The sequence below is a fragment of the Solanum lycopersicum genome, chromosome 8 (assembly GCF_036512215.1).
Source record: "Solanum lycopersicum chromosome 8, SLM_r2.1".
NCBI classification, from domain to species: Eukaryota; Viridiplantae; Streptophyta; class Magnoliopsida; order Solanales; family Solanaceae; genus Solanum; species Solanum lycopersicum.
The window spans coordinates 10,251,368-10,323,456 of record NC_090807.1 but is presented as its reverse complement, the minus strand read 5'-3'; positions in this window follow the sequence as shown (position 1 = coordinate 10,323,456).

Genomic DNA, 72,089 nt, shown 5'->3' with positions numbered 1-72,089 from the left:
CAAAATTTAATTTAACATGTTATTTAAATTTTTTAAATTGTATTTTTTCATAAACACATCTCCCAAGTTGTTAAAATTATGAAAAAATAGGATACTGCTAAATGCCCAGAAAATTTAGTCAGAATTTAGCTAGAAAATTTATAAATATATAGTATCTTTTTATTTTAAAATGAACTATTTTTTTTAGGTAAAGGACATTAAAGTTAAAAAAGTAAAAATATTCAAAAAGATAAATAATATAAAAAAAAATGTCATTCTGGTCAAATTCTGACCACATTTTCTGATAAAAAAGATTGTTTCAAAAAAAATATTTATAATTCTTACACAATCTTAATATAAAAAACATATTTAAGAAAGAATAAGATATTAGAATGTCTTAAGACACACGCATTGATAAATCATATATTTCTATGGTCATATAAACTTATGAGTTAATATTTTATTTTAAAAGTTATAATCATAATTTGAAATCTCAAATTATACTCATGATCTCAACTCACATATTTAATTTAAACACAAAAATAATCAAAATACTAACCCCCTCCCCCCACCTCCCCACCCCACCCCAAACCATAAAATAAAAGTTGTTCAAGTCGTAAGCATGAAAATGTATGGAATAAAAGTACTGAAAAAGGTGAAAGTGAGAGCACTAAAATATGGGCTAACAAATCAAGAAGTAGGCTTAAAAAAATAAAAGTAAGGGAAGCATGGGTATTGTAGAAGTGTAGAACATGAAAAGTGAAAAAGAAAAAAGTAGGTAAGTTAGCTTAGATTAAGAGAAAGAAAAGGGATCATGCAGATACGATTGATGATATAACCAACATTTTCACTGCTTTTCAAAATCACACTTCAGTTGTGCTTCTCTGCAATTTGTCTCATGTAAACAAAATTACAACTTCCATCTGCCATATTAAGTGGGTACACATTGAAATTTTATAGAACTCTATAATATGTGTTTAATTTAAATTAAGATTCTATAGATTATATTTAATTCAAATTAAGACTTTTGAAGGCTACTCAAGTGTATATCCTAGTTTAAATGCCTATACAAAGAATATTAAATTTTCTTAAAAGACATCTAAAAAATTCCATTAAGAAATCAAGATCTCGAAATTTCACAAATTTATAAAATATTCATAAAGAAGTCGCATCAAAATCATTCCTAACTCGATAAATGCAACAAACGATCCTCGAATCATGGATAAATATCTTATGAGACAAGAATCAAAGAAGGAACATAAGTATACCCACTATCTTGATAAATAAAATTATGTTTCTTCAGATTTTATTTGTGCCGTATATTTATTTTCATATGTTTAAAGTTTCTTGTCAATAAATTGACACCCAATGAGATCAAATTTGTCCTTTATATCTTCTCTCATAAATCAAATATGAAAATCTAAAACTACAAAGGAGAAAGAATGAGTACTTCAAGCCTCGTCTTTGAGCCCTGCTTCAAGGCATGTCAGAGTGTAGACTTGATGAAACTCAAAGACGAGACTTGAACTACTCATTCTTTCACCTTTGCGATTTCAAATTTTCATATTTGATTTAAGAGGGAAGAGATAAATGGCAAATTTGGTCCCACTAGACATGCCAATTTGTTTGAATAAATTTTTAAGTGACGGAAAATAAAATGCAATCACTAACTTTATTGATATAGATTGCGGGAACAATTCCTCCCTTGATTCTACTCTCGTAAGATTTATCCATGATTCGAGGGTCGCTTGTGGCGTATTTCTCGAACTAGGATGATTTATATTTGACCTCTATATATATACTCCACTTCAATTGTGCTTCTCTGCAATTTGTCTCACATAAACAAAATTACTACTTCCACCTGCCATATTAAGTGGGTAGACATTGAAATTTTATAGAACTATATAAGACGTGTTTAATTTAAGTTAAGACTCTACAGATTATGTTTAATTTAAATTAGGATTTTTTGAGGCTACTCAACTGTATATCCTAGTTTATGCCTATATAGAGAGTACTAAATTTTCTTTAAAGACATCTAAAAAATATAATTAAGAGATCAAGATCTCGAATATTTCACAAATTTATAAAATATTCATATAGAGGTCACATCAAAATTATTCCTATTCGAGAAATATGCCACAAACGACCCTCGAATCATATATAAATATCTTATGAGACAAGAATCAAGGAAGGAACAAAATTATACCCGTTTTGATAAATAAAATTATGTTTCTTTAAATTTTATTTGTGCAGTATATTTATTTCCATATATTTGAAATTTCTTGTCAATAAATTGGAACCAAATGGGATCAAATTTGTCCTTCAACTCATCTCTCATAAATAAAATCTGAATATCTGTAGCTATAAAAGCGGAAGAATGAGTACTTCAAGCCTCGTGTTTGAGCCCAACTTCAACGCTTGTCAGAGAGTAGACTTGATGAAACTCAAAGACGAGACTTGAACTACTCATTCTTTTACCTTTGGAATTTCAAATTTTCAGATTTTATTTTAGAGAGAAGAGATGAATGGAAGATTTGGTCCCACTGAGCCTGCCAATTTGTTTGAAATAAATGTTTAAGTGACAAAAGAAAATTGCAATCACTAACTTTATTGATATATATTGAGGGAACAATTCCTCCCTTGATTCTACTTTCATAAGATTTATTCATGATACGAGAGTCGTTTGTGGCGTATTTCTCGAACTAGTATGATTTTGATTTGAATTTTATATCTATATTCCATCACTTCGGTTGTGCTTTTCTGCAATTTGTCTCACATAAACAATAATACTACTTCCACCTGCCATATTAACTGAGTAGACATTGAAATTTTATAGAACTATATAAGGCGTGTTTAATTTAAGTTAAGACACTAAAGATTATGTTGAATTCAAATTAGCATTTTTGAAGGCTATTCAACTGTATATCCTAATTTATGCCTATATAAAGAGTACTAAATTTTCTATAAAGCTATCTAAAAAATCACTACTAAAAAAAGTGAATACCGACCTAAAAATACCGACCTCTTGATGTCAGTATTCCTGAAATACCAACTAAAATCCGACTTCCCAGCTTAAGCCAAATAAAACTTGGTCGCTATTCAATTTCGACCTCTGGAGGTCAGTATTTACTGACCTGCGGAGGTCAGTTTAATTTCTGTCGGTAAAATTTTTTATTTTATTTTTTGACTTCGGAGGTCAGTTTCATATATTTGTTTATTTTTTATTTTATTATTTCCGTCATCCGGAGGTCAGAATTTTTAATTATCCAATTTTAGAATGCCGACCTCCAAAAGTCAATATTTTTTAGATTCTAACCTCTAGAGGTCGGTATTTTCATTTCTTATTTTTTAGATTCTGACCTCTGGAGGTAGGTATTTTCATTTCTTATTTTTTTTGATTCCGACCTCTGGAGGTCGTTATTTCTATTTCTTATTTTTTAGATTCCAACCTCCGGAGGTCGGTATTTCTATTTCTTATTCTTTAGATTCCGACTTTCAAAGGTCGGTATTTAGATTTCCTATTTTTTAGATTCTGACCTTCAGAGGTCGGTATTTTTATTTCTTATTTTAGAGATTTCGATCTCTGGAGGTCGGTATTTGTATTTCTTATTTTTGAGATTCCGACCTTCGGAGGTCGGTATTTCTATTTCTTATTATTTAGATTCCGACCTCCGGAGGTCGGTATTTTTATTTCTTATTTTTTAGATTCTGACTATTTCTTATTTTTTAGATTCCGACCTCCGAAATTTGGTATTTTTGCTACAAATATGGCAGCATTGAGCTGCAATTTGAGTATCCCACCTTTATATTTATATCAAAACAACCCAAAGAATTTCAAATAAGCTACTTCAAAATAAACTTCATCCAACTCGAAGAATTCCAAATGAGCAATTTTAAAATAAACTTCATCCAACCAAAACGACATAGTATTTTAAAAATATACATTAAACTATTTCAAAATAAACTTCATCCAACTTCAAATTAAAATATGATCAAACAATTTCAAAAATATAGAAGTCTAAAGTGTCAAACCAATACAACTACTCGTTATCACCGTCACTCTCCTTTATCACCCTATCATTCTCATCACCCTCCTGATCAGCTCCATCATCACTATTTGCGGGACATGGAGGAAGAATATTTCCTGATTCAAATAAAAAGTTAGTTGGGCCTAAAGCGCTGCATACCTCTTGTTCTCTGCCTCCTTTGATGCCGCAATCTCCACTTCTCTCTGTCGGCTACAGCAGCAAGCTCGGCATTGAGAAAAGATCTCTTATCCTCCATTGCAGATATTGTCTCTTTATCCCCGCAATCAAATCTAGAGGATGATGAACCGCAATACCAACCCTACTTCTTTTGATATGTCTTTTCTGGATAGCCGTAGACTGAACCTCTAATCGTTTCACCTGCACTTTGTTTCCAAAGATTCTTACTTTGTTCTTGTGTAAATGATCTGTCCCGGCTCTCAAGAGGTAGAGTACTACGGTATTCGTGAGACATTCGTATAAACCTATCATGTAATTTAAATAAATAAGTCTACAAATAAGAATGTAATATATACAAGAAAGATAAAAAAAAAGATTAACTTGAATAGAGTTCTTACATATGTCTCTTTTGCACGTGGCTCAATCAATCTTTCTTCTTCTTCGGGGTTCGTACTCTTCTTGACATGAGTAACCTTGAACATCTCTAACACAGGTATAATTTATTCTCCAAAACAAATATTTTACAAAATTAGTAAAGTATACTATTCTTTCCTTCCTATTAATTAGGCTAATAGCTCCACCGGTGTGCAAAGAGCCTCCCTTTTGTGATGCGCGATCCATCTTTCCAATCACACTCTTCTTTTTAAACTTTTAATCAATACCCCAATGTTCCATTAATATATCCCATCAAGTTGGCACCATAAAGTTAGAAATTGTATTATTTTTTCGACATTCACTAAATGTGCTAGAAACCATCTTTGAAGCTTTAACCTTAAAGTTTGCTTGAACTTCTTCCTCATATTCGAGCCCAAACATAATATTTCTGAAATGAAAAATGACTAAATATTTATTGATCTAATGAATAGCGAATTTAAATGAATATGCCATGAATTTAATTGATACACATTCTTACCTTAAGTTCATTGAACATCTTCCCCCTGTTGTTAATTGGAATCGAACCTCAAGGCGGGTACACACCATTATAGTGAGTACCGATGCACTTTAAAATAATCTTTAACATACCCACATCCGGACGGAAGTTGAAATATGATTTCATTGACAAAGAATGGTAAACAAAAAATAATCAATCAATTAATTAAAATATAAAAAGACAAATGAAAAATGAAGCATAATTAAATCATACTTGTATCCTAACGGCTCGATGTTAAGTCAACCTAACATTCCTTGGTTCAGCGGACAAATCTGGATAAGTTCTATCAAAATGTTTCCAAGCCTCTCCATCAGATGGATGACACATCACACTAGGTGGCCTTCTATTTTCATGGTGCCATCTCATATGAGGAACAAAGCTATTTGATGCATACAACCTCTTCAATCTTGGTATAAGAGGTAAATAATGCATAGCCTTAATAGCAAGTTTCTTTCTGGTAGAACCAGTCTTATAGCAAGGGTGACTACAAAACTTACAAGACTCTAGATCGACATCCTCCTTATAGTATAACATACAATCATTTTCAAAACAATCAATTCTTATCGAGGCAGTCCGAACTTAGACACCAATGTATTTGCTTTATAATAAGAATCAAGTTTCTTTATATTGGGATCAACTATTTCTTTCATAAGATCTATCAGAGTCCATTCCTCCTTGAGAAATATTGTTGTCAGATTTGATACTCAACAATCTAACTGTAATAGACAATTTAGAGTGTTCACTCACGTTGAACAAAGGACTACTACAATCACGCAATTGTTCAAAAAAGATGTTTGCTTCTTCATTGGGAGCTTCTTCTACATTTTCCCCAAATTCAATATCAGAATGCATCCCAAGAGCATCATCAACTATATCTGACATTCTAGAACCTTGGAAATAATTACGCTCTATAGATTTACTACTTTCACCGATGGCAAAGTTATTAAACATAGTGTCATTTTCAACCTCACCATGACTAGTCCAAACTGTATATCCTGGTTTGAATCCAGTCCACATAAGATGCATAGCATCAGTCTCAGTTGATGATATCTCACATTTTCAAAATTCACACACGGACACCTAATCAATCTTGAAGTTAAAAAATCATCAAGCGTCTTTGCATGATTTATAAATCTAGTGACACCGTCTAAAAATTCTGGTATCGTACCCGCTCGACCAGGATATTTTATTTTATACATCAACCTACGATCAGAATCCATCTACACAAATAATAATAATAATTTTAATTTTAGTTTTAGAGACTTTCTAAGGCCAATTAGTTAAGTTTTAACTTAACTAAAACACTATATTCATCAACTAAATCACATTAACTTATTTGAAGAACTTAACAATTTTTCTAAATCTAATTAGTTAAGTTTTAACTTACTTCTAAACACTACCAACGAAATCACATTAAGTTATTGAAGAACATAAAGACTTTCTAAGTCTAATTAGAATTTTAACTTACTTCCCAAACACTATATTCACCAACTAAATCACATTAAGTATTTGAAGAACTTAAAGACTTCCTAAGGCTAATTAGTTAAGTTTTAACTTAACTAAAACACTATATTCATCAACTAAATCACATTAACTTATTTGGAGAACTTAAAGACGTTCTAAGTCTAATTAGTTAAGTTTTAACTTACTTCCAAACACTATATTCACCAACGAAATCACATTACTTATTTGGAGAACTTAAAAATTTTTCTAAGTCTAATCTTACTTCTAACACTATATTCACCAACTAAATCACATTAAGTATTTGGAGAACTTAAAGACTTTCTAAGGCTAATTAGTTAAGTTTTAAGTTACCTAATATACTATATTCTTCAACTAAATCACATTAACTTATTTGAAGAACTTAAAGACTTTCTAAGTTTAATCAGTTAAGTTTTAACTTAAATTAAATACTATATTCACCAACTAAATCACATTAACTTATTTGAAGAACTTCACAATTTTTCTAAGTCTAATTAGTTAAGTTTTAACTTACTTCTAATACTATTCAGCAACGAAATCACATTACTATTTTGGAAAACTTAACAACTTTCTAAGTCTAGTTAGTTAAGTTTTAACTTACTTCTAACACTATATTGACCAACTAAATCACATTAAGTATTTGGAGAACTTCAAGACTTTCTAAGGCTAATTATTTTAGGTTTAACTTACTTCTAATACTTTATTCACTAACTAAATCACATTAAGTATTTTCAGAACCTAAAGACTTTCAAAGTCAAATTAGTTAAGTTTTAACTTACTTCCAAACACTATATTCACCAACGAAATCATATTACTTATTTGAAAAACTTAACAACTTTTCTAAGTCTAATTAGTTAAGTTTTAACTTACTTCTAACACTATATTCACCAACTAAATCACATTAAGTATTTGAGAACTTAAAGACTTTCTTATTTTAATTAGTTAAGTTTTAACTTACTTCCAAAAACTATATTCACCAACGAAAATCAAATTACTTATTTGGAAAGCATAACAACTTTCTAAGTCTAATTATTTAAGTTTTAATCTAATATTATATTTACCAACTAAATCACATTAAGTATTTGAAGAAATTAAAGACTTTCTAAGGCTAATTAGTTAAGTTTTAACTTAACTAAAACACTATATTCATCAACTAAATCACATTAACTCATTTGGAGTACTTAAAGACTTTCTAAGTCTAATTAGTTAAGTTTTAACTTAATTCAAACACTATATTCACCAACTAAATCACATTAACTTATTTAAATAAATTAACAATTTTTCTAAGTCTAATTAGTTAAGTTTTAACTTGCTTCTAATACTATTCACAAACGAAATCACAATACTTGTTTGGAAAACTTAACAACTTTCTAAGTCTAATTTGTTAAGTTTTAACTTAACTAAAACACTATATTCATCAACTAAATCACATAACTTATTTGAAGAACTTAAAGACTATTTAAGTCTAATTAGTTAAGTTTTAACTTAATTCAAACACTATATTCACCAATTAAATCTCATTAACTTATTTGAAGAACTTAACAATTTTTCTAAGTCTAATTAGTTAAGTTTTAACTTACTTCTAACACTATTCACCAACGAAACCACATTACTTGTTAACTTTCTATGTCTAATAAGTTAAGTTTTAACTTACTTCTAACACTATATTCACCAACTAAATCACATTAAGTATTTGGAGAACTTAAAGACTTTCTAAGTCTAATTAGTTAAGTTTTAACTTACATCCAAAAAATATATTCACCAACGAAAATCAAATTACTTATTTGGAAAGCATAACAACCTTCTAAGTCTAATTATTTAAGTTTTAATCTAATATTATATTTACCAACTAAATCACATTAAGTATTTGGAGAACTTAAAGACTTTTTAAGGCTAATTAGTTTAGGTTTAACTTACTTCTAAAACTATATTGACCAACTAAATCACATTAAGTATTTGGAGAACTAAAAGACTTTCTAAGTCTAATTAGTTAAGTTTTAACTTAACTAAAACACTATATTCACCAACTTAATCACATTAACTTGTTTGAAATACTTAACAACTTTCTAAGTCTAATTAGTTTAGTTTTAGTTTACTTCTAACACTATATTCACCAACACTAGATGGACACAAATCGATCTTGAAAGAAAATCAATTTTGTCATCAATAGGATCAACTAGTTTTGGTACTCATGGTTAACAAATATATTATATCTAAATTTAAAGCTAAGTGTCAACACTATATGTACACAAATCGATCTTGCAAGAAAATTGATTTAGTCATCAATAGGATCAACTAGTGTTGATACTTATCCTCAACAAATATATTATTTCTAAATTTAAAGCTAAATGTCAACACTAGATGGACACAAATTAATCTTGCAAGAAAATTATTTTTGTCATCAATAGGATCAACTAGTGTTGGTATGCTTAACAAATATATTATATCAAAATTTAAAGCTAAGTGTCAATACTAGATGGACACAAATCGATCTTGCAAGAAAATCGATTTAGTCATCAATAGGATCAACTATTGTTGGTACTTATGCTTAATAAATATATTGTATCTAAATTTAAAGCATCGTATCAACATTAGATGGACACAAACGGATCTTGCAAGAAAATCGATTTAGTCATTAGTAGGATCAACTAGTATTGACACTTATCCTTAACAAATATATTATTTCTAAATTTAAAACTAAGTGTCTACACAAGATGGACATAAATCAAGTAGGTGGATAATAACACATTATATAAAATAATTATACTTAAACTTTAGAGATTTATAATCACCAAACCTTATCTCAAAGTTTGATGAAAGAAGCAATATAATGTTGTATCAACTTTTTTTATATGTTGAGCTTCTTGAGTTGCCTAACACGAAAAGAGGTAAAAAAGTTTAACACTAGAAAAATAGAGTTTGAACTTACTTACACGCACATGTTACATACAAGAAGATCAAGTAGGGCATTAAGTCATACTCATAATTCATTTGTATTTTTATTTCATAATATTTCAATTTGATTCACTAACATAAATAACTCAATTCAAGTATGGATTCCCACCAATCGACTAATTTATTTCAAACACGAGGATGTATGATTTCTTTATGATAAAACAATTTATTAACAACAAAAATATTACAACTCTACCATAATAATAGTACTTCAAGCACTTCAATTAACAAAATTGAAAATATGTTTTCAACTAGAGATTCTAATAACACTTCAAGCACTTCAATAAAAATCTTTTAAGGGAGATGTGCATAAAAAAACGCAAGTAAATTCTTGAAAAACATAAAGAATAAATAAAACAAAGTATATTAGAACTCTAATTTTTGAGACACTTCAACTAAATGGAAACAAACAAGTTTTCTTAGGAAGATTCTAAAAATTCACCTTGAGTTAAACAGACATGGAGGAGCCGATCGCCGGAGGCGGCGTAAGATAGTGATGGACGCGGCACCGATGCCGATGGAGGTGGCGCGACCTCCAACAGGGAGGTGCGACCACTTTGGCGCGCGATCCACTATTGCGCGCGACTACAGATAGCGTGGGTAGCGCCGATCATCTACAACGTGGGATGGTGACGGCGGCAACGAAGCTCGATGGCAGCGGCAACAAGGCGATGGGCGGCGGCGGTGGTGGTTGTGAATGAGGGAGGACGAGGGAGAGTTATTTGACTAGGGTTTTGAATTTTGATATTATCCTTCTTTTTTTTAAGAGAAGTGTTTAATTTACCGACCAAGTGATGTCGGTATTTTTAAAAATTATTAATTTACCGACCAAGCGGTGTCGATGTTTTTTAAAATAATTAATTTAACGATCATGAAATATCGATATTTTTAAAATAATAATATATATTTAACAATATTAAATGAATATCGACATCGTGAAATCGATATTATTCAAACAAAATAATAATTTAAAAAGACCAACCTCTTTGGGTCTGTAGTTATAAAACTAATATATATATATATATATATATATATATATATATATATATATATATATATATATATATATATATATAATCAATGAAAGTTTAATTTAACAAATTTAATTTATCGATCAAGTTAATTTTTTTAACTTAAATTATATTCCACTTAATTATATAAATTCAAATCTAATATATAAATCTCGCCTTAAATTGATCATCGATATATCTTTGATTGATCATGTGTTTCATACATAATTAGTCAACGTATTTCATACTCAGATGAAGTACATTTTACATGTAATCATAATTAGGATTTGATAACTTTGTACACTTGATATACGTTCAAGATCGAAAGTATATAATAACACTATCTCACATTTCATACTCGAATAGATTGTATGTTAGCTCTTCACCTCTACATCACAACATGAGATATTAAGTTCACGATTAGATGACGGACTAATAGATTTGTACATTACTCTAGAAATATAAGTATTATTACATCCTAATTCATATAAACGTTCATACTCTAAATATAGATAATATATATTGTTTTAATTAATTCCTTGAAATGTAACTTGTTATTTATAAAAATATACAAAATTTGTTACATTTTTTGACCAATTAATTGTAAGTTTCCAATTAAATTTTAACATTATGCTAAATAGCAAAAATTATGATTAATAGAAATATTTTTGTCACGACCCAAAACCGAGCCGCGACTAGCACCCACACTTACCCTCCTATGTGAGCGAACCAATCAATCTAACCTTAAAATTTCAATATAATATCAACAGAAAGTAATGCGGAAGACTTAAACTCATTAATAAAAACCAATTCAATAACTATTATTCCCCAAAATCTGGAAGTCATCATCACAAGAACATCTATCCTCAAATTTCTAAACTAAAAATGTCTAAGAATCTAAAACAAATAAAAACTAGTCCCTGCCGAAAGTTCAAGGCATCAAGACTTGAAGAAGAAGATCCAGTCCAAGCTAGAAGCATTAGCCCACCCTGAATTTCCGATGTAGTGAAGACTCGCTAGAATTACTGTTGAGTCGAAGACGACGGCACGTTTGCTGCACTCCACAAATACAAAGAAGAAAACATAAAAGTAGGGGGTCAGTACAAACACAAGTACTGAGTAGATATCATCGGCCAACTCGAAATAGAAAACAATATATATCAGATAACATCATAAATCAACTAATATCCTTAGCATGCAGCATTTACAATTACCATAACCCTTGGTCACAACACCAAGCACATCAATGAGGACTCACGCCTCCTCATCATACTCATTTGGGAATTAAGTTCATTAGATTGAGTGCATTAACATATTTCAAGATTCATTATCTTTATTCCCCTCGTGTCGGTACGTGACACTCCGCTCCATATATACTATCCTGGTGTCGGAACGTGACACTCCGATCCTCATTCTATCCTGGTGTCGGATCGTGACACCCGATCCATATTCTATCCTGGTACGGGAACGTGGCACCCGATCCATATACTATCCTGGTGTCGAAATGTGACACTCCGATCCTCATATACTATCCTGGTACCGTAACGTGGCACCCGATCCATATACTATCCTGGTGTCGGAACGTGACACTACGATCCTCATTCTATCCTGGTACCGGAATGTGGCACCCGATCCTCTATTTCTATCCTGGTGCCGGAACGTGGCACCCGATCCCCTAATCTCACTACTTTCGTTCATCAAGCCTTCTTTTATACCAAGGCATCATCATTAACAAAGTAGATTAGGGTTTCTTTTCAAGATTTAGGATTCAATAGCTTCATCATGCTTATTATATCACAATTTCATAATCACATTCATGCAAGCATACAATTAAGCATATAGAAGGGTTTACAATACTATCAATACATATCATTCACTATTAAGAGTTTACTACGAATAGCATAAAAACCATAACCTACCTCCACCGAAGATTAGTGATTAAGCAAGCAATTTCCCCAAAGATTTTTTCTTCTTCTTCTTGATCGATTCTCTCTCTCCCTTCTTGTTCTTTCTAGTTTTCTTAGGCGGTGATTTCATGCCACGCCTGACGTCGTCCGATCGTGCGTGCAGTCCAAGGGCGGTGATGTGATTCCACGCCGAACGTCATTAGACCGTGTGTGCTGTCCAAGGGCGGTGATGTCATTCCACGCCCGATGTCGTTCGATCGAGTGTGTTGTCCAAAGGCAGTAAGGTCATGCCACACCCGATGTAGTCCGACTGTGTGTGCTGTCCTAGGGCGGTGATGTCATGCCACGCCCGACGTAGTCTGACCGTGTGTGCTACCCAAAGGCGGTGATGGCATGCCTCGCCCGACGTCGTCCAACCATGCGTGAAGTCCAAGGGCGTTGATGTAAAGCCACACCCGACATCGTTTGACAGTGTGTGCTGTCCAAAGGCGGTGATGGCATGTCACGCCTGACATCGTCCGACCGTGTTTGCCGTTCAAGGGCTTTGATGGCATGCCACGCCCGACGTCGTTCGACCGTGTGTGCTGCCCAAAGGCGATGATGGCATGCCACGCCCAACATCATTTGATCGTGTGTGCTGTCCAAAGACGGTGATATTAGGCCACACCCGACGTAGTCCGACCGTGTGTACTGTCCAAGGGCGGTGATGTCAGGCCACGCCGGACGTCGTTCGACCGTGTGTGCTGTCCAAGGGCGGTGATGGCATGCCACACCCGACGTTGCCGACTGTGTGTGCTATCCAAGGGCGATGATGTGATGCCACGCCCGACGTTGCCGATCGTGTGTGCTGTCCAAGGGCAGTGATTTCATGCCACGCCTAACGTCGTTCGATCGTGCGTGCAGTCGAAGGGCGGTGATATGATGCCACGCTGAACGTCATTCAACCGTGTGTGCTGTCCAAGGGCGGTGATGTCATGCCACGCCCGATGTCGTTCGACCGAGTGTGCTGTCCAAAGGCGGTGAGGTCATGCCACACCCGATGTAGTCCGACTGTGTGTGCTGTCCTAGGGCGGTGATGTCATCCCATGCCCCGACGTAGTCCGACCGTGTGTGCTGTCCAAGGTTAGTGATGTCATGCCACGCCCGACGTTGCAAACCTAGTCCGACCGTGTGTGCTGTCCAAAGGCAGTGATGGCATGTCACGCCCGACTTCATTTGACCGTGTGTGGTGTCCAAAGGCGATGATGTTATGCCACGCCCAATGTCGTTCGACTGTTTGTGCTGCCCAAGGCGATGATGGCATGCCACGCCCGACGTCATTCAACCGTGTGTGCTGTCCAAGGGCGGTGATGTCATGCCATGCCCGACGTAGTCTGACCGTCTGTGCTGTCCAAGGTCAGTGATGTCGTGCCACGCCCGACGTTGCAAACCTAGTCCAACCGTGTGTGCTGTCAAAAGGCAGTGATGGCATGTCACGCCCGACTTCATTTGACCGTGTGTGGTGTCCAAAGGCGATGATGTCATGCCACGCCCAATGTCGTTCGACTATTTGTGCTGCCCAAGGCGATGATGGCATGCCACGCCCAACGTCATTCAATCGTGTGTGCTGTCCAAGGGCATTGATGTCATGCCACGCCCAACATCGTCTGACTGTGTGTGTTGTCCAAGAGCGGTGATGGCATGCCACGCCCGATGTTGCCGACCGTGTGTGATGTCCAAGGGCAGTGATGTCATGCCACGCCCGATGTTGCCGACCATGTGCGCTGTCCAAGAGCGGTGATGTCATGCCACGCCCGGCGTCATTCGACCGTGCGTGCAGTCCAAGGGGGGGTGATGTCATGCCACACTCGACGTCGTTCGATCGTGTTTGCTGTACAAAGGCAGTGATGTCATGCCACGCCCGACGTCGTTTGACCGTGAATGCTGCCCTAAGGCGAGGATGACATGTCATCTCCGACGTCGTTCGACTGTGTGTGCTGTCCAAGGGCGGTGATGTCATGCCACGCCTGACGTCGTCCGACTGTATGTGTTGTCCAAGGGCGGTGATGGCATGCCACGCCCGATGTTGCCGACCGTGTGTACTGTCCTAGTGCTGTAATTCATGTCATGCCCGACATCGTTCGACCGTTCGTACAGTCCAAAGGCGGTGATGTCATGCCACGCTCGACGTCGTTCGGCCGTGTGTGCTGTACAAGGGCGGTGATGTCATGCCACGCCAAACGTCGTCTGACTGTGTGTGCTGTCCAACGGCTGTGATGGCATGCCACGCCCAATGTTGCCGGCCGTGTGTGATGTCCAAGGGCAGTGATGTCATGCCACGCCCGATGTTGCCGACCATGTGCGCTGTCCAAGTGCGGTGATGTCATGCCACGCCCGGCGTCATTCAACCGTGCGTGCAGTCCAATGGGGGGTGATGTCATGCCACACTCGACGTCGTTCGATCGTGTTTGCTGTACAAAGGCAGTGATGTCATGCCACGCCCGACGTCGTTTGACCGTGAATGCTGCCCTAAGGCGATGATGGCATGCCATCTCCGACGTCGTTCGACTGTGTGTGCTGTCCTAGGGCGGTGATGTCATGCCACGCCAGACGTCGTCCGACTGTATGTGTTGTCCAAGGGCGGTGATGGCATGCCACGCCCGATGTTGCCGACCGTGTGTACTGTCCTAGTGCTGTAATTCATGCCATGCCCGACGTCGTTCGACCGTGCGTACAGTCCAAAGGCGGTGATGTCATGCCACGCTCGACGTCGTTCGGCTGTGTGTGCTGTACAAGGGCGGTGATGTCATGCCACGCCCAATGTCGTCTGACTGTGTGTGCTGTCCAACGGCGGTGATGTCATGTCATGCCCGACGTTTCCGACCGTGTGTGATGTCCAAGGGCGGTGATGTCATGCCACGCCCGATGTGTCCGACCGTGTGTGCTGTCCCAAGGCAGTGATGTTATGCCACTCCCGACGTAGTCCGACCGTTTGTACTTTCCACGGGCGGTGATTTCATGCCACGTCCGACGTCGTCCGACCGTGTGTGCTGTTTATGGGCGGTGATGGCATGCCACGCCTGACGTTCCCGTCCGTCTTTCTATCCAAAGGCGATGATGTCATGCCACGCCCGACGTTGCCGACCGTGTGTGCTGTCCAAGGAGGGTGATGTCATGCCAAGCGCGACATCGTCTGATCGTGCGTGCAGTCCAAGGGCGGTGATGTCATGCCACACCCGACATCATTCGACCGTGTGTGCTGTCTAATGGCGGTGATAACATGCCACGCTTGACGTCGTCCGACTGTGTGTGCTGCCCAACGGCGATGATATCACGCCTTACCCGACGTCGTTTGACCGAGTGTGCTGTCCAAAGGCGGTGATGACATGTCACGCCCGACGTCGTACGACCGTGTGTGCTGCCCAAAGGTGATGATGGAATGCCACGCCTGACGTTGTTCGACTGTGTGTGCTGTCCAAAGGCGTGATGTCATGCCACGCCTGACGTAGTCTTACCGCTTGTGCTGCCCAAGGGCGGTGATGTCTTTCCCACGCCTGACGTAGTCTGACTGCTTGTGCTGTCCAAGGGCGGTGATGTCATGACACGCCCGACATAGTCCGACCGTGTGTGCTGCCCAAAGGCGGTGATGGCATGCCTCGCCCGACGTCGTCCAACCATGCGTGCAGTCCAAGGGCGTTGATGTAAAGCCACACCCGACATCGTTTGACAGTGTGTGCTGTCCAAAGGCGGTGATGGCATGTCACGCCTGACATCGTCCGACCGTGTTTGCCGTTCAAGGGCTTTGATGGCATGCCACGCCCGACGTTGTTCGACCGTGTGTGCTGCCCAAAGGCGTTGATGGCATGCCACGCCCAACATCGTTTGACCGTGTGTGCTGTCCAAAGACGGTGATATTATGCCACACCTGACGTAGTCCGACCGTGTGTACTGTCCAAGGGCGGTGATGTCAGGCCACGCCGGACGTCGTTCGACCGTGTGTGCTGTCCAAAGGCGGTGATGGCATGCCACACCCGACGTTGCCGACTGTGTGTGCTATCCAAGAGCGATGATGTGATGCCACACCCGACGTTGCCGACCGTGTGTGCTGTCCAAGGGCGGTGATTTCATGCCACGCCTGACGTCGTCTGATTGTGCGTGCAGTCTAAGGGCGGTGATGTTATGCCACGCTGAACGTTATTCGACCGTGTGTGCTGTCCAAGGGCGGTGATGTCATGCCACACCCGATGTCGTTCGACCGAGTGTGCTGTCCAAAGGCGGTGAGGTCTTGCCACACCCGATGTAGTCCGACTGTGTGTGCTGTCCTAGGGCGGTGATGTCATGCCACGCCCGACGTAGTCCGACCGTGTGTGCTGTCCAAGGTCAGTGATGTCATGCCACGCCCGACGTTGCAAACCTAGTCCGACCGTGTGTGCTGTCCAAAGGCAGTGATGGCATGTCACGCCCGACTTCATTTGACCGTGTGTGGTGTCCAAAGGCGATGATGTCATGCCACGCCCAATGTCGTTCGACTGTTTGTGCTGCCCAAGGCGATGATGGCATGCCACGCCCGACGTCATTCAACCGTATGTGCTGTCCAAGGGCAGTGATGTCATGCCACGCCCGACGTCGTCTGATTGTGTGTGCTGTCCAAGAGCGCTGATGGCATGCCACACCCGACGTTGCCGACCGTGTGTGATGTCGAAGGGCAGTGATGTCATGCCACACCCGATGTTGCCGACCGTGTGCGCTGTCCAAGTGCGGTGATGACATGCCACGCCCGACGTCATTCGACCGTGCATGCAGTCCAAGTAGGGGTGATGTCATGCTACACTCGACGTCGTTCGACCGTGTTTGCTGTACAAAGGCGGTGATGTCATGCCACGCTCGACATCGTTTGACCGTGAATGCTGCCCAAAGGCGATGATGGCATGCCACCTCCGACGTCGTTCGACCGTGTGTGCTGTCCAAGGGCGGTGATGTCATGCCACGCCTGACGTCGTCCGACTGTAGGTGTTGTCCAAGGGCGGTGATGGCATGCCACGCCGGATAATGCCGACCATGTGTACTATCCTAGTGCTGTAATTCATGCCATGCCCGACGTCGTTCGATCGTGCGTACAGTCCAAAGGCGGTGATGTCATGCCACGCTCGACCTCGTTCGGCTGTGTGTGCTGTACAAGGGCGGTGATGTCATGCCACGCCCAACGTCGTCCGACAGTATGTGCTGTCCAACGGCGGTGATGGCATGTCATGCCCGACATTTTCGGCTGTGTGTGATGTCCAAGGGCGGTGATGTCATGCCACGCCCGATGTGTCCGACCGTGTGTGCTGTCCTAGTGCGGTGATGTCATGTCATGCCCGACGTTGTTCGACTGTGCGTGTAGTACAAGTGTGGTGATGTCATGCCACGCTCGACGTCGTTTGGTCGTGTGTGCTGTACAAGGGCGGTGATGTCTTGCCACACCCGACGTCGGTTGACCATTTGTGCTGCCCAAAGGCGATGATGACATGCCACGCCTGACGTCGTTAAAAAATGTGTGCTGTCCAAGGGCGGTGATGTCATGCCACGCCCGACGTCGTTTAACCGTGTGTGCATCCTATAGGCGATGATGGCATGCCACGCCTAATGTCATCCGACCGTGTGTGCTGTCCAAGGGCGGTGATATCATACCAAACCCGACGTCGTCCGACCGTGTGTGATGTCCAACGGCGGTGATGTCATGCCATGCCCGACTTTGTTGGACCGTGCGGCAGTCCAAGCGCGGTATTTTCTAGCCACGCCCGACGTTGTTCGACTGTGTGTACTGTCCAAAGGCGGTGGTGGCATGTTACGCCTAACGTCATTCGTCCGTGTTTGCCGTCCAAGGGCTATGATGGCATGCCACGCCTGACGACTGTGTGTGCTATCCAAAGGCGGTGATGTTATGCCACGCCCGACGTAGTTGACCGTGTGTGCTGCCCAAGGGCGGTGATGTGATGCCACTCCCGACGTCATCCGACCGTGTGTACTGTCCAAGGACGGTGATGTCATGCCACACCCGATGTTGCCGATTGTGTGTGTTGTCCAAGGGCGGTGATGTCATGCCACGCCCGACGTTGCCGACCGTGTGTGCCGTCCAGCGACGGGGATGTAATGCCATGCCCGACGTCGTCTAACCGTCCGTGTAGTCCAAGGAGGGTGATGTCAAGCCAAACCCGACGTCGTTGGACTGTGTGTGCTTTCCAAAGGCGGTGATGGCATGTCACGCCTGACGTCGTTCGATCGTGTTTGCCGTCCATGGGCTATGATGTCATGCCACCCCCGACGTCGTTTGACCGTGTGTGCTGCCCAAAGGCGATGATGGCATGCCACATCCGACGTCGTTCAACTCTGTGTGCTGTTCAAAGGCGGTGATGCCATGCCACACCCGACGTTGTCCGACCGTGTGTGCTGTAACATGGCGGTGATGTCATCCCACGCCCGACGTTGCTGACCGTGTGTGCTGTCCAAGGGCGGTGATGTCATGCCACGCCTGACATTACCGACCGTGTGTGCTATCCAAGGGGGTGATGTCGTGCCATGCCCGACGTTGTCGACCGTGTGTGTTGTCCTAGGGCGGTGATGTCATTCCACGCCCGACATCGTCCAACCATGCGTGCTATTCAAATGCAGTGATGGCATGTCACGCCCTACGTCTTTCGACCGTGTGTGCTGTCCAAACGTAGTGATGTCATGCCACGCCCAACGTCGTTCGACCGTGGGTGCTGCCTAAAGGCGATGAAGGCATCTAACGCCCGACGTCGTTCGACCGTGTGTGTTGTCCAAGGGCGGTGATGTCATTCCACGCCCAATGTCATTCGACCATATGTGCTGTCCAAGGGCGGTGATGTCGCGCCCAACGTTGTCTGACCATCTGTGATGTCCAAGGGCGGTGATGGCATGCCACGCCCGACGTTGCCGACCGTGTGAGCTGTCCAAGGGCGGTGATGTCATGCCACGCCTGACGTCGTTCGATTGTGCGTGCAGTCTAAGGGCTGTGATGTCAAGCCACGCCCGACGTCGTTCGACCGTGTGGGCTGTCCAAAGGCGGTGATGGCATGTCACGCCTGACATCGTAAGACCGTGTTTACCGTCCAAGGGCTATAATAGCATGCCCCGCCCGACAACAATCGAACGTGTGAGCTATCCAAGGGCGGTGATGTCATGCCACGCCTGACATTGTTCGACTATGCGTGCAGTCCAAGGGCTGTGATGTAAAGCCACGCCCGACGTCGTCCGACCGTGTGTGCAGTCTAAGGGTGGTGATGTCATGCCACGCCCGACGTTGCCGACCGTGTGTGCTGTCCAAGGGCGGTAACGTCATACCACGCCTGACATCGTCCGACCGTGTGTGCAGTCCAAGGGCGGTGATATTAAGCCACACCCGATTTTTTTCGACAGTGTGTGCCGTCCAAAGGCGGTGATGGCATATCACTCCCGACGTCGTTTGACCGTAAGTGTTGTCCAAAGGCGTTGATGTCATGCCACACCCAACGTCGTTCGACCGTGTGTGCTTCCCAAAGGCGATGATTGCAAGCCACGCCCGACGTCATTCGACTGTGTGTGCTGTCTAAGGGCGGTGATGTCACACCACGCCCGACATCATCCGACCGTGCATGCAGTCCAAGGGCGGTGATGTAGAGCCACACCCAACATTTTTCGACCGTGTGTGCTGTCCAAAGGCGGTGATAGCATGTCACGCCCGACGTCGTTTGACCATAAGTGTTGTTCATAGGAGTTGATTTCATGCTACGCCCAACGTCGTTCGACCGTGTGTGCTGTCTAAGGGGGTGATGTCATGCAAAGCCCGACATCGTCCGATCGTGTGTGCAGTCGAAGGGCGGTGATGTCATGCCACGTTTGACGTCGTCCGACCGTGTGTGCAGTGTAAGGGAGGTGATGTCATGCCACATTCGATGTCGTTCGACCGTGTGTGCTTTCCAACGGCGATGATATCATGCCACACCCGACGTCGTTCGACCGAATGTGCTGTCCAAAGGTGGTGATGACATGTCACTCCCGACGTCGTTCGACCGTGTGTGCTACCCAAAGACGATGATGGAATGCCACGCCCGACGTCGTTCGACTGTGTGTGTTGTCCAAAGGCGGTGATGTCATGCCACGCCCGTTGTAGTCTGACCACTTGTGCTGCCCAAGGGCAATGATGTCATTCCACGCCCGACGTCGTCCGACCGTGTGTGCTGTCTAAGAGGGTGATGTCATGCCACGCTCGACGTAGTCCGACCGCGTGTTCTGCCCAAAGGCAATGATGGCATGCCTCGCCTGACGTCATTCGATCGTGTGTGCTGTCCAAGGGCGGTGATGTCATACCACGCCCGATGTCGTTCGACCATGCGTGCAGTCCAAGGGCGGTGATGGCATGTCACGCCTGACGTCGTCCGACAGTGTTTGCCGTCCAAGGGCTATGATGGCATGCCACGCCCGACGTCGTTCGATCGTGTGTGCTGCCCAAAGGCGATGATGGCATGCCATGCCCAACGTCGTTCGACCGTGTGTGCTGTCCAAAGACGGTGATGTTTTGCCACGCCCGACGTAGTCCGACCGTGTGTACTGTCCAAGGGCGGTGATGTGATGCCACGCCAGACGTCGTCCGACCGTGTGTGTTGTCCAAGGGCGGTGATGTCATGCCACGCTTGACGTTGTCCGACCGTGCGTGCAGTCCAAGGGCGGTGATTTCATGCCACGCCCGATGTCATTCGACTGAGTGTGCTGTCCAAGGGCCATGGTTTCATGCCACGCCCGATGTCATTCGACTGAGTGTGCTGTCCATAGACGGTGATGGCATGTCACGCCCAAACTCGTTCCACCGTGTGTGCTGCCCAAAGACGGTGAATCGTGCCACGCCCAACGTCGTTTGACCATGTGTGGTGCCCAAAGGCGATGATGGAATGCCACGCCCGATGTCGTTTCACCGTGTGTACTATCCAAAGGTGGTGATGTCATGCCACACCCGATGTAGTCCGACTGTGTGTGTTGTCCTAGGGCGATGATGTCATGCCACGCCCGACGTAGTCCGACAGTGTGTGCTGACCAAGGGCAGTGATGTCATGCCACGCCCGACGTTGCTGACCTAGTCCGACCGTGTGTGCTGTCCAAAGCCAGTGATGGCATGTCACGCCCGACTTCATATGACCGTGTGTGCTGTCCAAAGGCGATAATGTCATGCCACGCCCAATGTCGTTCGACTGTGTGTGCTGCCCAAAGGCGATGATGGCATGCCACGCCCGGCATTCAACCGTGTGTGCTTTCAAAGGCCAGTGATGTTATGCCACGCCCGACGTCGTCTGATTGTGTGTGCTGTCCAAGGGCGGTGATGGCATGCCTTGCCCGACATTGCCGACCGTGTGTGATGTCAGAGGGCGGTGATGTCATGCCACGCCCGATCTTGCCGACCGTGTGCGCTGTCCAAGTGCGGTGATGTCATGCCACGCCCGACGTCATTCGACCGTGCGTGCAGTCCAAGGGGGCTGATGTCATGCCACACTCGACGTCGTTCGACCGTGTTTGCTGTACAAAGGCGGTGATGTCATGCCATGCCTGACGTCGTTCGACCATGTGTGCTGTCCAAGGGCGGTGAAGTCATGTCACGCCCGACGTCGTTTAACCGTGAATGCTGCCCAAAGGCGATGATGGCATGCCACCCCCGACGTCGTTCGACCCTGTGTGGAGTCCAAAGGCGGTGATATCATGCCACGCCCGACGTCGTCCGACTGTATGTGTTGTCCAAGGGATAGTGATGTCATGCCACGCCCTACGTCGTCTAACCATGCGTGTAGTCCAAGGAGGGTGATGTCAAGCCAAACCCGATGTCGTTGGACTGTGTGTGCTTTCCAAAGGCGGTGATGGCATGTCACGCCTGATGTCGTTCGATCGTGTTTGCCGTCCATGGGCTATGATGTCATGCCACCCCCGACGTCGTTCGACCATGTGTGCTCCCCAAAGGCGATGATCGCATGCCACATCCGACGTCGTTCAACTCTGTGTGCTGTTCAAAGGCGGTCATGCCATGCTACACCCGACGTTGTTCGACCGTGTGTGCTGTCCCATGGCGGTGATGTCATCCCACGCCCGACGTTGCTGACCGTGTGTGCTGTCCAAGGGCGGTGATGTCATGCCACGCCCGACATTACCGACCGTGTGTGCTGTCACAAGGGGTGATATCATGCCATGCCCGACGTTGCCGACCGTGTGTGTTGTCCAAGGGCGGTGATGTCATGCCACGCTCGACGTCGTCCAACCATGCGTGCTATCCAAAGGCACTGATGGCATGTCACGCCCTACGTCTTTCGACCGTGTGTGCTGTCCAAAGGTAGTGATGTCATGCCACGCCCAACGTCGTTTGACCGTGGGTGCTGCCCAAAGGCGATGATGGCATCTAACGCCTGACGTCATTCGACCGTGTGTGTTGTCCAAGGGCGGTGATGTCATGCCACGCCCAACGTCATTCGACCATGTGTATTGTCCAAGGGCGGTGATGTTGCACCTGACGTTGTCTGACCGTCTGTGTTGTCCAAAGGCGGTGATGGCATGCCACGCCCAACGTTGCCGATCGTGTGAGCTGTCCAAGGGCGGTGATGTTATGCATTGCCTGACGTCGTTTGACTGTGCGTGCAGACCAAGGGCTGTGATGTCAAACCACGCCCGACGTCGTTCGACTGTGTGTATTGTCCAAAGGCGGTGATGGCATGTCACGCCTGACATCGTTAGACCGTGTTTGCCGTCCAAGGGCTATGATAGCATGCCCCGCCCGACAACAATCGAACGTGTGAGCTGTCCAAGGGCGGTGATGTCATGCCACGCCTGACGTCGTTCGACTGTGCGTGCAGTCCAAGGGTTGTGATGTCAAGCCACGCCCGACGTCGTCCGACCGTGCGTGCAGTCCAAGGGTGGTGATGTCATGCCACGCCCGACGTTGCCGACCGTGTGTGCTGTCCAAGGGCGGTAATGTCATACCACGCTCGACGTCGTCCAACCGTGCGTGCAGACCAAGGGCGGTGATATTAAGACACACCCGATGTTTTTCGACCGTGTGTGCCATCCAAAGGCGGTGATGGCATGTCACGCCCGACGTCGTTTGACCGTAAGTGTTGTCCAAAGGCGTTGATGTCATGCCACACCCAACGTCGTTCGACCGTGTGTGTTTTCCAAAGGCGATGATGGCAAGCCACGCCCGACGTCATTCGACTGTGTGCTGTCTAAGGGCGGTGATGTTGAGCCACTCCCGACGTTTTTCGACCGTGTGTGCTGTCCAAAGGCGGTGATAGCATGTCATGCCCGACATCGTTTTACCATAAGTGTTGTTCAAAGGCGTTGATGTCATGCCACGCCCAACGTAGTTCGACCGTGTGTGCTTCCCAAAGGTGATGATGGCATGAACCGCCCGACGTCATTCGACCGTGTGTGCCGTATAAGGGTGGTGATGTCATACCACGCCCGACATCGTTAGATCGTGTGTGCTGTCCAAGCGTGGTAATGTCATGCCACACCCGACGTAGTCCGACCGTGTGTGCTGTCCAAGGGCAGTGATGTCATGTGACGCCCGACATCGATCGACCGTGTGTGCTGTCCAAGGGAGGTGATGTCATGCGACGTCCGACGTCGTCCGACCGTGTGTGCTGTCCAAGGGAGTAATGGCATGCCACGCCTAACGTTGTCGACCTTGTGTGCTGTCCAAGGGCGGTGATGTCATGCCACGCCGGATGTTACCGTCTGTGTGTGCTATCCGAGGGTGGTGATGTCATGCCACGCCCGACATCGTCCGACTGTGCGTGTAGTCAAAGGGCGGTGATGTCATGCCACGCCCTAAGTCGTCTGACTGTGCATGCAGTCCAAGGGTGGTGATGTCATGCCACGCCTGACATCGTTCGACCATGTGTGCTGATCAACGGCGATGATGGCGTGCCACACCTGACATCGTTCGAAAAAATGTGCTGTCAAAAGGCGGTGATGGCATGTCACGCCCGAGGTTGTTCGACCGTGTGTGCTGTCCAAAGGAGGTGATGTTATTCCACGCCAAACGTCGTTCGACCGTGTGTGCTACCCAAAGGCGATGATGGCATGCCACGCCCGACGTTGTTCGACCATGTGTGCTGTCCAAGGGCAATGATGTCATGCCACGCCCGACGTAGTCCGACCATGTGTGTTGCCCAAAGGCGGTGATGTCATGCCACACCCGACGTTGCCGACCTTGTGTGCTGTCCAAGGGCAGTGATGTCATGCCACGCCTGACGTTGCCAACCGTGTGTGCTATCCAAGGGCGGTGATGTTATTCCACGCCCGACATCGTTCGACCGTGCGTGAAGTCCAAGGGCAGTGATGTCATGCCATGCCCGACGTCGTTCGACCGTGTGTGCTATCCTAAGGCGATGATGTCATGCCACGCCCGACGTCGACCGACTGTGTGTGCTTTCCAAGGGCGGTGATGTCATGCCACGCCCGACGTTGCTGACCGTGTGTGCTGTCCAAGGGCTGGGATGTCATGCCACGTCCGACATCGTCCGACTGTGTGTGTTGTCCAAGAGCGGTGATGTCATGTCACGCCCGACGTTGCCGACCATGTGTGTGGTCCAAGGGCGGTGATGCTATGCCATGCCTGATGTCATCCGACTGTGCGTGCGGTCCAAGGGCGGTGATGTTATGCCACGCCTGACGTCGTTCGACCAAGTGTGTTTTTCAAGGGCGGTGATGGCATGCCACACCAAACGTCGTTCGACCGTGTGTGCTGTCCAACCGCAGTAATATCATGCCACGCCCGACGTCGTCCAACCGTGCGTGCAGTCCAAGGAGGGTCATGTCATGCCACGCCCGACGTCGTTGGAGTGTGTGTGATTTCCAAAGGCGGTGATGGCATGTCACGCCCGATGTCGTTCGATCGTGTTTGCCGTCCATGGGCTATGATGTCATGCCACGCCCGACGTTGTTCGACCGTGTGTGCTGCCCAAATGCGACGATGTCATGCCACGCCCGATGTAGTCCGACTGTGTGTGCTGCCCAAAGGCAATTGATGGCATGCCACGATCGATGTTGTTCGACCGTGTGTGGTGTCCAGAGGCGGTGATGTCATTCCATGCCCGACGTAGTCCGACCGTGTGTGTTGTCCAGATGTGGTGATGGCACGTCACGCCCGACGTCGTTCGACTGTGTGTGCTTTCCAAAGACGGTGATGTCATGCCACGCCCAACATTACCGACTGTGTGTGCTGTCCAAGGGCAGTGATGTCATGCCACACCCGACGTTGCCGTTCGTGTGTGTTGTCCAAGGCCGGCCATGTCATTCCACGCCCGACATTACCGACCGTGTGTGCTGTCCATGGGCTGTGATGTCATGCAACGCCCGACGTTGCCAACCGTGTGTGCTATCCAAGGGGGATGATGTCATGCCACACCCGACTTCGTCCAATCGTGCGTGTATTCCAAGGGTGGTGATGTCAAGCCATGCCCAACGTCGTTCGACCGTGTGTGCTTTCCAAAGGCGGTGATGGCATGTCACGCCTGACGTCTTTCGACCGTGTTTGCCTTCCAAGGGCTATGATGGCATGCCTCGCGCGACGTCGTTGCATCGTGTGTGCTTTCCAAAGGCGATGATGGCATGCCAAGCCATACGTCATTCTACTGTGTGTGTTGTCCAAAGGCAGTGATGTCATGCCACTCCAGACATCGTCCGACCGTGCGTGCAGTCCACGGGTGGTGATGTCATGCCACGCCCAACGTCGTCCGACCGTGTGTGCTTTCCAAGGGAGGTTATTTCATGCCACGACCGACATTGCCGACCGTGTTTGCAGTCCAAGGGTGGTGATTTCATGCCACGCCCGACGTCGTCCGATCATCATGAAGTCCTAGGGAGGTGATGTCATGCCACGCTCGACTTCGCTCGTCCTTGTTTGCTGCCCAGCGGCTATGCTGGCATGCCAAACCCGATGTCGTTCGACCGAGTGTGTTGTCCAAAGGCGGTGATGGCATGCCACGCTCGACGTCGTTCAATCGTGTGTGCTGTCCAAATGAGGTGATGTTATGCCATGCCCGACGTAGTTCTAACGTGTGTGTTGTCCAAGGGCGGTGATGTCATGTGATGCCCGACATTACTGATCGTGTGTGCTGTCCAAAAGCGGTGATGGCAAGTCACGCATGACGTCATTCGATAGTGTGTGTTGTAAAGGGCAGTGATGGCATATCACGCCCGACGTTGCTGACCGTGTGTTTTGTCCAAATGCGGTGATGTCATGCCACACCCAACGTCGTCCGACCGTGCGAGCAGTCCAAGGGCGATGATGTCATGCAACGCCCGACGTCGTTCGACCTTGTGTGCTTTTTAAGGGCGGTGATGTCTTGCCACGCCCGACGTTGTTTGACCATTTGTGCAGCCCAAAGGCGATGATGGCATGCCATGCCCGACATCGTCCGACCATGCGTGCAGTCCAAGGGCGGTGATGTAATGCCACACCAGACGTCGTTTGACCGTGTGTGCTATACAAGGGCAGTGATGTCATTCCACGCGCGACGTAGTCCGACCGTGTCTGCTGTCCAAAGGCGGTGATGACATGTCAAGCCCGCCGTCGTTCGACCGTGTGTGTTGTCCAAGGACAGTGATGGCATATCATGCCTGACGTTGCCGACCGTGTGTACTGTCCAAGGGCGGTGATGTCATGCCACGCCCGACGTCATTTGACCGTTTGTGCTACCCAAAGACGATGATGGCATGCCACGCCCGACATCGTTCGATCGTGCGTGCTGTCCAAGGGCGGTGATGTCATGCCACGCCCGACGTCATTCAACCGTGTTTGCTGTCCAAGGGTGGTGATGTCATGCAACGCCCGACGTCATTTGACCGTTTGTGCCGCCCAAAGACGCTGATGGCATGCCACGCCCCACATCATCCGACCGTGCGTGCAGTCCAAGGGCAGTGATGTGATGCCACGCCTGATGTCGTTCGACCGTGTGTGCAGTCCAAGGGCGGTGATGTCATGCCACGCCCGACGTTGCCGACCGTGTGTGTTGATCAAAGGCGGTGATGTAATGCCAGGCCGACGTCGTCCTACTGTGCGTGCAGTCTAAGGGCGGTGATGTCAAGACACGCCCGACATTGTTCGATTGTGTGTGCTGCTCCAAGGTGATGATGGCATGCCACGCCTGACGTCGTTCGACCGTGTGTGCTGTCTCAAGGCTGAGATGTTATGCCAAGCCCGATGTAGTCTGACCGTGTGTGCTGACCAAGGGCAGTGATGTCATGCCACTCCAGATGTCGTCCGACAGTGTGTACTGTCTAAGGGCGGTGATGTCATGTCATGCCCGACGTTGCCGACCGTGTGTGCTGTGCAATGGAAGTGATGTCATGCCACACTCGACATCGTCCGACTGTGTGTTGTCCAAGAGCGGTGATGTCATGCCACGCCCGACGTTGCCGACCATGTGTGCGGTCCAAGGGCGGTGATGTCATGCCACGCCTGATGTCATCCGACTGTGCGTGCGGTCCAAGGGCGGTGATGTTATGCCACGCCTGACGTCGTTCGACCGAGTGTGTTTTTCAAGGGCGGTGATGGCATGCCACACCAAACGTCGTTCGACCGTGTGTGCTGTCCAACGGCAGTAATGTCATGCCACGCCCGACGTCGTCCAACCGTGCGTGCAGTCCAAGGAGGGTCATGTCATGCCACGACCGATGTCATTGGAGTGTGTGTGATTTCCAAAGGGGGTGATGGCATGTCACGCCCGATGTCGTTCGATCGTGTTTGCCGTCCATGGGCTGTGATATCATGCCACGCCCGACGTTGTTCGACCGTGTGTGCTGCCCAAAGGCGATGATGTCATGCCACGCCCGATGTAGTCCGACCGTATGTGCTGCCCAAAGGCGATTGATGGCATGCCACGATCGACTTTGTTCGACCGTGTGTGGTGTCCAAAGGCGGTGATGTCATTCCATGCCCGACGTAGTCCGACTGTGTGTGTTGTCCAAATGTGGTGATGGCACGTCACGCCCGACGTCGTTCGACCGTGTGTGCTGTCCAAAGACGGTGATGTCATGCCACGCCGACGTCGTTCGACGGTGTGTGCTGTCCAAAGGCGGTGATGTCATGCCACGCCCGACGTAGTCTGACCGTGTGTGCTGTCCAAAGTCGGTGATTTCATGCCACGCTCGACGTTGCCGACCATCTTTGTTGTCCAAGGGTGGTGATGTCATGCCACACCCGACGTCCTCCAACCGTGCGTGTAGTCCAAGGGCGGTGATTTCAATCCACGCCCGACGTTGTTTGAATGTGTGTGCTTTCCAAAGACGGTGATGGCATGTCATGCCCGACGTCGTTCGACCGTGTGTGCTGCCTTAAGGCAATGATGGCATGCCATGCCCGACGTCGTTCGATCGTGTGTGCTGCCCAAGGGCGGTGATGTCGTGCTATTCCCGACGTCGTCCGACTGTGTGTACTGTCCAAGGGCGGTGATGTCGTGCCACGCCCGTCGTCGTTCGACCGTGTGTGCTGTGCTAGGGCAGTGATGTCATGCAACTCCCGACGTCGTCAGACCGTGCGTGCAATCCAAGGGTGTTGATGTCATGCCATGCTCGACATTGTCCGACCGTGTGTGCTGTCCAAGGGTGATTATGGCATGCCACGCCCGACGTTGCCGACCGTGTGTGCTTTCCAAGGGTGGTGATGCCATGCCTTGCCCGACGTTTCCGAACATGTGTGTTGTCCAAGGGAGGTGATGTCATGCCACGCCCGACGTCTTCCGACCATGCGTGCAGTCATAGGGATGTGATGTCATGCCACTCCCGACGTCGTCCGACCGTGCATGTAGTCCAAGGGCGGTGATGTCATGCCATGCCCGACGTTGTTCGACCGTGTGTGCTATCCAAAGGCGGTGATGTCATGCCATACCCGACGTCTTCCGACCATGCGTGCAGTCCAAGGGAGGTGATGTCAATCCACGCCTGACGTCGTTCAACTGTGTGTGCTGCCCAACGGCGATGATGGCATGCCACACCCGATGTCATTTTACTGAGTGTGTTTTCAAAAGGCGGTGATGTCATGCCACGCCCAACATCGTTTGATTGTGTGTGCTTTCCAAGGGCGGTGATGTCATGCCACAGGCGACGTTGCCGACCATGTGTGCTGTCCAAGGGCGGTGATGTCATGCCACGCCCGATGTTGCCGACCGTGTGTGTTGTCCAAGGGAGGTGATGTCATTCCACGCCCGTCATTATCGACTGTGTGTGCTGTCCAAGGGCGGTGATGTCATGCCACGCCCGACGTTGCCGACTGTGTGTGCTTTCCAAGGGCGGTGATGTGATGCCACGCCCGACATTACCGACCGTATGTGTTGTCCAAGGGCGGTGATGTCATGTCACGCGCGACGTTGCTGACTGTGTGTGCTGTCCAAGGGCGGTGATGTCATGCCACGCCCGTCATTACAGACCCTGTGTGCTGTCTAAGGGCGGTGATGTCAGGCCATGCCCGTGATTACCGACCGTGTGTGCTGTCCAAGAGTGGTGACGTCATGCCACGCCCGACGTTGTCGACCGTGTTTGCTGCCCATAGGCGATGATGGAATGCCACGCCTGACGTCGTTCAACCGTCTGTGCTGTCCAAAGGCGGTGATGTCATGCCACGCCCGACATCGTTCGACCGTGTGTTCTTTCCAAGGGCGGTGATCTCATGCCACAACTGACGATGCCGACCGTGTGTGCTGTCCAAGGGCGGTATTGTCATGCGACGCCCGTCATTACCGACCGTGTGTGCTGTCCAAGGGCGGTGATGTCATGCCACGTCCGACATTGCCGACCGTGTGTGCTGTCCAAGGGCGGTGATGTCATGCCACGCCCGACATTACCGACCGTGTGTGTTGTCCAAGGGCGGTGATGTAATGCCACGCCCGACGTTGCCGACCGTGTGTGTTTTCCAAGGGCGGTGATGTCATGCCACGCCCGACGTTGCCGACCGTGTGTGTTGTCCAATTGCGGTGATGTCATGCCACGCCCAACATTACCGACTGTGTGTGCTGTCCAAGGGAAGTGATGTCATGTTACACCTGACGTTGCCGTCCGTGTGTATTGTCCAAGGGCGGTAATGTCATGCCACGCCCAACATTACCTACTATGTGTGCTGTCCAAGGGAAGTGATGTCATGTTACACCCGATGTTGCCGTCCGTGTGTGTTGTCCAAGGGCGGTGAAGTCATTCCACGCAAGACGTTGCCGACCGTGTGTTTTGTCCAAGGGCGGTGATGTCATGCTACGCCCAACATTGGCTACTCTGTGTGCTTTCCAAGGGCAGTGATGTCATGTTACACCCGACGTTCCCGTCCGTGTTTGTTGTCCAAGGGTGGTGAAGTCATTCCACGCCCGACATTTCCGATCGTGTGTGCTGTCCATGGGCGGTGATGTCATGCAACGCCCGACTTTGCCAACCGTGTTTGCTGTCCAAGGGGGATGATGTCATGCCACGCCCGACGTCATCCAACCGTGCGTGTATTCCAAGGGTGGTGATATCATTCCACGCCCAACGTTGTTTGACCGTGTTTGCTGCCCATAGGCGATGATGGAATGCCACGTCTGATGTCGTTCAATCGTGTGTTCTCTCCAAAGGCGGTGATGTCATGCCACGTCCGACATCGTCCGACCGTGTGTGCTTTCCAAGGGCGGTGATGTCATGCCACAACCGATGTTGCCGACCGTGTGTGCTGTCCAAGCGCGGAGATGTCATGCCACGCCCGACGTTGCCGACCTTGTGCGCTGTCCAAGGGCGGTGATGTCATGCCACGCCAGTCATTACCGACCGTGTGTGCTGTCCAAGGGGGGTGATGTCATGCCACGCTCGCCATTGCCGACCGTATGTGTTGTCCAAACGAAGTGATGTCATGCCACGCCCGATGTTGCCGACCGTGTGTGTTGTCCAAGGGCGGTGATGTCATGCCACGCCCGACGTTGCCGACCGTATGTGTTGTCCAAGGGCGGTGATGTCATGCCACGCCCAACATTACCGACTGTGTGTGTTGTCCAAGGGCAGTGATGTCATGCCACACCCGAGTTGCCATCCATGTGTGTTGTCCTAGGGCGGCGATGTCATTCCACGCCCGACATTACCGACCGTGTGTGCTGTCCATGGGCGGCGATGTCATTTCACGCCCGATGTCGTCCAACCATGCGTGTATTCCAAGGGTGGTGATGTCAAGCCATGCCCAACGTCGTTCGACCGTGTGTGCTTTCCAAAGGCGGTGATGGCATGTCACGCCTGACGTCGTTCGACCGTATTTGTCGTCCAAGGGCTATGATGGCATGCCACGCCCGATTTTGTTGCACCGTGTGTGCTTCCCAAAGGCGATGATGGCATGCCAAGCCATACGTCATTCTACTGTGTGTGTTGTCCAAAGGCAGTGATGTTATGCCACTCCCGACATCGTCTGACCGTGCGTGCAGTCCAAGGGTGGTGATGTCATGCCACGCCCAACGTCGTTCGACCATGTGTGCTTTCCAAGGGAGGTTATGTCATGCCACGACCGACATTGCCGACCGTGTTTGCAGTCCAAGGGTGGTGATTTCATGCCACGCCCGATGTCGTTCGACCGTCGTGAAATCCTAGGGAGGTGATGTCATGCCACGCTCGACGTCGTTCGTCCGTGTTTGCTGCCCAACGGCGATGATGGCATGCAAAACCCGATGTCGTTCGACCGAGTGTGTTGTCCAAAGGCGGTGATGGCACGTCACGCTCGATGTCATTCAATCGTGTGTGCTATCCAAATGCGGTGATGTCATGCCACGCCCGACGTAGTCCGAACGTGTGTGTTGTCCAAGGGCGGTGATGTCATGTAACGCCCGACATTACCGATTGTGTGTGATGTCCAAAGGCGGTGATGGCATGTCACGCCCGACGTCATTCGATCGTGTGTGTTGTCAAGGGCTGTGATGGCATATCACGCCCGACGTTGCTGACCGTGTGTGTATTCCGAATGCAGTGATGTCATGCCATGCCCGACGTCGTTCGACCGTGCGAGCAGTCCAAGGGCGATGATGTCATGCCTCGCCCGACGTCGTTCGATTGTGTGTGCTGTCCAAGGGCGGTGATGTCTTGCCACGCCCGACATTGTTTGACTATTTGTGCAGCCCAAAGGCGATGATGGCATGCCACGCCCGACATCGTCCGATCATGCGTGCAGTCCAAGGGCGGTGATGTCATTCCACGCCAGACGTCGTTCGACCGTGTGTGCTATACAAGGGCAGTGATGTCATTCCACGCCCGACGTAGTCCAACCGTGTCTGCTGTCCAAAGGCGGTGATGACATGTCAAGCCTGCCATCGTTCGACCGTGTGTGTTGTCCAAGGACAGTGATGGCATATCACGCCCGACGTTGCCGATCGTGTGTACTGTCCAAGGGCGGTGATGTCATGCCACGCCCGACGTCATTTGACCGTTTGTGCCGCCCAAAGACGCTGATGGCATGTCACGCCTGACATCGTCCGATCGTGCGTGCAGTCCAAGGGCGGTGATGTCATGCCACGCCCGACGTTGCCGACCGTCTATGTTGTCCAAGGGCGGTGATGTAATGCCACGCCCGACGTCTCCTACTGTACGTGCAGTCCAAGGGCGGTGATGTCAAGCCACGCCCGACGTCGTTCGACTTTGTGTGCTGCTCCAAGGTGATGATGGTATGCAATGCCTGACGTCGTTCGACTGTGTGTGCTGTCTCAAGGCTGAGATGTTATGCCGAGCCCGATGTAGTCTGACCGTGTGTGCTGCCCAAGGGCGGTGATGTCATGCCACTCCCGACGTCGTCCGACAGTGTATACTGTCTAAGGGCGGTGATATCATGTCATGCCCGACGTTGCCGACCGTGTGTGCTGTGCAATGGCAGTGATGTCATGCCACGCTCGATGTTGCCGATCGTGTGTGCTGTCCAAGGGCGGTGATGTCATGCCACGCTCGACGTCATCCGACCGTGCGTTCAGTCCAAGGGCGGTAATGTAAAGCCACACCCGACATCGTTCGACTGTGTGTGCTGTCCAAAGGCGGTGATGGCATGTCATGCCTGACATCGTCCGATCGTGTTTGCCGTTCAAGGGCTATAATGGCATGCCACGCCCGACGTTGTCGACCGTGTGTGGTGCCCAAAGGCAATGATGGAATGCCACGCCCGAAGTCGTTCAACCGTGTGTGCTGTCCAAACGCAGTGATGCATGTCACGCCTGACGTCGTCCGACCGTGTTTGCCGTCCAAGGGCATGCCACACCCGACGTCGTTCGACCGTGTGTGCTGCCCAAAGGCGATGATGGCATGCCATGCCCAACGTCGTTCGACCGTGTGTACTTTGCAAGGGCAATGATGTCATGCCACGTCCGACGTCGTCCGACCGTGTTTGCTGTATATGAGCGGTGATGGCATGCCATGCCCGACTCCTGTCTGTTTGTGCTGTCCAAGGGCGATGATGTCATGCCACGCCCGACGTTGCCGACCGTGTGTGCTGTCCAAAGGGGGTGATGTCATGCCAAGCCCGACGTCGTCCGATCGTGCGTGCAGTCCAAGGGCGATGAAGGCATGCCTCGTCCGACGTCATTCGACCGTTTGTGCTGTCCAAGGGCGGTGATTTCATACCACGCCCAACGTCGTCGGACCATGCGTGCAGTCCAAGGTCGGTGATGTAAAGCAACACCTGACATCGTTCGACCGTGTGTGCTGTCCAAAGGCGGTGATGGCATGTCATGCCTGACATCGTCCGACCGTGTTTGTCGTCCAAGGGCTACAATGGCATGCCACGCCCGACGTTGTTGACCGTGTGTGGTTCCCAATGCAATGATGGAATGCCACGCTCGAAGTCGTTCTACCGTGTGTGCTGTCCAAAGGCACTGATGCATGTCACGCCTGACGTCGTCCGACCGTGTTTGCTGTCCAAGGGCATGCCACAACCGACGTTGTTCGACCGTGTGTGCTGCCCAAAGGCGATGATGGCATGTCACGCCCGACGTCGTTCGACCGTGTGTGCTGCCCAAAGGCAATGATGGAATGCCACGCTCGACGTCGTTCGACTATGTGTCCTGTCCAAAGGCGGTGATGTTATGCCACGCCCGATGTAGTCCAACCGTGTGTGCTGCTTAAGGGCGGTGATGTCATTCCACGCCCGACGTCGTCCGACCGTGTGTGCTATCCAAGGGCAGTGATGTCATGCCACGCCCGATGTAGTCCTACCGTGTGTGTTGCCCAAAGGCGATGATGGCATGCCTCGCCCGACGTCATTCGACCGTGTGTGCTGTCCAAGGGCGGTGATGTCATACCACGCCCGACGTCGTCGGACCATGCGTGCATTCCAAGGGTGGTGATGTAAAGCCACACCCGACATCGTTCGACCGTGTGTGCTGTCCAAAGTCGGTGATGGCATGTCATGCCGGACGTCGTCCGACCGTGTTTGCCATCCAAGGGCTATGATGGCATGCCACGCCCGACGTTTTTCGACCGTGTGTGCTGCCCAAAGGCGATTATTGCATGCCACACCCAACGTCGTTCGACTATGTGTGCTCTCCAAAGGCGGTGATGTTATGCCACGCCCGACGTAGTCCAACTGTGTGTACTGTCCAAGGGAGGTGATGTCATGCCTTGCCGGACATTTCCGACCGTGTGTGGTGTCCAAGCGCGGTGATTTCATGCCACGCCTGATGTCGTTCGACCAAGTGTGCTGTCCAAAGGTGATGATGGCATGTCACGCCCAACATCGTTCGACCGTGTGTGCTGTCCAAGGGCAGTGATGGCATGCCACACCTGATGTCGTTTTACTGAGTGTGTTGTCCAACGGCGGTGATGGCATGTAACACCCGACGTCAATTGACCGTGTGTGCTGTCCAAAGGCGGTGATGTCATGCCACGCCCAACGTTGTTTGACCGTGTTTGCTGCCCATAGGCGATGATGGAATGCCACGCCTAACGTCGTTTAACCGTGTGTGTTGTCCAAAAGCGGTGATGTCATGCCACGCCCGACATTGTTCGACCATGTGTGCTTTCCAAGGGCGGTGATTTCATGCCACAACCGATGTTGCCGACCGTGTGTGCTGTCCAAGGGCGGTGATGTCATGCCACGCCCGACGTTGCCGACCGTGTGTGCTGTCCAAGGGCGGTGATGGCATGCCACGCCCGACATTGCCGGCCGTGTGTGCTGTCCAAGGGCGGTGATGTCATGCCTTGCCCGACATTGCTGAACATGTATGTTGTCCAAGGGTGGTGATGTCATGCCACTCCCGACGTCTTCCGACAATGCGTGCAGTCCTAGGGAGGTGATGTCATGCCACGCCTGATGTCGTTCGACCGTGTGTGCTGCCCAACTGCAATGATGGCATGCCACACCCGATGTCGTTTTATAGAGTGTGTTGTCCAACAGCGGTGATGGCATGTAACACCCGACGTCAATTGACCGTGTGTGCTGTCCAAAGGCGGTGATGTCATGCCACGCCCAACGTTGTTTGACCTTGTTTGCTGCCCATAGGCGATGATGGAATGCCACGCCTGACGTCATTCAACCGTGTGTGCTGTTTAAAGGTGGTGATGTCATGCCACGCCCGACATTGTTCGATCATGTGTGTTTTCCAAGGGCGGTGATGTCATGCCACGCCCGAAGTTGCCGACCGTGTGTGTTGTCCAAGGGTGGTGATGTCATGCCACGCCCGTCATTACCGACCGTGTGTGCTGTCCAAGGGGGGTGATGTCATGCCACGCTCGACGTTGCCGACCGTGTGTGTCGTCCAAGGGCGGTGATGTCATGCCATGCCCGACATTGCCGACCGTGTGTGTTGTCCAAAGGCGGTGATGTCATGCCACGCCCGACGTTGCTGACCGTGTGTGTTGTCCAAGGGCGGTGATGCCATGCCACGCCCGACATTGCAGACTGTGTGTGTTGTCCAAGGGCGGTGATGACATGCCACCCCCGACGTTGCCGACCGTGTGTGCTATCCAACGGAGGTGATGTCATGCCACGCCCGACGTCATCCAACCGTGCGTGCAGTTTAAAGGCGGTGATTTCAATCTACGCCTGACGTTGTTTGAACGTGTGTGCTTTCCAAAGACGGTGATGGCATGTCATTCCCTACGTCGTTCGACCGTGTGTGTTGCCTTAAGGCAATGATGGTATGCCACGCCCGACGTCGTTCGATCGTGTGTGCTGCCCAAGGGCGGTGATGTCATGCCACTCCCGATGTCGTCCGACCGTGTGTACTGTCCAAGGGCAGTGATGTCGTGCCACGCCTGACGTCGTTCGACCGTGTGTGCTTTCCAAGGGAAGTGATGTCATGCAACTCCCGACGTCGTCAGACCGTGCGTGCAATCCAAGGGTGGTGATGTCATGTCATGCCCGACGTCGTTCGACCGTGTGTGCTGTCCAAGGGCGGTGATGGCATGCCACTCCCGACATTGCCGACCGTGTGTGCTGTCCAAGGGCGGTGATGTCATGCCACGCCCGACATTGTTCGAGCGTGTGTGCTTTCCAAGGGCGGTGATGTCATGCCACAGCCAACGCTGCCGACCGTGTGTGCTGTCCAAGGGCGGTGATGTCATGCCATGCCCGACATTGCCGATTGTGTGTGCTGTCCAAGGGCGGTGATGTAATGCCTTGCCCGTCATTACCGACCGTGTGTGCTATCCAAGGGCGGTGATGCCATGTCGCGTCTGACGTTGCCGACCGTGTGTGCTGTCCAAGGGCGGTGATGTAATGCCACGGCCGACATTACCGACCGTGTGTGTTGTCCAAGGGCAGTGATGTCATGCCACGCCCGATGTTGCCGACTGTGTGTGCAGTCCAAGGGCGGTGATGTCATGCCACGCCCATCATTACCGACCATGTGTGCTATCCAAGGGCGGTGATGTAAGGCCATGCCTGTCATTACTAACCGTGTGTGCTGTCCAAGGGCGGTGATGTCATGCCACGCCTGACATTGCCGACCGTGTTTGCTGCCCATAGGCGATGATGGAATGCCACGCCTGACCTCATTCAACCGTGTGTGCTGTCCAAAGGCGGTGATGTCATGCCACGGCCGACATCGTTCAACCGTGTGTGCTTTCCAAGGGCGGTGATGTCATGCCACAACCGACGTTGCCGACTGTTTGTGCTGTCAAGGGGCGGTGATGTCATGCCATGCCCGACGTTGCAGACCATGCGTGCATTCCAAGGGAGGTGATATCATGCCACGCCCGACGTCCTTCAACCATGTGTGCTGCCCAACCGCGATGATGACATGCCACACCAAATGTCGTTCGACCGAGTGTGCTGTCTAAAGGCGGTGATGTCATGCCTTGCCCGACGTCATCCAACCATGCGTTTAGTCCAAGTGCGGTGATGTCATGCCACGCCCGACGTCCTTCGAGCGTTTGTGCTGTCCAAAGGCAGTGATGTCATGCCACGCCCGACGTTGCCGACCGTGTGTGTTGTCCAAGGGCGGTGATGTCATGCCACACCCGATGTTGCCAACCATTTATGCTGTCCAAGGGGAGTGATGTCATTCCACGCCTAACATCGTCCGACCGTGCGTGTAGTCCAAGGGTGGTGATGTCATGCCATGCCCGACGTCGTTCGACCGTGTCTGCTATCCAAAGGCGGTGATGTCATGCCACGCCCGTCGTCGTCTGGCTGTGTGTACTATCCAAGGGCGGTGATGTCATGCCACGCCTGACGTTGCCGACCGTGTGTGCTGTCCAAGGGCGGGGATGTCATGCCACGCCCGATGCCGTCCGATTGTGTGTGTTGTCCAAGAGCAGTGATGTCATGCCACGCACGACGTTGTCGACCATGTGTGCGGTCCAAGGGCGGTGATGTCATGCCACGCCTGACGTCGTTCGACCGAGTGTGTTTTTAAGGGCGGTGATGGCATGCCACGCCTAACCTCGGCTGACTGTGCGTGCAGTGCAAGGGCGGTGATGGCATGTCATGCCCAACTTCGTTCGACCGTGTGTGCTGTCCAAAGGCGGTGATGTTATGCCACGCCCAACATCGTTTGACCGTGTGTGCTATCCAAAGGCGGTAATGTCATGCCACGCCCAACGTCGTTAGACCGTGTATGCTGCCCAAAGGTTATGATGGAATGCCATGCCCGATGTCGTTCGACCGAGTGTGCTGTCTAAAGGCGGTGATTTCATGCCACGCCCGACGTTGCCGACCGAGTGTGCTGTCCAAGGGCGGTGATGTTATGCCACGCCTGATGTCGTCAGACCATGCGTGCATTCCAAGGGAGGTGATATCATGCCACGCCCGACGTCCTTCGACCGTGTGTGCTGCCCTACCGCGATGATGACATGCCACACCAAACATCTTTCGACCGAGTGTGCTGTCCAAAGGCGGTGATGTCATGCCACGCCCGACGTCATCCAACCGTGCGTTCAGTCCAAGGGCAGTGATGTCATGCCACGCCTGACGTCGTTCGACCGTGTGTGCTGTCCAAAGGCAGTGAGAAATGTCATGCCACGCCCGACGTTGCAGACCGTGTGTGCTGTCCAAGGGCAGTGATGTCATGCCACGCCTGACGTTGCCAACCGTGTGTGCTGTCCAAGGGCGGTGATGTCATTCCACGCCTGACGTCGTCCGACCGTGCGTGCAGTCCAAGGGCGGTGAAGTCATGCCATGCCCGACGTCGTTCGACCGTGTCTTCTATCCAAAGGCGGTGATGTCATGCCACGCCCAACGTCGTCTGATTGTGTGTACTGTCCAAGGGCGGTGATGTCATGCCACGCCTGACGTTGCTGACCGTGTGTGCTGTCCAAGGGCGGGGATGTCATGCCACGCCCGACGCCCTCCGATTGTATGTGCTGTCCAAGAGCGGTGATGTCATGTCACGCGCGACGTTGTCGACCATGTGTGCGGTCCAAGGGCGGTGATGTCATGCCACGCCTGACGTCGTTCGACCGAGTGTGTTTTTCAAGGGCGGTGATGGCATGCCACGCCTGACGTCGTCCGACCGTGCGTGCATTGCAAGGGCGGTGATGGCATGTAATGCCAACTTCGTTCGACCGTGTGTGCTATCCAAAGGCGGTGATGTCATACCACGCCCAACGTCGTTTGACCGTGTGTGCTGCCCAAAGGTGATGATGGAATGCCATGCCCGATGTCGTTCGACCGTGTTTGTTGTCTAAAGGCGGTGATTTCATGCCACGCCCGACGTTGCCGACCGAGTGTGCTGTCCAAGGGCGGTGATGTCATGCCACGCCCGATGTTGTCTGACCATGCGTGCATTCCAAGGGAGGTATTATCATGTCACGCCCGACGTCGTTCGATCGTGTGTGCTGCCCAACCGCGATGATGACATGCCACACAAAACATCGTTCTACCGAGTGTGCTGTCTAAAGGCGATGATGGCATGTCACGCCCGACGTCGTTCGACCGTGCATGCAGTCAAAGGGCGGTGATGTCATGCCACGCCCGACGTCGTCTGACCGTGTGTGTAGTCCAAGGACGGTGATGTCTTGCCACGCCCGATGTCGTTCGACCGTGTGTGCTGTCCATGGGCGGTGATGTCATGCCCCGCCCTACTTCGTCTGACCGTGCGTGCAGTCCAAGGGTAGTGATGTCATGCCACGCCTTACATCGTTCGACCATGTGTGCTGCCCAACGGCGATGATGGCATGCCACACCTGACGTCGTTCGACGGAATGTGCTGTCAAAAGGCGGTGATGGCATGTCACGCCTGAGGTTATTCGACCGTGTGTGTTGTCCAAAGGCGGTGATGTTATTCCATGCAAAACGTCGTTCGATCGCGTGTGCTGCCCAAAGGCGATGATGGCATGCCACGCCCCACGTCGTTCGACCGTTTGTGCTGTCCAAGGGCAATGATGTCATGCCACGCCCGACGTAGTCCGACAATGTGTGCTGCCCAAAGGCAGTGATGTCATGCCACGCCCGACGTTGCCGACCGTGAGTGCTGTCCAAGGACAGTGATGTCATGCCACGCCCTACGTTGCCAACCGTGTGTGCTTTCTAAGGGCGGTGATGTCATTCCACGCCCGACGTCGTCCGACCGTGCGTGCAATTCAAGGACGGTGATGTCATGTCGTGCCCGACGTCGTTCGACCGTGTGTGCTATCCAAAGGCGGTGATGTCATGCCATGCCCGATGTCATCCGACTGTGTGTGCTGTCTTACGGCGGTAATGTCATGCCACGCCCGACGTTGCTGACCGTGTGTGTTGTCCAAGGGCGGGGATGTCATGCCACGCCTGACGTCGTCCGACTGTGTGTGTTGTCCAAGAGCGGTGATGTCATGCCACGCCCGACATTGCCGACCGTGTGTGTTGTCCAATTGCGGTGATGTCATGCCACGCCCAACATTACCGACTTTGTGTGCTGTCCAAGGGAAGTGATGTCATGTTACACCCGATGTTGCCGTCCGTGTGTGTTGTCCAAGGGCGGTGATGTCATGTCACGCCCAACATTACCGACTGTGTATGCTGTCCAAGGGAAGTGATGTCATGTTACACCCGACTTTGCCGTCCGTGTGTGTTGTCCAAGGGCGGTGAAGTCATTCCACACCCGACATTGCCGACCGTGTGTTTTGTCCAAGGGCGGTTATGTCATGCTACGCCCAACATTACCGACTCTGTGTGCTGTCCAAGGGCAGTGATGTCATGTTACACCCGACGTTGCCGTCCGTGTGTGTTGTCCAAGGGCGGTGAAGTCATTCCACGCCCGACATTACCGACCATGTGTGCTGTCCATGGGCGGTGATGTCATGCAATGCCCGACTTTGCCAACCGTGTGTGCTGTCCAAGGGGGATGATGTCATGCCACGCCCGACGTCGTCCAACCGTGCGTGTATTCCAAGGGTGGTGATGTCAAGCCACGCCCAACATCGTTCGACCGTGTGTGCTTTCCAAAGGCGGTGATGGCATGTCACGCCTGACGTCGTTCAACCGTGTTTGCCGTCCAAGGGCTATAATGGCATGCCACGCCCGACGTCGTTGCACCGTGTGTGCTTACCAAAGGCGATGATGGCATGCCAAGCCATACGTCATTCTACTATGTGTGCTGTCCAAAGGCGGTGATGTTATGCCACGCCAAACGTAGTCCGACCGTGTTTGCTGCCCAAGGGCGATTATGTCATGCCACTCCCGATGTGGTCTGACCGTGTGTACTGTCTAAGGGCGGTAATGTCATGCCACGCCCGACGTTGCCGTCCGTGTGTGCTGTCCAAGGGCAGTGATGTCATGCCACTCCCAATGTCGTCCGACCGTGCGTGAAGTCCTAGGGAGGTGATGTCATGCCACGCCCGACGTCGTTCGTCCGTGTTTGCTGCCCAACAGCGATGATGGCATGCCAAACCCGACGTCGTTCGACCGAGTGTGTTGTCCAAAGGCGGTGATGGCATGTCACGCTCGACGTCGTTCGATCGTCTGTGCTGTCCAAACGCAGTGATGTCATACCACGCTCGACATAGTCCGACCGTGTGTGCTGTCCAAGGGTGGTGATGTCATGTGACGCTTCACATTACCGATCGTGTGTGCTGTCCAAAGGCAGTGATAGCATGACATGCCCGACGTCATTCGACCGTGTGTGTTGTCCGAGGGCAGTGATGGCATATAACGCCCTACGTTGCCAACCATGTGTGCTGTCCGAACGCGGTGGTCTCATGCAACGCCCGACATCGTCCGACCGTGCGAGCAGTCCAAGGGCGATGATTTCATGCCACGCCCAACGTCGTTCGACCGTGTGTGCTGTCCTAGGGCGGTAATGTCATGCCACGCCCGACGTTGTTTGACCGTTTGTGCAGCCCAAAGGCGATGATGGCATGCCACGCCCGACATCGTCTGACCGTGTGTGCAGTCCAAGGGCGGTGATGTCATGCCACGCCCGACATCGTTCGACCGTGTGAGCTGTACAAGGGCAGTGATGTTATTCCATGCCTGACGTAGTCCGACCGTGTGTGCTGTCCAAATGCGGTGATGACATGTCAAGTCCGACGTCGTTCGACTGTGTGTCTTGTCCAAGGGCAGTGATGGCATATCACGCCCGACGTCGTTCGACCGTATGTGCTGTCCAAAGATGGTGATGTTATGCCACGCGTGATGTGGTCCGACCGTGTGTAATGTCCAAGGGTAGTGATGTCATGCAACGCCGGACGTCGTCCGACCGTGTGTGCTGTCCAAGGGCGGTGATGGCATGCCACACCTGACGTTGCTGACTGTGTGTGCTGTCCAAGGGCGGTGATGTGATGCCACGCCGAACGTCATTCTACCGTGTGTGCTGTCTAAGGGTGGTGATGTCATGCCACGCCCGACGTCGTTCGACCGAGTGTGCTGTCCAAAGGCGGTGATGGCATGTCACGCCCAACATTGTTCGACCGTGTGTTCTGCCCAAAGGCGGTAATATCGTGCCACGCCCAACGTCGTTTAACTATGTGTGCTGCCCAAAGGCAATGATGGAATGCCACGCACGACGTCGTTTGACCGTGTGTGCTGTCCAAAGGCGGTGATGTCATGCCACATCCGATGTAGTCCGACCGTGTGTGCTGTCCTAGGGCAGTAATGTGATGCCACGCCCGACGTAGTCCGACCGTGTGTGCTGTCCAAGGGCAGTGATGTCATGCCACGCCCGACGTTGCAGACCTAGTCTGACCGTGTGTGCTGTCCAAAGGCAGTGATGGCATGTCACGTTCGACTTCATATGACCGTGTGTGCTGTCCAAAGGCGATGATGTCATGCCCCGCCCAATGTCGTTCGACTGTTTGTGCTGCCCAAGGCGATGATGGCATGCCACGCCCGACGTCATTCAACCGTGTGTGCTGTCCTAGGGCAGTGATGTCATGCCACGCCCGACGTCGTCTGACTGTGTGTGCTGTCCAAGGGCGGTGATGTCATGCAATGCCCGACATCGTTTGACCGTGAATGCTACCCAAAGGCGATGATGGCATGCCACCTCCGACGTCGTTCGACCGTGTGTGCTGTCCGAGGGCGGTGATGTCATGCCACGCCCGACGTCGTCTGACTGTATGTGCTGTCCAAGGGAGGTTATGGCATGCCACACCTGACGTTTCCGACCGTGTGTGATGTCCAAAGGCGTTGATGTCATTCCACGCCCGATGTTGCCGACCGTGTGTGCTGTCCTAATGCGGTGATGTCATGTCATGCCCGACGTCGTTCAACCATGCGTGCAGTCTAAAGGCGGTGATGTCATGCCCTGCTCGACGTCGTTCGGCCGTGTGTGCTGTACAAGGGCGGTGATGTCATGCCACGCCCGAGATCGTCCGACTGTATGTGCTGTCCAACGGCGGTGATGGCATGCCATGCCTGACGTTTCCAACCGTGTGTGATTTCCAAGGGCGGTAATGTCATGCCACGCCCGATGTTGCCGACCGTGTGTGCTGTCCTAGTGTGGTGATGTCATGCAATGCCCGCCGTCGTTCGACCGTGCGTGCAGTCCAATGGTGGTGATGTCTTGCCACGTTCGACGTCGTTCGGCCGTGTGTGCTGTACAAGGGCGGTGATGTCTTGCCACGCCTGACATCATTTGACCGTTTGTGCTGCCCAAAGGCGATGATGACATACCACGCCTGACGTTGTTCAAAAATGTGTGTTGTCCAAGGGCAGTGATGTCATGCCACGCCCGACGTTGTTTGACCGTGTGTGCTGCCTAAAGGAGATGATGGCATGCCACACCTTGTGTCATCCGACCGTGTGTGCTGTCCAAGGGCGGTGATAGCATGCCACGCCCGACGTCGTCCGACTGTGTGTGCTGTGCAAGAGCAGTGATGCCATGCCACGCTTGACGTTGCCGATCGTGTGTGCTGTCCAACAGCAGTGATGTCATGCCACGCCCGACTTCGTTCGACTGTGTGTGCTGTCCAAAGGCGGTGATGGCATGTTACGCCTGACGTCGTTCGTTCGTGTTTACCGTCCAAGGGCTATGATGGCATGCCACGCCTGATATCGTTCGACCGTGTGTGCTTTCCAAAGGCGGTGATGTTATGCCACGCCCGACGTAGTTCGACCGTGTGTGCTGCCTAAGGGCGGTGATGTGATTCCACTCCCGATGTCATCGGACCGTGTGTACTGTCCAAGGGCGGTGATGTCATGCCACGCCCGACGTTGCCGACTGTGTGTGCTGTCCAAGGGAGGTGATGTCACGCCACGCCCGACGTTGTCGACCGTGTGTGTTGTCCAGCGACGGTGATGTCATGCCACGCCCGACGTCGTCCAACTGTGCGTGTAGTCCAAGGAGGGTGATGTCAAGCCAAACCCGACGTCGTTGGACTGTGTGTGCTTTCCAAAGGCGGTGATGGCATGTCACGCCCGACGCTGTTCGATCGTGTTTGCCGTCTATGTGCGGTGATGTCATGCCACCCCCGACGTCGTTCGACCGTGTGTGCTGCCCAAAGGCGATGATGGCATGCCACATCCGACGTCGTTCAACTCTGTGTGCTGGTCAAAGGCAATGATGCCATGCCACACCCGATGTTGTCCGACCGTGTGTGCTATCGCATGGCGGTGATGTCATCCCACGTCCGACGTTGCTAACCGTGTGCACTGTCCAAGGGCAGTGATGTCATGCCACGCCCGACATTACCAACCGTGTGTGCTGTCCGAGGGGGTGATTTCATGCCACGCCCGACGTTGCCGACCGTGTGTGTTGTCCAAGGGCGGTGATGTCATGCCACGTCCGACGTCATTTGATCGTGAATGCTGCCCAAAGGTGATGATGGCATGCCACCTCCGACGTCGTCCAACCATGTGTGTTGTCCAAAGGCGGTGATGGCATGTCACGCACTACGTCATTCGACTGTGTGTGCTTTCTAAAGGCAGTGATGTCATGCCACGCCCAACGTCGTTCGACCGTGGGTGCTGCCCAAAGTCGATGATGGCAGGCCACGCCCGACATCGTTCGACCGTTTGTGTTGTCCAAGGGTGGTGATGTCATGCCATGCCCAACGTTGCGCACCGTGTGTGCTACCAAAGGGCGGTGATGTCAAGCCACACCCGACGTCGTCTAACTGTGTGTGATGTCCAAGGTTGGTGATGGCATGCCACGCCCGACGTTGACGACCGTGTGTGTTGTCCAAGGGAGGTGATGGCATATCACACCCGACGTTGCTGACCATTTGTGCTGTCCAAGGGCGGTGATGTCATGCCACGCCCGACGTCATTCAACCGTGTGTGCTGTCCAAGGGCGGTGATGTCATGCCACGCCTGGCGTTGTTTGACTGTCTGTGCTGTCTAAGGGCGGTGATGTCTTGCCACGCCTGACGTCGTTCGACTGTTCGTGCAGTCCAGGGGCTGTGATATCAAGCCACGCCCGACGTCGTTCGATCGTGTGTGCTGTCCAAAGGCGGTGATGGCATGTCACGCCTTACATCATTAGATCGTGTTTACCGTCCAAGGGCTATGATGGCATGCCTCGCCTGACAACAATCTAACGTATGTGCTGTCTGTGATGTTATGCCACCCCCGACGTAGTCCGACCGTGTGTGCTGCCCAAGGGCGGTGATTTCATGACACTCCCAACGTCGTTCGACCATGTGTACCGTCCAAGGGCGGTGATGTCATGCCACGCCTGACGTTGCCAATTGTGTGTGTTGTTTAAGTGCGGTGATTACATATCACTCCCGACATTGCCGACCGTGTGTGCTGTCCAAGGGCGTTCATGTCATGCCAATCCCAACGTCATCCGACCGTGCGTGCAGTCCAAGGGCGGTGATGTCATGCCATGCCCGACGTTGCCGACCGTGTGTGCTGTCCAAGGGCGGTAATGTCATACCACGCCCGACATCGTCCGACCGTACGTGCAGTCCAAGGGCAGTGATGGCATGTCACACCCGACGTCGTTTGATCGTAAGTGCTATCCAAAAGCGTTGATGTCATGCCACGCCCAACATCGTTCGACCGTGTGTGCTTCCCAAAGGCGATGATGGCATGCCACGCCCGACATCATTCGACTGTGTGTGCTGTCTAAGGGCGGTGATGTCATACCACGCCTGACGTCGTCCGACCGTGCGTGCAATCCAAGGGCGGTGATGTAGAGCCACACCCGATGTTTTTCGACTATGTTTGTTGTCCAAAGGCGGTGATAGCATGTCACGCCCGACGTCGTTTGACCATAAGTGCTGTTCAAAGGCGTTGATGTCATGCCACGCCCAACGTCGTTCGACCGTGTGTGCTTCCCAAAGGCGATGATGGCATGAACCGCCCGACGTCATTCGATCGTGTGAGCCCTCTAAGGGCGCTGATGTCATACCACGCCTGACGTCGTTCGACCGTGTGTGCTGTCCAAAGGCGGTGATGGCATGTAACGCATGACGTCGTTCGACGGTGTTTGCCGTCCAAGAGATATGATGGCATGGCATGCCCGACGTCGTTCGACCATTTGTGCTGCCAAAAGGAGATTATGGCATGCCACGTCTAACGTCGTTCGATCGTGTGTGCTGTCCAAAGGCGGTGATGTTATGCCACACCCGACATAGTTCGACCGTGTGTACTGTCCAAGGACGGTGATGTCATGCCACGCGCGACGTCACCCGACCGTGTGTGCTGTCCAAAGGCAGTGATGTCATGCCAAGCCCGACGTTGCCGATCGTGTGAGCTGTCCAAAGGCGGTGATGTCATGCCACGCCCGACGTTGCCGACCATATGTGCAGTCCAAGGGCGGTGATGTCATGCCACGCCCAACATCGTCTGACCGTGCGTGCAGTCCAAGGGCGTTGATTTCAACACACGCCCGACGTTGTTTAACGTGTGTGCTATCCAAAGGCGGCAACAACATGTCATGCCCGACGTCGTTTGACCGTGTGTGCTGTCCAAAGGCGGTGATGTCGTGCCACGCCCAACGTCGTTTAACCGTGTGTGTTGTCCAAGGGCGGTGATGTCATGCCACGCCCAACGTCATCTGACCGTGCGTGCAGTCCAAGGGTGGTGATGTCATGCCACGCCCGACGTCGTCATACCGTGTGTGTTGTCCAAGGGCAGTGATGGCATGCCACGCCCGACGTTGCCGACCGTGTGTGCTGTCCAAGGGCGGTGATGTAATGCCACGCCCGACATTGCCGATCGTGTGTGCTGTCCAAGGGCGGTGATGTCATGACACGCTCGACGTCGTTCGACCGTGTGTGCTATCCAAGGGAGGTGATGTCATCACAGGCCCAACGTCGTTCGACCGTGTGTGCTGTCCAATGGAGATGATGGCATGCCACACCCGATGTCATTTTACCAAGTGTGTTGTCCAAATGCGGTGATGGCATGTCACACCCGACGTCGTTCGACTGTGTGTGCTGTCCAAAGGCGGGGATGTCATGCCACACCGAACGTTGTTTGACCGTGTGTGCTACCCATTGGCGATGATGGATTGCCATGCCCGACGTCATTCGACCGTGTGAGCTATCCAAAGGCGGTGATGTCATGCCACGCATGAAGTTGTCCGACCGTATGTGTTGCCCAAGGGCGGTAATGTCATGCCACGCCCGACGTCATTCGACCGTGTGTGCTGTCCAAGGGCGATGATGTCAAGCCACGCCCGACGACGTCCGATAGTGTGTGCAGTCCAAGGGAGGTGATGTCATGCCACACCCGATATCGTTCAGCCGTGTGTGCTGCCCAACGGCGATGATATCATGCCACACCCGATATCGTTCGACCGAGTGTGATGTCCAAAGGCGGTGATGGCATGTCACGCCTGACGTCGTTCGATCGTGTGTGCTGTCCAAAGGCGGTGATGTCGTGCCAGGCCCAACATCGTTCGACCTTGTGTGCTGTCCAAAGGAGGTAATATTATGCCACGCCTGACATTGCTGACCGTGTGTGTTGTCCAAGGGAGGTGATGTCATGCCATGCCCGACGTTGCCGACCGTGTGTGCTGTCCTAGGGCAGTGATGTCATGCCACGCCCGATGTCGTCGTACCGTGCGTGCATTTGAAGGGTGGTGATGTCATGCCATGCCCGACGTCATTTGATCGTGTGTGCTGTCCAAGGATGGTGATGTCATGCCACGCCCGACGTCGTCCGACCGTTTGTGCAGTCCAACAGAGGTGATGTCATGCCACGCCCGATGTCTTTCGACCGTGTGTGCTACCCAACGGCGATGATATCATGCCACACCCGACGTCGTTTGACCGAGTGTGTTGTCCAAAGGCGGTGATGTCGTGACACGTGCAACGTCGTTTGACTATGTGTGCTGCCCAAAGGCAATGATGGAATGCCACGCCCGACGTCGTTCGACCGTGTGTGCAGTCCAAGGGCGGTGATGTAAAGCCACACCGACGTCGTTCGACCTTGTGTGCTGTCGAAAGGCGGTGATGGCATGTCACGCCTGACGTCGTCCGACTGTGTTTGCCATCGCAGGGCTTTTATGGCATGCCACACGTGACTTTGTTCAACCGTGTGTGCTGCCCAAAGGCGATGATGGCATGCCATGCCCAACGTCATTCGACCGTGTGTGTAGTCCCAAGGCGGTGATGTTATGCCACTCCCGACGTAGTCTGACTGTGTGTACTTTCCACGGGCGGTGATTTCATGCCACGCCCGACATCGTCCGACCGTGTTTGTTGTTTATGGGCGGTGATGGCATGCCACGCCTGACGTTCTCGTCCGTCTTTCTGTCCATAGGTGATGATGTCATGCCACGCCCGACGTTGCCGACCGTGTGTGCTGTCCAAGGAGGGTGATGTCATGCCAAGCCCGACGTCGTCTAATCGTGCGTGCAGTCCAAGGGCGGTGATGTCATGCCATGCCCGACATTATTCGACCGTGTGTGCTGTCCAAGGGCGGTGATAACATGCCACGCATGACGTCGTCCGACCGTGTGTGCTGCCCAACGGTGATGATATCACGCCACACCCGACGTCGTTCGACCGAGTGTGCTGTCCAAAGGCGGTGATGACATGTCACGCCCGACGTCGTACGACCGTGTGTGCTGCCCAAAGGTGATGATGGAATCCCACGCCTGACGTTGTTCGACTGTGTGTGCTGTCCTAAGGCATGATGTCATGCCACGCCTGACGTAGTCTGACCGCTTGTGCTGCCCAAGGGCGGTGATGTCATCCCACGCCTGACGTAGTCTGACCGCTTGTGGTGTCCAAGGGCGGTGATGTCATGCCACGCCCGACATAGTCCGATCGTGTGTGCTGCCCAAAGGCGATGATGGCATGCCTCACCCGACGTCGTCCAACCATGCGTGCAGTCCAAGGGCGTTGATATAAAGCCACACCTGACATCGTTTGACCGTGTGTGCTGTCCAAAGGCGGTGATGTCAGGCCACGCCGAACGTTGTTCGACCGTGTGTGCTGTCCAAGGGCGGTGACGGCATGCCACACCCGACGTTGCCGACTGTGTCTGCTATCTCAGGGCGATGATGTGATGCCACGCCCGACGTTGCCGACCGTGTGTGCTGTCCAAGGGCGGTGATTTCATGCCACGCCTGACGTCGTCCGATCGTGCGTGCAGTCCAAGGGCGGTGATGTGATTCCACGCCGAACGTCATTAGACCGTGTGTGCTGTCCAAGGGCGGTGATGTCATGCCACGCCCGATGTCGTTCGATCGAGTGTGTTGTCCAAAGGCAGTGAGGTCATGCCACACCCGATGTAGTCCGACTGTGTGTGCTGTCCTAGGGCGGTGATGTCATGCCACGCCCGACGTAGTCTGACCGTGTGTGCTGCCCAAAGGCGGTGATGGCATGCCTCGCCCGACGTCGTCCAACCATGCGTGCAGTCCAAGGGCGTTGATGTAAAGCCACACCCGACATCGTTTGACAGTGTGTGCTGTCCAAAGGCGGTGATGGCATGTCACGCCTGACATCGTTTGACCGTGTGTGCTGCCCAAAGGCGATGATGGCATGCCACGCCCAACATCGTTTGACCGTGTGTGCTGTCCAAAGACGGTGATATTATGCCACACCCGACGTAGTTCGACCGTGTGTACTGTCCAAGGGCGGTGATGTCAGGCCACGCCGGACGTCGTTCGACCGTGTGTGCTGTCCAAGGGCGGTGATGGCATGCCACACCCGACGTTGCCGACTGTGTGTGCTATCCAAGGGCGATGATGTGATGCTACGCCCGACGTTGTCGACCGTGTGTGTTGTCCAAGGGCAGTGATTTCATGCCACGCCTGACGTCGTCCGATCTGCGTGCAGTCCAAGGGTGGTGATGTGATGCCACGCTGAACGTCATTCGACCGTGTGTGCTGTCCAAGGGCGGTGATGTCATGCCACGCCCGATGTCGTTCGACCGAGTGTGCTGTCTAAAGGCGGTGAGGTCATGCCACACCCGATGTAGTCCGACTGTGTGTGCTGTCCTAGGGCGGTGATATCATCCCACGCCCGACGTAGTCCGACCGTGTGTGCTGTCCAAGGTCAGTGATGTCATGCCACGCCCTACGTTGCAAACCTAGTCCGATTGTGTGTGCTGTCCAAATGCAGTGATGTCATGCCACGCCCGACGTCGTTCGATCGTGTTTGCTGTACAAAGGCAGTGATGTCATGCCACGCCCGACGTTGTTTGACCGTGAATGCTGCCCTAAGGCGATGATGGCATGCCATCTCTGACGTCGTTCGACTGTGTGTGCTGTCCAAGGGCGGTGATGTCATGCCACGCCTGATGTCGTCCGACTGTATGTGTTGTCCAAGGGCGGTGATGGCATGCCACGCCCGATGTTGCCGACCGTGTGTACTGTCCTAGTGCTGTAATTCATGCCATGCCCGACGACGTTCGACCGTGCGTACAGTCTAAAAGCGGTGATGTCATGCCACGCTCGACGTCGTTCGGCCGTGTGTGCTGTACAAGGGCGGTGATGTCATGCCACGCCCAACGTCGTCTGACTGAGTGTGCTGTCCAACGGCGGTGATGGCATGTCATGCCCGACGTTTCCGACCGTGTGTGATGTCCAAGGGCGGTGATTTCATGCGACGCCCGATGTGTCCGACCGTGTGTGATGTCCCAAGGCGGTTATGTTATGCCACTCCCGACGTAGTCCGACCGTTTGTACTTTCCACGGGCGGTGATTTCATGCCACGTCCGACGTCGTCCAACCGTGTGTGCTGTTTATGGGCGGTGATGTCATGCTACGCCTGACGTTCCCGTCCGTCTTTCTATCCAAAGGCGATGATGTCATGCCCAACCGACGTTGCCGACCGTGTGTGCTGTCCAAGGGGGGTGATGTCATGACAAGCCCGACATCGTCTAATTGTGCGTGCAGTCCAAGGGTAGTGATGTCATGCCACGCCCGACATCATTCGACCGTGTGTGCTGTCTAAGGGCGGTGATAACATGCCACGCTTGGCGTCGTCCGACTGTGTGTGCTGCCCAACGGCGATGATATCACGCCTTACCCGACGTTGTTTGACCGAGTGTGCTGTCGAAAGGCGGCGATGACATGCCACGCCCGACGTCGTACGACCGTGTGTGCTGCCCAAAGGTGATGATGGAATGCCACTCCTGACGTTGTTCGACTGTGTGTGCTGTCCAAAGGCGTGATGTCATGCCACGCCTGACGTAGTCTGACCGCTTGTGCTGCCCAAGGGCGGTGATGTCTTTCCCACGCCTGACGTAGTCTGACTGCTTGTGCTGTCCAAGGGCGGTGATGTCATGCCACGCCCGACATAGTCCGACCGTGTATGCTGCCCAAAGGCGGTGATGGCATGCCTCGCCCGACGTCGTCCAACCATGCGTGCAGTCCAAGGGCGTTGATGTAAAGCCACACCCGACATCGTTTGACAGTGTGTGCTGTCCAAAGGCGGTGATGGCATGTCACGCCTGACATCGTCCGACCGTGTTTGCCGTTCAAGGGCTTTGATGGCATGCCACGCCCGACGTTGTTCGACCGTGTGTGCTGCCCAAAGGCGATGATGGCATGCCACGCCCATCATCGTTTGACCGTGTGTGCTGTCCAAAGACGGTGATATTATGCCACACCCGACGTAGTCCGACCGTGTGTACTGTCCAAGGGCGGTGATGTCAGGCCACGCGGGACGTCTTTCGACCGTGTGTGTTGTCCAAGGGCGGTGATGGTATACCACACCCGACGTTGCCGACTGTGTGTGCTATCCAAGGGCGATGATGTGATGCCACGCCCGACGTTGCTGACCGTGTGTGCTGTCCAAGGGCACTGATTTCATGCCACGCCTGACGTCGTCCGATCGTGCGTGCAGTCCAAGGGCGGTGATGTCATGCCACACTGAACGTCATTCGACCGTGTGTGCTGTCCAAGGGCGGTGATGTCATGCCACGCCCGATGTCGTTCGACCGAGTGTGTTGTCCAAAGGCAGTGAGGTCATGCCACACCCGATGTAGTCCGACTGTGTGTGCTGTCCTAGGGCGGTGATGTCATCCCACGCCCGACGTAGTCCGACCGTGTGTGCTGTCCAAGGTCAGTGATGTCATGCCACGCCCGACGTTGCAAACCTAATCCGACTGTGTGTGCTGTCCAAAGGCAGTGATGGCATGTCACGCCCAACTTCATTTGACCGCGTGTGGTGTCCAAAGGCGATGATGTTATGCCACGCCCAATGTCGTTCGACTGTTTGTGCTGCGCAGGGCGATGATGGCATGCCACGCCCGACGTCATTCAACCGTGTGTGCTGTCCAAGGGCGGTGATGTCATGCCACGCCCGACGTAGTCTGACCGTCTGTGCTGTCCAAGGTCAGTGATGTCGTGCCACGCCCGACGTTGCAAACCTAGTCCGACCGTGTGTGCTGTCAAAAGGCAGTGATGGCATGTCACGCCCGACTTCATTTGACCGTGTGTGGTGTCCAAAGGCGATGATGTCATGCCACGCCCAATGTCGTTCGACTATTTGTCTGCCCAAGGCGATGATGGCATGCCACGCCCAACGTCATTTAACCCTGTGTGCTGTCCATGGGCAGTGATGTCATGCCACGCCCGACATCGTCTGACTGTGTGTGTTGTCCAAGAGCGGTTATGGCATGCCACGCCCGATGTTGCCGACCGTGTGTGATGTCCAAGGGCAGTGATGTCATGCCACGCCCGATGTTGCCGACCATGTGCGATGTCCAAGTGCGGTGATGTCATGCCACGCCCGGCGTCATTCGACCGTGCGTGCAGTCCAGGGGGGGTGATGTCATGCCACACTCGACGTCGTTCGATCGTGTTTGCTGTACAAAAGCAGTGATGTCATGCCACGCCCGACGTCGTTTGACCGTGAATGCTGCCCTAAGGCGATGATGGCATGCCATCTCCGACGTCGTTCGACTGTGTGTGCTGTCCAAGGGCGGTGATGTCATGCCACGCCTGACGTCGTCTGACTGTATGTGTTGTCCAAGGGCGGTGATGGCATGCCACGCCCGATGTTGCCGACCGTGTATACTGTCCTATTGCTGTAATTCATGACATGCCCGACGTCGTTCGACCGTGCGTATAGTCCAAAGGCGGTGATGTCATGCCACGCTCGACGTCGTTCGGCAGTGTGTGCTGTACAAGGGCGGTGATGTCATGCCACGCCCAACGTCGTCTGACTGAGTGTGCTGTCCAACGGCGGTGATGGCATGTCATGCCCGACGTTTCCGACCGTGTGTGATGTCCAAGGGCGGTGATGTCATGCCACGCCCGATGTGTCCGACCGTGTGTGATGTCCCAAGGCGGTGATGTTATGCCACTCCCGACGTAGTCCGACCATTTGTACTTTCCACGGGCGGTGATTTCATGCCACGTCCGACGTCGTCCAACCGTGTGTGCTGTTTATGGGCGGTGATGGCATGCCACGCCTGACGTTCCCGTCCGTCTTTCTATCCAAAGGCGATGATGTCATGCCCAACCGACGTTGCCGACCGTGTGTGCTGTCCAAGGGGGGTGATGTCATGCCAAGCCCGATATCATTCGACCGTGTGTGCTGTCTAAGGGCGGTGATAACATGCCACGCTTGACGTCGTCCGACTGTGTGTGCTGCCCAACGGCGATGATATCACGCCTTACCCGACGTCGTTCGACCGAGTGTGCTGTTCAAAGGCGGTGATGAAATGTCACGCCCGACGTCGTACGTCCGTGTGTGCTGTCCAAAGACGGTGATATTATGCCACACCCGACGTAGTCCGACCGTGTGTACTGTCCAAGGGCGGTGATGTCACGCCACGCCGGACGTCGTTCGACCGTGTGTGCTGTCCAAGGGCGGTGATGGCATGCCACACCCGACGTTGCCGACTGTGTGTGCTATCCAAGAGCGATGATGTGATGCCACGCCCGACGTTGCCGACCGTGTGTGCTGTCCAAGGGCGGTGATTTCATGCCAAGCCTGACGTCGTCCGATCGTGCGTGCAGTCTAAGGGCGTTGATGTGATGCCACGCTGAACGTCATTCGACCGTGTGTGCTGTCCAAGGGCGGTGATGTCATGCCACACCCGATGTCGTTCGACCGAGTGTGCTGTCCAAAGGCGGTGAGGTCATGCCACACCCGATGTAGTCCGACTGTGTGTGCTGTCCTAGGGCGGTGATGTCATGCCAAGCCCGACGTAGTCCGACCGTGTGTGCTGTCCAAGGTCAGTGATGTCATGCCACGCCCGACGTTGCAAACCTAGTCCGACTGTGTGTGCTGTTTAAAGGCAGTGATGGCATGTCACGCCCGACTTCATTTGACCGTGTGTGGTGTCCAAAGGCGATGATGTCATGCCACGCCCAATGTCGTTCGACTGTTTGTGCTGCCCAAGGCGATGATGGCATGCCACGCCCGACGTCATTCAACCGTGTGTGCTGTCCAAGGGCAGTGATGTCATGCCACGCCCGACGTCGTCTGATTGTGTGTGCTGTCCGAGAGCGCTGATGGCATGCCACACCCGACGTTGCCGACCGTGTGTGATGTCGAAGGGCAGTGATGTCATGCCACGCCTGATGTTGCCGACCGTGTGCGCTTTCCAAGTGCGGTGATGACATGCCACGCCCGACGTCATTCGACCGTGCATGCAGTCCAAGTAGGGGTGATGTCATGCTACACTCGACGTCGTTCGACCGTGTTTGCTGTTCAAAGGCGGTGATGTCATGCCACGCTCAACATCGTTTGACCGTGAATGCTGCCCAAAGGCGATGATGGCATGCCACCTCCAACGTCGTTCGATCGTATGTGCTGTCCAAGGGCGGTGATGTCATGCCACGCCTGACGTCGTCCGACTGTATGTGTTTTCCAAGGGCGGTGATGGCATGCCACGCCCGATGTTGCCGACCGTGTGTACTATCCTAGTGCTGTAATTCATGCCATGCCCGACGTCATTCGATCGTGCGTACAGTCCAAAGGCGGTGATGTCATGCCACGCTCGACCTCGTTCGGCCGTGTGTGCTGTACAAGGGCGGTGATGTCATGCCACGCCCAACGTCGTCCGACTGTATGTCCTGTCCAACGGCGGTGATGGCATGTCATGCCCGACGTTTTCGACTGTGTTTGATGTCCAAGGGCGGTGATGTCATGCCACGCCCGATGTGTCCGACCGTATGTGCTGTCCTAGTGCGGTGATGTCATGTCATGCCCGACGTCGTTCGACTCTGCGTGTAGTACAAATGTGGTGATGTCATGCAACGCTCGACGTCGTTTGGTCGTGTGTGCTGTACAAGGGCGGTGATGTCTTGCCACACTCGACGTCGGTTGACTATTTGTGCTGCCCAAAGGCGATGATGACATGCCACGCCTGACGTCGTTAAAAAATGTGTGCTATCCAAGGGCGGTGATGTCATGCCACGCCCGACGTCGTTTAACTGTGTGTGCATCCTTATAGGCGATGATGGCATGCCACGCCTAATGTCATCCGACCGTGTGTGCTGTCCAAGGGCGGTGATAGCATACCACACCCGACGTCGTCCGACCGTGTGTGATGTCTAACAGCGGTGATGTCATGCCATGCCCGACTTTGTCGGACCGTGCGGCAGTCCAAGCGCGGTATTGTCTAGCCACGCCCGACGTCGTTCGACTGTCTGTACTGTCCAAAGGCGGTGGTGGCATGTTACACCTAACGTCATTCTTCCGTGTTTGCCGTCCAAGGGCTATGATGGCATGCCACGCCTGACGACTGTGTGTGCTATCCAAAGGCGGTGATGTTATGCCACGCCCGACGTAGTTGACCGTGTGTGCTGCCCAAGGGCGGTGATGTGATGCCACTCCCGACGTCATCCGACCGTGTGTACTGTCCAAGGGCGGTGATGTCATGCCACACCCGATGTTGCCGATTGTGTGTGTTGTCCAAGGGCGGTGATGTCATGCCATGCCCGACGTTGCCGACCGTGTGTGCCGTCCAGCGACGGTGATGTCATGCCATGCCCGACGTCGTCTAACCGTCCGTGTAGTCCAAGGAGGGTGATGTCAAGCCAAAACCTACGTGGTTGTACTGTGTGTGCTTTCCAAAGGCGGTGATGGCATGTCACGCCCGACGTCGTTTGATCGTGTTTGCCGTCCATGGGCTATGATGTCATGCCACCCCCGACGTCGTTCGACCGTGTGTGCTGCCCAAAGGCGATGATGGCATGCCACATCCGACGTCGTTCAACTCTGTGTGCTGTTCAAAGGCAGTGATGCCATGCCACACCCGACGTTGTCCGACCGTGTGTGCTGTAACATGGCGGTGATGTCATCCCACGCCCGACGTTGCTGACCGTGTGTGCTGTCCAAGGGCGGTGATGTCATGCCACGCCTGACATTACCGACCGTGTGTGCTATCCAAGGGGGTGATGTCGTGCCATGCCCGACGTTGTCGACCGTGTGTGTTGTCCTAGGGCGGTGATGTCATTCCACGCCCGACATCGTCCAACCATGCGTGCTATTCAAACGCAGTGATGGCATGTCACGCCCTACGTCTTTTGACCGTGTGTGCTGTCCAAACGTAGTGATGTCATGCCACGCCCAACGTCGTTCGACCGTGGGTGCTGCCTAAAGGCGATGAAGGCATCTAACGCCCGACGTCGTTCGACCTTGTGTGTTGTCCAAGGGCGGTAATGTCATTCCACGCCCAATGTCATTCGACCATGTGTGCTGTCCAAGGGCGGTGATGTCGCGCTCGACGTTGTCTGACCGTCTGTGATGTCCAAGGGCGGTGATGGCATGCCACGCCCGACGTTGCCGACCGTGTGAGCTGTCCAAGGGCGGTGATGTCATGCCACTCCTGACGTCGTTCGATTGTGCGTGCAGTCCAAGGGCTGTGATGTCAAGCCACACCCGACGTCGTTCGACCGTGTGTGCTGTCCAAAGGCGGTGATGGCATGTCACGCCTGACATCGTAAGACCGTGTTTACCGTCCAAGGGCTATGATAGCATGCCCCGCCCGACAACAATCGAACGTGTGAGCTATCCAAGAGCGGTGATGTCATGCCACGCTTGACATTGTTCGACTATGCGTGGAGTCCAAGGGCTGTGATGTCAAGCCACGCCCGACGTCGTCCGACCGTGTGTGCAGTCTAAGGGTGGTGATGTCATTCCACGCCCGACGTTGCCGACCGTGTGTGCTGTCCAAGGGTCGTAATGTCATACCACGCCTGACATCATCCGACCGTGTGTGCCGTCCAAAGGCGGTGATGGCATGTCACGCCCGACGTCGTTTGACCGTAAGTGTTGTCCAAAGGCGTTGATGTCATGCCACACCCAATGTCGTTCGACCGTGTGTGCTTCCCAAAGGCGATGATGGCAAGCCACGCCCGACGTCATTCGACTGTGTGTGCTGTCTAAGGGCGGTGATGTCAAACCACGCCCGACATCATCCGACCGTGCGTGCAGTCCAAGGGCGGTGATGTAGAGCCACACCCAACATTTTTCGACCGTGTGTGCTGTCCAAAGGCGGTGATAGCATGTCACGCCCGACGTCATTTGACCATAAGTGTTGTTCATAGGAGTTGATTTCATGCTACGCCCAACGTCGTTCGACCGTGTGTGCTTCCCAAAGGCGATGATGGCATGAACCGCCCGACGTCATTCGACCGTGTGTGCCGTCTAAGGGCGGTGATGTCATACCACGCCTGACGTCGTTCGACCGTCTGTGCTGTCCAAAGGCGGAGATGGCATGTAACACCTGACATCGTCCGACCGAGTTTGCCGTCCAAGGGCTATGATGGTATGCCACGCCCGACGTCGTTCGATTGTTTGTGCTACCAAAAGGCGATGATGGCATGCCACGCCCAACGTCGTTCGACCGTGTGTGTTATCTAAAGGCGGTGATGTTATGCCACACCCGACGTAGTCCGACCGTGTGTACTGTCCAAGGACGTTGATGTCATGCAACGCTCGACGTCGTCCGACCGTGTGTGCTGTCCAAGGGCAGTGATGTCATGCCAAGCCCGATGTTGCCGATCGTGTTTGCTGTCCAAGGGCGGTGATGTCATGCCACGTCCGACGTTGCCGATCGTGTGTGCTGTCCAAGGGCGGTGATGTCATGCCACGCCCAACGTCGTCTGACCGGGCGTGTAGTCCAAGGGCGTTGATTTCAATCCACGCCCGACGTTGTTAAACGTGCGTGCTGTCCAAAGGCGGTAACGACATGTCACGCCCGACGTCATTCGACCATGTGTGCTGTCCAAAGGCGGTGATGTCGTGCCACTCCCAACATCGTTTGACCGTGTGTGTTGTCCAAGGGCGGTGATGTCATGCCACGCCCTACGTCGTCTGACCGTGCGTGCAGTCTTAGGGTGGTGATGTCATGTTACGCCAGACATCGTTCGAACGTGTGTGTTATCCAAGGGTGGTTATGGCATGCCATGCCTGACGTTGCCGACAGTGTGTGCTTGCCAAGGGCGGTGATGTCATGCAACGCCCGATGTTGCCGACCGTGTGTGTTGTCCAAGGACGGTGATGTCATGAAAGGTCCGACGTTGTTCGACCGTGTGTGCTATCCAAGGGAGGTGATGTCATGACACGCCCAACGTCGTTCGACCGTGTGTGCGTCCCAACAGTGATGATGGCATTCCACACCCGATGTCCTTCGGCCGAGTGTGTTGTCCAAAGGCGGTGATGTCGTGCCAGGCACAACGTCGTTTGACTATGTGTGCTGCGCAAAGGCAATGATGGAATGCGACGACCGACGTCGTTCGACTGTGCGTGCAGTCCAACGGCGGTGACGTAAAACCACACTCGATATAGTTCGACCGTGTGTGCTGTCCAAAGGATGTGATGGCATGCCACACCTAACGTCGTTCGACCGTGTGTGCTGCCCAAAGGCGATGATGGCATGCCATGCCCAACTTCGTTTGATCGTATGTGTTGTCCAAAGGCGGTGATGTTATGACACTCGCGACGTAGTCCGACCGTGTGTACTTTCAAAGGGTTGTGATGTCTTGCCATGCCTAACGTCGTCCGACCGAGTGTGTTGTTTATGGGCGGTGATGGCAAGCCACGCCCGACGTTCCCGTCCGTCTGTCTGTCCAAAGGCGATGATGTCATGCCACGCCTGACGTTGCCGACCGTGTCTGCTGTCTAAGGGGGTGATGTCATGCAAAGCCCGACATCGTTCGATCGTGTGTGCAGTCGAAGGGCGGTGATGTCATGCCACGCCTGACGTCATTCGACCGTGCGTGCTGTCCAAGGGTGGTGATAACATGCCACGTTTGACGTCGTCCGACCGTGTGTGCAGTGTAAGGGAGGTGATGTCATGCCACATCCGATGTCGTTCGACCGTGTGTGCTTTCCAACGGCGATGATATCATGCCACACCCGACGTCGTTCGACCGAGTGTGCTGTCCAAAGGTGGTGATGACATGTCACGCCCGACGTCGTTCGACCGTGTGTGCTACCCAAAGGCGATAATGGAATGCCACGCCCGACGTCGTTCGACTGTGTGTGCTGTCCAAAGAAGGTGATGTCATGCCACGCCCGTTGTAGTCTGACCACTTGTGCTGCCCAAGGGCAATGATGTCATTCCACGCCCGACGTCGTCCGACCGTGTGTGCTGTCTAAGAGGGTGATGTCATGCCACGCCCGACGTAGTCCGACCGTGTGTTCTGCCCAATGGCAATGATGGCATGCCTCGCCTGACGTCATTCGATCGTGTGTGCTATCCAAGGGCGGTGATGTCATACCACGCCCGATGTCGTCCGACCATGCGTGCAGTCCAAGAGCGGTGATGGCATGTCACGCCTGACGTCGTCCGACTGTGTTTGCCGTCCAAGGGCTATGATGGCATGCCACGCCCGACGTCGTTCGATCGTGTGTGCTGCCCAAAGGCGATGATGGCATGCCACGCCCAACGTCGTTCGACCGTGTGTGCTGTCCAAAGACGGTGATGTTTTGCCACGCCCGACGTAGTCCGACCGTGTGTACTGTCCAAGGGCGGTGATGTGATGCCACGCCAGACGTCGTCCGACCGTGTGTGTTGTCCAAGGGCGGTGATGTCATGCCACGCTTGACGTCGTCCGACCGTGCGTGCAGTCCAAGGGCGGTGATTTCATGCCACGCCCGATGTCATTCGACTGAGTGTGCTGTCCAAGGGCCATGGTTTCATGCCACGCCCGATGTGATTCGACTGAGTGTGCTGTCCATAGACGGTGATGGCATGTCACGCCCAAACTCGTTCCACCGTGTGTGCTGCCCAAAGACGGTGAATCGTGCCACGCCCAACGTGGTTTGACCATGTGTGGTGCCCAAAGGCGATGATGGAATGCCACGCCCGATGTCGTTTCACCGTGTGTGCTATCCAAAGGCGGTGATGTCATGCCACACCCGATGTAGTCCGACCGTGTGTGCTGTCCTAGGGCGATGATGTCATGCCACGCCCGACGTAGTCCGACAGTGTGTGCTGACCAAGGGCAGGGATGTCATGCCACGCCCGACGTTGCCGACCTAGTCCGACCGTGTGTGCTGTCCAAAGCCAGTGATGGCATGTCACGCCCGACTTCATATGACCATGTGTGCTGTCCAAAGGCGATAATGTCATGCCACGCCCAATGTCGTTCGACTGTGTGTGCTGCCCAAAGGCGATGATGGCATGCCACGCCCGACATTCAACCGTGTGTGCTTTCCAAGGCCAGTGATGTCATGCCACGCCCGACGTCGTCTGATTGTGTGTGCTGTCCAAGGGCGGTGATGGCATGCCACGCCCGACATTGCCGACCGTGTGTGATGTCCAAGGGCGGTGATGTCATGCCACGCCCGATCTTGCCGACCGTGTGCGCTGTCCAAGTGCGGTGATGTCATGCCACGCCCGACGTCATTCGACCGTGCATGCAGTCCAAGGGGGCTGATGTCATGCCACACTCGACGTCGTTCGACCGTGTTTGCTGTACAAAGGCGGTGATGTCATGCCATGCCTAACGTCGTTCGACCATGTGTGCTGTCCAAGGGCGGTGAAGTCATGCCACGCCCGACGTCGTTTAACCGTGTATGCTGCCCAAAGGCGATGATGGCATGCCACCCCCGACGTCGTTCGACCCTGTGTGGAGTCCAAAGGCGGTGATGTCATGCCACGCCCGACGTCGTCCGACTGTATGTGCTGTCCAAGGGATGGTGATGTCATGCCACGCCCTACGTCGTCTAACCGTGCGTGTAGTCCTAGGAGGGTGATGTCAAGCAAAACCCGATGTCGTTGGACTGTGTGTGCTTTCCAAAGGCGGTGATGGCATGTCCCGCCTGATGTCGTTCGATCGTGTTTGCCGTCCATGGGCTATGATGTCATGCCACCCCCGACGTCGTTCGACCATGTGTGCTCCCCAAAGGCGATGATGGCATGCCACATCCGACGTCGTTCAACTTTGTGTGCTATTCAAAGGCGGTCATGCCAGGCTACACCCGACGTTGTTCGACCATGTGTGCTGTCCCATGGCGGTGATGTCATCCCACGCCCGACGTTGCTGACCGTGTGTGCTGTCCAAGGGCGGTGATGTCATGCCACGCCCGACATTACCGACCGTGTGTGCTGTCACAAGGGGTTATGTCATGCCATGCCTGACGTTGCCGACCGTGTGTGTTGTCCAAGGGCAGTGATGTCATGCCACGCCCGACGTCGTCCAACCATGCGTGCTATCCAAAGGCACTGATGGCATGTCACGCCCTACGTCTTTCGACCGTGTGTGCTGTCCAAAGGTAGTGATGTCATGCCACGCCCAATGTCGTTCGACCGTGGGTGCTGCCCAAAGGCGATGATGGCATCTAACGCCCGACGTCATTCGACCGTGTGTGTTGTCCAAGGGCGGTGATGTCATGCCACGCCCAATGTCATTCGACCATGTGTGTTGTCCAAGGGCGGTGATGTTGCACCCGACGTTGTCTGACCGTCTGTGTTGTCCAAAGGCGGTGATGGCATGCCACGCCCAACGTTGCCGATCGTGTGAGCTGTCCAAGGGCTGTGATGTTATGCAATGCCTGACGTCGTTCGACTGTGCGTGCAGACCAAGGGCTGTGATGTCAAACCACGCCTGACGTCGTTCGACTGTGTGTATTGTCCAAAGGCGGTGATGGCATGTCACGCCTGACATCGTTAGACCGTGTTTGCCGTCCAAGGGCTATGATAGCATGCCCCGCCCGACAACAATCAAACGTGTGAGCTGTCCAAGGGCGGTGATGTCATGCCACGCCTGACGTCGTTCGACTGTGCGTGCAGTCCAAGGGTTGTGATGTCAAGCCACGCCCGACGTCGTCCGACCGTGCGTGCACTCCAAGGGTGGTGATGTCATGCCACGCCCAACGTTGCCGACCGTGCGTGCTGTCCAAGGGCGGTAATGTCATAACACTCCCGACGTCGTCCGACCGTGCGTGCAGACCAAGGGCGGTGATATTAAGCCACACCCGATGTTTTTCGACCGTGTGTGCCATCCAAAGGCGGTGATGGCATGTCATGCCCGACGTCGTTTGACCGTAAGTGTTGTCCAAAGGCGTTGATGTCATGCCACACCCAACGTCGTTCGACCGTGTGTGCTTCCCAAAGGCGATGATGGCAAGCCACGCCCGACGTCATTCGACTGTGTGCTGTCTAAGGGCGGTGATGCCATACCACGCCCAACGTCATCCGACCGTGCGTGCAGTCCAAGGACGGTGATGTAGAGCCACACCCAACGTTTTTCGACTGTGTGTGCTGTCCAAAGGCGGTGATAGCATTTCACGCCCGACGTTGTTTGACCATAAGTGTTGTTCATAGGAGTTGATTTCATGCCACGCCCAACGTCGTTCGACCGTGTGTGCTTCCCAAAGGCGATGATGGCATGAACCGCCCGACGTCATTCGACCGTGTGTGCCGTCAAAGGGCGGTGATGTCATACCACGCCTGAAGTCGTTCGAGCGTGTGTGCTTTCCAAAGGCGGTGATGGCATGTAACACCTGACGTCGTCCAGCCGTGTTTGCCGTCCAAGGGCTATGATGGCATGCCACGCCCGACGTCGTTCTACCGTTTGTGCTGCCAAAAGGCGATGATGGCATGCCATGCCCAACGTCGTTTGACCGTGTGTGCTGTCCAAAGGCGGTGATGTTATGCCACACCCAACGTAGTCCGACCGTGTGTACTATCCAAGGACGTTGATGTCATGCAACGCTCGACGTCATTCGATCGTGTGTGATGTCCAAGGGCAGTGATATCATGCCAAGCGCGATGTTGCTGATCGTGTATGCTATCCAAGGGCGGTGATGTCATGCCACGCCCGATGTTGTCGACCGTGTGTGCTGTCCAAGGGCGGTGATGTCATGCCACGCTCAATGTGGTCTGACCGTTCGTGCAGTCCAAGGGCGTTGATTTCAATCCACGCCCGACGTTGTTAAACGTGTGTGCTGTCCAAAGGCGGTAACGGCATGTCACGCCCGACGTCGTTCGACCATGTGTGCTGTCCAAAGGCAGTGATGTCGTGCCACTCCCAACGTCGTTTGACCGTGTGTGCTGTCCAAGGGCGGTGATGTCATGCCACGCCCTACGTCGTCTGACTGTGCGTGCAGTCTTAGGGTGGTGATGTCATGCCACGCCCGACGTTGTCCGAACGTGTGTGTTGTCCAAGGGCGGTTATGGCATGCCACGCCTGACGTTGCCGATCGTGTGTGCTGTCCAAGGGCGGTGATGTCATGCCACGCCTGATGATGTCGACCGTGTGTGCTGTCGAAGGGTGGTGATGTCATGATAGGCTCGACGTCGTTTCTACCGTGTGTGCTGTCCAAGGGAGGTGATGTAATGACACACCCAACGTCGTTCGACCGTGTGTGCTGCCCAACAGTGATAATGGCATGCCACACCCGATGTCCTTCGACCGAGTGTGTTGTCCAAAGGCGGTGATGTAGTACCACGCGCAACGTCGTTTGACTGTGTGTGCTGTGCAAAGGCAATGATGGAATGCCACGCCCGACGTCGTTCGACCGTGCGTGCAGTCCAAGGGCGGTGATATAAAACCACACTCGACGTAGTTCGACCGTGTGTGCTGTCCAAAGGCGGTGATGGCTTGTCACGCCTGACGTTGTCTGAGCATGTTTGCCGTCCAAGGGCTATTATGGCATGCCACACCCGACGTCGTTCGACCGTGTGTGCTGCCCAAAGGCGATGATGGCATGCCATGCCCAACGTCGTTTGACCGTATGTGTTGTCCAAAGGCGGTGATGCTATGACACTCGCAACGTAGTCCGACCGTGTGTACTTTCCAAAGGCGGTGATGTCTTGCCATGCCCGACATCGTCCGACCGAGTGTGCTGTTTATGGGCAGTGATGGAAAGCCACGCCCGACGTTCCCGTCCGTCTGTCTGTCCAAAGGCGATGAAGTCATGCCACGCCCGACGTTGCCGACCGTGTGTGCTGTCCAAGGGGGGTGACGTCATGCCAAGACCGACGTCGTCCGATCATGTGTGCATTCCAAGGGCGATGATGTCATGCCACGCCCGACGTCATTCGACCGTGTGTGCTGTCCAAGGGCGGTGATAACATGCTACGCTTGACATCGTCCGACCGTGTGTGCAGTCCAAGGGAGGTGATGTCATGCCACGTCCGATGTCGTTCGACCGTGTGTGCTTCCCCACGGCGATGATATTATGCCACACCCGACGTCGTTCGACCGAGTGTGCTGTCCAAAGGTGGTGATGACATGTCACGCTCGACGTCATTCGACTGTGTGTGCTGCCCAAAGGCGATGATGGAATGCCCTGCCCGACGTCGTTCGACCGTGTGTGCTGTCCAAGGGCGGTGATGTCATTCCACGCCCGATGTCGTCCGACCGTGTGTGCTGTCCAAGGAGAGTGATGTCATGCCACGCCCGACGTAGTCCGACCGTGTGTGCTGCCCAAAAGGGATGATGGCATGCCTCGCTCGATGTCATTCGATCGTGTGTGCTGTCCAAGGGCGGTGATGTCATACAACGCCCGATGTCGTCCGACCATGCGTGCAGTCCAAGGGCGGTGATGTAAAGCCACACCCGACATTATTCGACCGTGTGTGCTGTCCAATGACGGTGATGGCATGTCACGCCTGACGTCGTACGACTGTGTTTGCCGTCCAAGGGCTATGATGGCATGCAACGCCCGACGTCGTTCGAGTGTGTGTGGTGCCCAAAGGCGATGATGGCATGCCACGCCCAACGTCGTTCAACCGTGTGTGCGGTCCAAAGACGGTGATGTTATGCCACGCTCGACGTAGTCCGACCGTGTGTACTGTCCAAGGGCGGTGATGTGATGCCACGCCAGACGTCGTCAGACCGTGTGTGTTGTCCAAGGGTGGTGAAGTCATGCCACGCTTGACGTCGTCTGCCCGTGCATGCAGTCCAAGGGCGGTGATGTCATGCCACGCCGAACGTCATTCGACCGTGTGTGCTGTCCAAGGGCCGTGATGTCATGCCACGCCCGATGTTGTTCGACTGAGTGTGCTGTCCATAGACGGTGATGGCATGTCACGCCCAAACTCGTTCCACCGTGTGTGCTACCCAAAGGCGGTGAATCGTGCCACGCCCAACGTCGTTTGACCATGTGTGCTGCCCAAAGGCGATGATGGAATGCCACGCCCGACGTCAATTCACCGTGTGTGCTGTTTAAAGGCAGTGATGTCATGCCACGCCCGATGTAGTCCGACCGTGTGTGCTGTCCTAGGGCGATGATGTCATGCCACGCCCGACGTAGTCCGACCGTGTGTGCTGACCAAGGGCAGTGATGTCATGCCACGCCCGATGTTGCCGACCTAGTCCGACCGTGTGTGCTGTCCAAAGGCAGTGATGGCATGTCGCGCCCGACTTCATATGACCGTGTGTGCTGTCCAAAGGCGATGATGTCATGCCACACCCAATGTCGTTCGACTGTGTATGCTGCCCAAAGGCGATGATGGCATGCCACGCCCGACGTCATTCAACCGTGTATGCTGTCCAAGGGCAGTGATGTCATGCCCGCCCGACATCGTCTTATTGTGTGTGCTGTTAAAGGGCGGTGATGGCATGCCACGCCCGACATTGCCGACCGTGTGTGATGTCCAAGGGCGGTGATGTCATGCCACGCCTGATGTTGCCGACTGTGTGCGCTGTCCAAGTGCGGTGATGTCATGCCACGCCCAACGTCATTCGACCGTACGTGCAGTCCAAGGGGGCTGATGTCATGCCACAGTCGACGTCGTTCGACCTTGTTTGCTGTACAAAGGCGATGATGTCATGCCACGCCTGACGTCGTTCGACCATGTGTGCTGTCCAAGGGCGGTGATGTCATGCCACGCCCCACGTTGTTTGACCGTGAATGCTGCCCAAAGGCGATGATGGCATGCCACCCCCGACATCGTTCGACCATGTGTGCGGTCCAAAGGCGATGATGGCATGCCACGCTCGACGTTTCCGACCATGTGTGATGTCCAAGGGCGGTAATGTCATGCCACGCCCGATGTTGCCGACCGTGTGTGCTGTCCCAGTGCGGTGATGTCATGCCAATCCCGACGTTGTTCAACCGTGCATGCAGTCCAAAGGCGGTGATGTCATGCTACGCTCGACGTCGTTCGGCCGTGTGTATTGTACAAGGGCGGTGATTTCATGCCACGACCGACGTCGTCCGATTGTATGTGCTGTCCAAGGGAGTTGACGGCATTCCATGCCTGACGTTTCCGACCGTGTGTGATGTCCAAGGGCGGTTATGTCATGTCATGCCCGATGTTGCCGACTGTGTGTGTTGTCCTAGTGTGGTGATGTTATGCCATACTCGACGTCGTTCGACCGTGCGTGCAGTCAAAAGGTGGTGATGTCATGCAACGCTCGATGTTGTTTGGTCGTGTGTGCTGTACAAGGGCGGTGATGTCTTGCCACGCCCGACGTCATTTGACCTTTTATGCTGCCCAAAGGCGATGATGCCATGCCATGCCCGACGTCGTTCAAAAATGTGTGTTGTCCAAGGGCGGTGATGTCATGCCACGCCCGACGTCGTTTGACCGTGTGTGCTGCCTAAAGGCGATGATGGCATGCCATGCCCGATGTCATCCGACCATGTGTGCTGTCCAAGGGCGGTGATAGCATGCCTCGCCCAACGTCGTCTGATTGTGTGTGCTGTCCAAGGGCGGTGATGTCATGCCACACCTGACGTTGCCGTTCGTATGTGCTGTCCAATGGCGGTGATGTCATGCAACGCCCGACTTCGTCCGACCGTGCGTGCAGTCCAAGGGCGGTGTTGTCAAGCCACGACCGACGTCGTTTGACTATGTGTGCTATCCAACGGCGGTGATGGCATGTTACGCCTGACGTCGTTCGTCCGTGTTTGCCGTCCAAGGGCTATGACGGCATGCCACGCCTGACATCGTTCGACCGTGTGTGCTATCCAAAGGCGGTGACGTTAAGCCACGCCCGACGTAGTTCGACTGTGTGTGCTGCCCAAGGGCGATGATGTCATGCCACGCTCGATATTGCCTACCGTGTGTGCTTTCCAAGGGCGGTGATGTCATGTCACGCCCGACGTTGGCGATCGTGTGTTCTGTCCAGCGACGGTGATGTCATTCCACGCCCGACGTCGTCCAACCGTGCGTGAAGTCCAAGGAGGGTGATGTCAAGCCAAACCCAACGTCGTTGGACTGTGTGTGCTTTCAAAAGGCGGTGATGGCATTTCACGCCCGACGTTGTTCGACAATGTGTGGTGTCCAAAGGAAGTGATGTCATGCCATGCCCGACGTCATTCGACCTTGTGTGCTGTCCAAGGGCGGTGATGTCATGCCACGCCCGACGTAGCCGACCGTGTGTGCTGCCCAAGGGCGGTGATGTCATGACACTCCCGACGTCGTTCGACCGTGTGTGCTGTCCAAGGGAGGTGATGTCATGACACGCCCAACGTTGTTCGACCGTGTGTGCTGCCCAACGGTGATGATGGCATGCCACACCCGATGTCGTTTTACCGAGTGTGTTGTCCAAAGGCGTTGATGGGATGTCACACCCGACGTCGTTCGACCGTGTGTGCTGTCTAAAGGCGGTGATGTCATGCCACACCCCTCGTCGTTTGACCGTGTATGCTGCCTATTGGTGATGATGGAATGCCACGCCCGACGTCGTTAGATCGTGTGAGCTGTCCAAAGAAAGTGATGTCATGCCACGCCCGAAGTAGTCTGACCGTATGTGTTGCCCAAGGGCGGTGATGTCATATCACGCCCAACGTCATTCGACCGTGTGTGCTGTCCAAGGGCGGTGATGTCAAGCCACGCCCGAAGTCGTCCAACAGTGTGTGTTGTTCAAGTCAGGTGATGTCATGCCACGTCCGATGTCATTCTGCAGTGTGTGCTGCCCAACGACGATGATATCATGCCATACCCGATGTCGTTCGACCGAGTGTGATGTCCAAAGGCGTTGATGGCATGTCATGCCCGACGTCGTCCGATCGTGTGTGCTGTCAAAAGGCGGTGATGTCGTGCCACGCCCAACATCGTTCGACCTTGTGTGCTGTCCAAAGAAGGTGATATTGTGCCACGCCCGACGTCGTCCGACCGTGTGTGCTGTCCAAGGGCGGTGATGCATGCCAAGCCTGACATTGCCGACCGTGTGTGCTGTCCAAGGGAGGTAATGTCATGCCACGCCCAACGTTGCCGACCGCGTGTGCTGTCCAAGGGCGGTGATGTCATGCCATGCCCGACATCGTCCGACCGTGCATGCATTCCAAGGGTGGTGATGTCATGCCACGCCCGACGTCATTCGACCGTGTGTGCTGTCCAAGGGTGGTGATGTCATGCCACGCCCGACGTCGTCCGACCGTTTGTGCAGTCCGAGGGAGGTGATGTCATGCCCTGCCCGATGTCCTTTGACTGTGTGTGCTGCCCAACGGCGATGATATCATGCCACACCCGACGTCGTTCGACTGAGTGTGCTGTCCAAAGGCAGTGATGTCATGCCACGCACAACGTCATTTGAATGTGTGTTCTGCCCAAAGGCAATGATGGAATGCCACGCCCGACGTCGTTCGACCGTGCGTGCAGTCCAAGGGCGGTGATGTAAAGCCACACCTGACGTCGTTCGACCGTGTGTGCTGTCCAAAGGCGGTGATGGCATATCACGCCTGACATCGTCCGACCGTGTTAGCCTTCCAAGGGCTATTATGGCATGCCACACCCGCCGTCGTTCGACCGTGTGTGCTGCCCAAAGGCGATGATGGACTGCCATGCCCAACGTCGTTCGATCGTGTTTGTTGTCCCAAGGCGGTGATGTTATGCAAATCCCGACGTAGTCCGACCGTGTGTACTTTCCAAGGGCGGTGATATCATTCCACGCTCGACGTTGTCCGACCGTGTGTGCTGTTTTTGGGCGGTGATGGCATGCCACGCCCACTGTTCCCGTCCATTTGTGCTGTCCAAGGGCAATGATGTCATGCCACGCCCGATGTTGCCGACCGTGTGTGCTGTCCAAGGGGGTGATGTCATAGCAAGCCCAACGTCGTTCGATCGTGCGTGCAGTCCAAGGGCGGTGATGTCATGCCATGCCCGACGTTATTCGACCGTGTGTGCTGTCCAAGGGTGGTGATAACATGCCACGCTTGACGTCGTCCGACCGTGTGTGCAGTCCAAGGGAGGTGATGTCATGCCACACCCGATTTTGTTCGACCGTGTGTGCTACCCAACAGCGATGATATCATGCGACACCTGACGTCTTTCGACCGAGTGTGGTGTCCAAAGGCAGTGATGACATGTCACGCTCGACGTCGTTCGATCGTGTGTGCTGCGCAATGGCGATGATGGAATGCTACGCCCGACGTCGTTCGATTGTGTGTGCTGTCCAAAGGCGGTGATTTGATGCCACGCCCGACGTAGTTCGACCGTCTGTGCTGCCTAAGGGCGGTGATGTCATTTCACGCCCGACGTTTTCCGACCGTGTGTGCTGTCCAAGGGCGGTGATGTCATGCCACGCCCGACGTAGTTTGACTGTGTGTGCTGCCCAAAGGCGATGATGGCATGCCTCGGTTGATGTCATTCGACCGTGTGTGCTGTCCAAGGGCGGTGATGTCATACAACACCCAACATCGTCCGACCATGCGTGCAGTCCAAGGGCGGTGATGTAAAGCCACACCCGACATCGTTCGACCGTCTGTTCTGTCCAAAGGCGGTGATGGCATATCACGCCTGACATCGTCCGACCGTGTTAGCCATCCAAGGGCTATTATGGCATGCCACACCCGACGTCGTTCGACCGTGTATGCTGCCCAAAGGCGATGATAGACTGCCATGCCCAACGCCGTGAGACCGTGTGTGTTGTCACAAGGCGGTGATATTATGCAACTCTCGACGTAGTCCGACCGTGTGTACTTTTCAAGGGCGGTGATGTCATGCCACGCCCGACGTCGTCCGATCGTGTGTGCTGTTTATGGGCGGTGATGGCATGCCACGCCCAATGTTCCCGTCCGTCTGTGCTGTCCAAGGGCAATGATGTCATGCCACGCCCGATGTTGCCGACCGTGTGTGCTGTCCAAGGGGGTGATGTCATAACAAGCCCAACGTCGTTCGATCGTGCGTGCAGTCCAAGGGCGGTGATGTCATGCCACGCCCGACGTCATTCGACCGTGTGTGCTGTCCAAGGGCGGTGATAACATGCCACGCTTGACGTCGTCCGACCGTGTGTGTAGTCCAAGGGAGGTGATGTCATGCCACACCCGATGTCGTTCGACCGTGTGTGCTACCCAACAGCGATGATATCATGCGACACCTGACGTCGTTCGACCGAGTGTGGTGTCCAAAGGCAGTGATTACATGTCACGCCCGACGTCGTTCGACCGTGTGTTCTGCGCAATGGCGATGATGGAATGCTACGCCCGACGTCGTTCGATTGTGTGTGCTGTCCAATGGCGGTGATGTCATGCCACGCCTGACGTAGTCCGACCGTATGTGCTGCCCAAGGGTGGTGATGTCAATCCACGCCCGACGTCGTTCGACTGTGTGTGCTGTCCATGGGCGGTGATGTCATGCCACGCCCGACGTAGTCTGACTGTGTGTGCTGCCCAAAGGTGATGATGGCATGCCTCGGCCGACGTCATTCAACCGTGTGTGCTGTCCAAGGGCGGTGATGTCATAAAACGCCCAACATCGTACGACCATGCGTGCAGTCCAAGGGCGGTGATGTAAAGCCACACCCGACATCGTTCGACTGTTTGTGCTGTCCAAAGGCGGTGACGGCATGTCACGCTTGACGTCGTCCGACCGTGTTTGCCGTCCAAGGGCTGTGATGGCATGCCACACCCGACGTCGTTCGACCATGTTTGCTGCCCAAAGGCGATAATGGCATGCCACGCCCAACGTCGTTCGACCGTATGTGTTGTCCAACGATGGTGATGTTATGCCACGCCCGACGTAGTCCGACGGTGTGTAATGTCCAAGGGCAGTGATGTCATGCAACGCCGGACGTCGTCC